Source organism: Ixodes scapularis, unplaced genomic scaffold (assembly GCF_016920785.2).
Source record: "Ixodes scapularis isolate PalLabHiFi unplaced genomic scaffold, ASM1692078v2 PGA_scaffold0__279_contigs__length_252992795, whole genome shotgun sequence".
NCBI classification, from domain to species: Eukaryota; Metazoa; Arthropoda; class Arachnida; order Ixodida; family Ixodidae; genus Ixodes; species Ixodes scapularis.
Window position 1 is genome coordinate 82,348,430 of NW_024609835.1, and position 72,089 is coordinate 82,420,518.

Sequence of the window (72,089 nt, forward strand, 5' to 3'; positions counted from 1 at the left end):
AGATGGGATTGCATATCGGAGCGCCCTATTTTTTTTTTCATCTTTTTTTATTTTTGTTGCTCTCGCTGCTGAACTCATGAGCCGGAGCTCGTGAGCTCCTGCGACGGCCGACGGACATACCGACATGGCTAGCCCCTAAGGAGCTTCGCCCCTAAAAAAAATCTCTTTCTACACGGCACACTTCGTGGGTAATTGATAAAAATCAGGAGAAAAAATAAGAGCAAAAATAAGGGCAATGGGAAAGAAAAAAAACAGGGGGAATGAATATAAATTAATAGAAGAAGAGGAAGATGTAATAAAACAGTTGGTAGTCCAGCGGTCGGTTTGCGATTCTTTTCTCCTGTCATCTTCCTTCCTTTGTTCAGCTGGTTTCACCCAAAATGTGGCGAACAAGTTCGGTGCGTCCTCGCTGCCGTCTGTCGTCGTCTTCCTCGTGTGGATGCGCTTGGGAGACGGACGAACCTTGGACATGTCGTCATCTTATCAATCCGTCCGCGGATCAGACCGTCATGTGAATCGGCCATTAACGAATTTACCATTGGCTGGCTCGATTAGATTTTAGGCCAACGATTGGCGTTCAGAGCCGGTACCACGAACGATGTGGTGTCGGCTAAGAGTTCACAGTGGGTACTAGCGCGGTCTATGTAGTTGGCATCATTTGCCAATGCCGCTACTCCATCCGCGTACTATAGAGGATTAGCAAATAGACCGACACTAAGTATTCACCAGCTCACTTTAAGTCCGACCACAACCGACGTGCGATCAAACAAATCAAGCAGCGCGAAAAAGTGCATCGGCACGTCGCCTGTCGTCTTCGTGTCCTATCACCGACTGCACTCTAAGAAAAAGTGAGCACCCCCCCTCGTCATCGTGCGTTTTGACGGCTGTAACTACCCCACAGGCTTACTTAACTACCCACTGGGCTCGAGCCATTGAGAGTTAGCACCCTGATGGCAGGTGACAAGCATGGGGTAGTCACGTTTAAGTAAACTCTTGAATTGAACATTCAAGTACATGCAGTCGTTCAATAGTAAAATTCACTTCAAAAATCTCAAAAAGTACTTGAAACTTGTTTTCTTTGTGCGTTGGTTATCATTTATTCAAATTTGAACCGGTCGAAACAAGCGTGTTGCTCAGTTCGCCTAAACTGGCACAAAACAAACAAGTACAGGCAACCTTGGTAGGCACCTGCTAAAACTCGAGGCAGATAAAAAGTATCGCGCTTGTCCTTCTTGGTTCCGTCGCGGGTTTTACCATGTACAGCAGTAAACAGCTGGCAGCTGGCGTCGTGCTCGAGGAATTGAACCAAATCTCTAGAAAAGCACAGGAAGCTACGCACAGGCGTGAGTTGACTTGAATGTTCGCCGGACGAGATACTCTCGTCGTCTTTTATTGTGCGGTTCAGTAAAGAGCGTGCTCTCAATAAAGGTGTGATCGGTCAGTTCTGCGTGCAGATCAGTTGCAACTGGCCTCCTCGGTTCCGCCGAGCTTGCGCGCCTGTCGTACCCAATTTTTTTGCTTTCAAGTGCAGTGAAGTATGAAGCATTGAACACCACGACTGAGGCCGGACAGGACAAACGTACACAGATATCTGGGATCATGTCCGTGTATTTCACTATTTCTCTGTCTCGAGGTACATGATTCGCCTTCTCTGGTTCATTTGGCACATTTCATCGAGCATACTCGATAAAAAAATGCTTCAAACAAGGCCCGTTCAGACAATAGCATTTGACAGCGTTGCGTCGAGAACCGAAAGCCACTCACCGGTACGTCTGTGCTTCGTATCAAGCGTGGAATATAATTCAAGGAATCATCTAGGCACGCGATATAAGCAGCAGGGATGTCCTGATTTCTTGCTGCCGCAACGCAGTCAGACGCACGCAGTCAAACACTACTGTCTCAACCAGGATTTAGATAATTTAGCATACGTATTTCGTGTTCGTTGCAGGTGAAGGCACGGGCTTGAAAGCAGCAATTCTGCACTGTCCTCTTGGCGCGAGCGCGAGCGCATAGAACGGATATTCAGCGAAAAGAAGAAAACTGAAATAACGCTTCGGGGAGGACCGGCGGACGGGCTTTGCTAAAATCACCTGCGCGTGGTCAGTGTACTCAACGTGTATCCAACCGCCGCTAAAGTCAGTCTGGATATGTAAAAAGAGAAAAGAAAATGCATTATTGTGTTCAGAAAGTTGTGATTGCAGAAATTGGTTTCGATAATTAATACAATTAATTAAACACGCTTCTGTATACTTGAAGTGTAGGCAAGCGAGAAAACGAAACTGTTCAAAATGTGACGTGTAGCAACTATTCAAATTTATTTATAACCTGCAGTTCACTTTTGCAATGGCCCTACATTAGAGATACGAGCGCGTTCCTAAGGGCAGTAGAGGAAAAGAATATATACGGCTAAATCTTGCACAGTCTTTTCGTATTTATGCAAAATATGACAGTGGTCACCATCCTAATCGGTCACATAAAATACAGCAGTATATAAGCAGTATATACACGTCTGCATAGGAATGTAGAGAGGAAGACGAAGCTACCCAAGCTACCAGACGTGTTTTTCTAAGCTCCGCTAAGTCTTCGGTAAACCTTAAGGTTTAATCACTTTGACGGACGAGACCGAGCCACTTGCTTCGGGCCTTCGCTCCACGGCCAGGAACGAAGACCACGGTGAGGACCTGTAAGTCGGACAAGATGAAAGACATCTTTCTAAGCCCCAAGGAATGCCTTAGGCCTTAGTGGAACACAATCGGGAGACACCAACGAGACGACTCTCCGTTTACGTGGCGGACTTCGTGGCGCCGCCAAGTGCTGCGAGCAGCCACCCAAGGCAGCAGATCGGCAGAAATGACCCAAGCAAGTCACTTCGGTCCGAGTGGATTCAACACAGAACAATACAAAATAATCAGCGCGACAGGCGAAACGTTTTACAATTGGGATACGTTACTGAATGACTTTGGAGCCCAAGTTAAGGCTTCGGTGGAATCTCAGATGAAGGCGCAAATGGAAGCACAACAAGCTCAGTTTCAAGCTCGGATTGAGTTACAACTGAAAGCCCAGGAAACTCAGCTTAGAACGCAGTTTGAAAAAGAAATGAGGGAACGACTCGACCCACACAAGACAGACAGAAAAAGGCCAAGGACGGAGGAACTCCAGCACGTAGACGAAACAGTGGCCCTAACAGAGCCACCCATGGAGCCGGACAACGAACAAGACGAAGAAAAGGAAGGACAATGGATAGAGGTCCGCCGCGGGAACAACGCGGGCGTGCGCAAGGTCAGAATCAAGAACGACAAGCCTAACACGAAGCTGGACATAGATCACCGAACTTTTAACCAGACCATGAAGAAAGCGGGAATCTCGCTTGAAAACGGAGCAAGAGCAAGGATTGACACGAGAACCAACGACTACATTGTCACCACAAAGAACGAGGTGGAATATGAAAGGCTTTGTAACCTGAAGAAGTTTACGAATGAAAGAGGTGAAAGCACGGAAATCAAAGTGATACCAGGCCTCGCAAGCAACCACTCGAGAAGGGTAATATACCTGAGAAACCCGGGGAACGATATGGAAGCCCTCTGCGAAGAAATCATATGCAAGACGCATCAGGTCATTTCAGCGACCATAATTGGCAGGAAAAGAACAACAGTCCTATTAACGTTTGAAGGGAAGGAACCACCAAAGAAGCTAGCGGTTGGACTTATAATTCAAAAGGTCTTCCCATACACACCAAGGCCGGTAGTCTGCTACCGTTGCCATAGAATCGGCCACAAGGCCGAAACATGCACAAGCAAGGTAGAAGTATGTAAGACGTGCGGAAAACCCCACCCAAACGGGCTAGACGCGCCATGTGGAGGGGACCCCACATGCGTGAACTGCAAGGGGAGGCACCTGGCGCTCAGCAGGGATTGCCCGATGAGAGTCCCGCGGAAGGACGGCAAACCCACCTACATGCAAAACACTGAACAGAAAGGAAAAAGCGCAACTCCCGCGGACACGGCAAAACCAGCGAACAGTGCTGAAAAGAAGACATACGCAGCTGCAGCAAGAAAGAAACCTGTTGGGGAAATCAAAGACCCTCTCATAGCATTATTGCGGCAACTCACCAAGCTTCTCTCAGACGAATATGGAACCTGAGCTAAGAGACATAGCCCCAAAAAGAATGTATTGGATACTACAATGGAACTGCAGAGGAATTAAAGGTAAAATTAACGAACTCAAAACCAGAATAGAGACATGGGGAGACAAGAGCCCCGACATTCTTCTCCTGCAAGAAACGAGGCATGCTAACCTGAAGGTCAGGGGCTACAACACATATCTGAACAGGACGGTAATCACCAACACGAGCAAGCAGGAAAAAGAGGGGGTCGCCGTGCTACTAATCAAGGAGACACACCCTCAAAGCCAAATTAACACGGATTTTGCTTGCAATGAGGACGAAGAATTGGTAGGAGCCACAACCACAATCGGTAAAAAAACCTACTCTTTCTTCTCCTTTTACCAGAAGCCGGGGAAAGGAGATGAACACTACAGATGGATTAAACGGATACAGAACATAACCCAGCATAAGAGCATTGTTGGGGGAGACTTCAATGCAGAACACAGCGTATGGGGAAACCAAGACAACAGAAAAGGGATGAACCTGCTTCACCAAATGCACGGGAACTCCTTCGAATGCCTCAACAAGCCAGGAGGAAACACACGATTAGGGAACAAGAACCAGAAGGACACAACCCCGGACAGCTCCTGGACGAGGGGAGTACCCGAAGTCGACTGGGAGGCCCACGACGATACATGGGGTAGCGACCATGTTCCAATAATCATCACTCTTCACAGAAAGACCAGAGAGAAACGAACGGCCCGGGTCACCAATTGGGACAAGTTCAGAGAGATCTTGAAGAAGAAGATTCAAATAGAAGGCCCAACAGATATAGAGAAACACATAAAGAAAGCCGCACAAGAAGCCACCACCACAATGCAGGTGGACGCAGACGCCCCTAACCCGGACCACCATTTGACAAATCTCCAAGAAGCGAGACACAAGGCACTGCTGAGGTACAGAAGGAAGAAGACAGACACCAGCAGGAGAATAATCCTTAACAGAGCCACACAAGAGGTGACGGCTTACACAAGAAAACTGAGAAAGCAGACATGGATACAGCACTGCGAAGGGTTTAACGACCGCACCGGCGTCAAGAAGCTCTGGAACACATATAGAGCCATGCTGGGGAAGAAAAAGGAAAAGAACACGGGTCGCAACCTCGCACTGAAACTAAACATGTCGGAAGAAGAGCTGGCGCAAAAGCTCGGAGAGACCTTCTTCCCACAACCCGACGACTGGACATCTCTTCTAATAGAACACACGGAAGAAAGAAAAGAACAAGACGTCAAGTTCAGTATAGAAGAGCTAAACTACGCCATCAGTAGGGCGAAAAAGGGCACTGCACCCGGGGAGGATGGCGTTACGCCTGCCATGTTGAAGAACCTACCGGATGAGGGAAAACATGCTCTCCTTGACCACTACAACAGGATATGGGAAGAACACACTCTACCACAGGGTTGGAAGCATTCAACGGTCATCCCAATTCCAAAACCAAACAAGCCCAAAGATAAGATGGCGAATCTTAGACCAATCTCGCTAACTTCGAACATATGTAAGACTATGGAAAGAATGGTCCTGGAAAGAATAAACTGGACACTAGAAAGCAGAAACAGCCTACACCCGATGCAGACAGGGTTCAGAAAAGGGTTGTGCACACAAGATAGCCTAGCAATGCTTCACCACGACCTGACAAGCAGAAAGGTTACCAAAGTACCAAAATTCCTAGTGGCCGTCGACATCAGGAAAGCGTTCGACTCAATCCCACACAAATCTGTCATAGCCAGCGCGAAAGAAAATGGAATCGAAGGCAACATGCTCCGCTTCATTCAAGATTTCCTCGAAGAACGCACATATAAAGTTAAGGTAGGGGAAACAGAGGGACTGATTCAATACAATAGGATAGGAGTCCCCCAAGGAGCAATACTCTCTCCGACCCTATTCAACATAACGATGACTGCACTGGCAAAAAAACTAGAAAAGATCCCAAACTTATCATTCACAATTTACGCAGACGATGTAACAATATGGACCAAGGGAGGGGAGGGCAGACTGGAAAACAAGTAAAGGCGATTAAAGAGGCACTGAGAGCAATAGACGACTTCGCAGAAGAAGTCGGGCTACAAGTTGCTCCAGAGAAGACAGCCTTGGTCATCATCGCGACACCAGAAGGAAGGAAGGCAACAGCAAGCAAACACAAGTTCACCTCCGCAGGAAGACAGCTAGAACCAACCAGCTCGACAAAAATCCTCGGCATGAACATCAGCCAAGACGGAAAAGCGAAGGAGTGGCTAGAAGGTCTACGAAAAAGCTGGACACATATCCTTGGAATCATCAGAAGAACGGCTACAAAATCATGGGGTGCCAACGAAAATACACTAAGAACGTTAATACATGCCTTCTTAGTGTCTAAGGCAATCTACGGGTACAACTACGCCACACTCACTAAGACACAACAGGAGAAAATCAAATGCCTGATGAGGAAAGCCCAAAGAGTCGTAACGGGCCTCCCGAACCACGCAAGATTAGAAGAGGTCAGGAAATGGGCGCTCCTCAACGATATCGAGGACATTGCCCGGGAAGGCGCTGTTTCACAAATAATAAGGCTTCACGGAACAAAAGCAGGGAGGGTCATCCTAACCAAGCTTAGAAAAATCAACCTGCAGATGGAGGAGCCCGAGGAACCCCTACCACCGTGGGAAACCTCTCTGCCACAAGAAGGAAAACCGCCGCCCAACGCAGGGAGAGAAACAGCAAGCACGAGGCACCAAAATAGAATTCAAGCGCTTAAGGGCCCCAACAAGGAAGTGATATACACTGACGCAACTGTTACAAGGGAGAATCGTGCAGCCTGTGCCTGGTATAACATCACCACGGAGAAAACAGGCAGAGCAATTCTGCCTGAAAAGACAACCGTCAGAGACGCAGAAATAGAAGCGATAGCCAAGACAATTAAGGACCATCAAGGCAACACCGGAAGAAAATATTACATTTTCTCGGACTCGAGGGAAGCCATCCAGGAGTACAGGAGCCCAGCCACAACACTGAAAATGGTGCAAGAAACAAGTAAATACATCGATGAAGCCAAGAAAGCTGGCACGAGCTTTACGCTTGAGTGGGTCCCAGGGCATGCGGGGATCCAGGGCCACGACAGGGCGGAGCGGGAAGCAAAGGCGGCGCTCATACACTATTATAGCACCCTTAGTCAACATCCCGCGGTAGACTCCATCGATTCCACGGACCCCTACGATTACCCACCAGACATCGCAAAACAAGCAAATAAAGAAAAAAGGAAAAAAAGGCTGGAAGCTCTAAGGCCAATACCCCCCGCCCTTCCAAATATGAGACTCAGCAGATGGCAAAGAGTATGTCTGAGAAGAATCATCTCGGAAGCTGCAAACACGCCTGAAACTCTCCACAGGAAAGGCATTATTAAATCTAGTGAATGCACATCCTGTGGGTTTACTGGACCAGCAGGACTAGAACACCTCATTTGGGACTGCCCAACATGGGAGAGGGCAAGAGCAAGGCACATCAAGTAAACAAAATCAAGGACTTTAGGGACTGGTGCCAACCAGTCTTTAACTTTGAAGAGAGCGATCGCAGTAGAGGTCTAGTCAAGAGCCTACTAGACTTCATTGCGACGACAGGAATCAGAAAGTTCCTCTGACCTAGTTACCCCTTAATTTCCCTTTCCTGGAAGGCTATCGGCTTCAGCCACGTGACTTTCTTTCTAATAAAAACGATTTTCCTATCTATCTATGCATAGGAATGTAGAGTGTCAAAATGCGCTGTTGTATCTTGTGCTGTTTCTGAATGCGTTGATGTATAAAATGCTGTGATGTCTGTATGTCGCGTATGAGTGAAGTGTGGCGTGTGATATGTACATACGGCATTGTCCGGCGAGGCGCTCAGAGCAAGAATGCTGGTTTCTTTTTTTCTATAGTTTGAGCGCTGTCCGTTGGGTGGCGCGTGTCGCCGCCCAATTCAAGGAGCCGCGCGTGTATGTGTCTACTTATTTGAGTGAAAAACATGGAGGCGTTCCATGGCCCCACGTAGCAGCCACAAAGGGTTCGGTCTGGTTCTGTTCTCGGCCTCTCGTCCAAATGGGATCAGTCCGATAGCCAGTTGAATGGGTGTTCCGTGCGGTGAATAGCGCCAAGTGCGTGCACAGACGCGGTGAGGATTACCAGGGACTTGAAAGTGGATAACGAATGCTAACAGGTGAGCAGGAGCGTTGAACGATCGGAACCGACGCCGCTTAAATCGGTGATGCTTCGCCTCGCCGCTGTCAACCGAAAACGCCGGATCACTTGCGGCAAGCACAGCAAGCAGATGCTCTGTTCCATAAAGACATCATTCCATTTGTCGCTATTTTTTTTCCTTCTTTGAATGTTTTCTGGCCGCGAAGTAAATGCAGCCGGCCTCGCGAAAGCAATCGCGCACAAACCATCTCGATTGCGCCCCCCCCCCCCCTCCCCCTCACATCGTCGCCCCTACTCGTATTAGGTGCGGTCCCGGTGCTTCAAGGCGCGTTTCGGAGAGCTTTGTGCGCACGAAAGGCAGCGAACGGGCGTACGCACTTGAGAATCGTATCTTAGCAAAAAGCAGTCCAGCTCGCTAGGCCTTACTCGTATTGCTCCACTGTCGCTTGCCAGCCGCCATGTTGCTATTGTGGGTGCTCACTGTGACTACCTGCTGATTGCGTGCCGTGTGACTGCCCATGGGGTTGTTAGTTTAACGAAGGGGGGGTAGCGATATCTGTGACGGCTTCTGACTACCCCAAGTGTAGTACCCTACGACAACCCTTTTGTTGAGAGTGTAGGCCAATCACACACAGTGATAGTACCGCGATCGATTTTTTTTCTGTGCGTGATTGGTTTAGCTGGGGAATGCAAAACTCTCAAGAGATAACGAGCACTGTGACGATTAATTTTTTTCGCGCTGCTCGACCGACCCCATTAGAGATCGTAGTGTCGGCTGCAGTCGGACAGAGCATATCACAGCGGAACATGATCGGGCCTTTCAACTACGTGTACTAAACTGTAAGAAATGCCTGCGCCTCTACTTACCCGCAAAACGGTCGAAGAGCCAATCTCTGCTATCTTCGAAATCAGCTCAGCGAATGATGAGGTCAAACATCTTTTTAGACCTTAAAATTAAAAAGACGGTGCAACAACATCCAATTTGAATGTTCTCAGTTTACACGAACTTACAGGCGTTAGTGGGACTCAGGGGTACTCGTATACAAGGTCACTGACCAAGAAACTCCTTTGTTGTGGTGTAATTTTAAGGACAAGAGCGAACGATTTCAATCAATTTCTCCTGCACAAAACTTGTTGGCGTAGCTGGGCGGTTGCTGTACCGCCCAGTGACGATATTTGAATGCGGCTCATAGATTGGACCCGAGCATTACGTGAGCACTCAACTTGGGCTCGTGATAACCGATTGCTTGAGAAGCATTTCGATAGTGGCTCGTGTCCAATCGCTGCAATGAGGACAATAGCCGAACCATAACAATGCCTGGAACGCTGCGCGTACCCTGCATTTTACCAATCCCAGCGCGGGGCCATGAGCAACCTTGCAGCGTATAATCGGCTCCCCCAGATCACGTGGCCGCTTGTTCTGACTGCGAGATGAGGGAGTGAACGCCGCTCGTTTTTCTTTAATTTTTTCTGCGACTTCGATTGCGTCTGGTCAGAAACGAACCGGTGTTTCACAGGTAATCAATGTCAGGGATCCACTTGGAGCGGTATTTCCGCAAGGTACAGAAATCGTTCCATCGCTGCTTTAGGTCTGCGCTGTGGCATTACGCAATAAAAGCATAACGCTTTGCATTGACTAATGCCACAGCGTAGGTTTCATTATCAGGTGTAAACGGATGTTCTGCCTTGTCATTCCCTTAGCTGATTTTGTAGATCGCAGAGATTGATTTTTTGGGTGATTAGCGGGTAAGCAGGCGCGCAGGCATTTCTTAAAGGGCACGTCCGAACATGTTTAGTTATTTTTAATGCCCTCGTTAATTCCAGGAAAAACTGCCTGGGTGACTGTAACTTCTACGACTGCTTGCTGAACGTCAGCAGCCTGGCATCTGATGACGTTGCAACGATCTACTTCAACACCCTACACGACACAACGGTTTTTCGTACGGCTACCCACACAAATGCGTTAAGTGCAACGTGTACGTGGCTGTGTCGCATAACTTCGTCAGCGGTCCCTGATAGGGTGAGATGAGCAGAAAGCGTCTTTCGAACGCCCGAACCGCAGCACGCGCTCGCGCCTTCCGTTATGTTTTGACTGCGCGTGCGCGCTCGAGATGCACGAGACGCCGAACCGTTGTCGAGGGTGGAAAACTCTTGCTATAAGCGGGAAAAGTGAGGCTCTTCCCTGGCGCTTCCGCCTTGTCAAATGCTATAGTCATAGACTCCTATATACTGACAAAGCCTGGCAGATAGCCACGAGAAGCGGCCGCCAAAATGCAAAAGTTGGAGCGGCAGACAAAGGATGAGAGAAGAGCCACGTGACTGGCGCCGCGCTACGGCGTGCTCCCGGTACTCGCCGCTGCAAAAGCTGTGCGCTGACGGCCAGATTTCCCAAGAAACGGCTCTACGATGCTCTTTGCTACCAGAACCTCGCGCTCTGAATCTGCGACAGGGCACTCTCCGTCGTCGAACTGCCAGACTTTGTGAGTATAGAGGAGGCCATGCTATAGAATTCCGGGTCACTAATGTTGAGTTAGAGTTTTTCGTCAGTGATAGAAACTGCGAGAAGCGATAGAATAACAATTAATCGTATCCAAATGAACCTTCCGTAAATCCTTCATTATTTTGGGGACAAGAACTAAGTGACGAATACCTTTTTTTACGCAATGTCGATTGTTGCGTTTATAACATAAATTCAAAATAGGCTCTCCCGAAATTGGGTACACTTTACAACAATATAGCCTTACTACGAAAGCACATTCATTCTACGTGGAACTTACACAGCGCAACATATATGTTTCGTTAAAACCCATTGTGTATCTTCGTAGACACGTAAAACCGAAGCCACTGTAATAGGTTTATAGATTTTAAAGATGGCTTAGCTATCATTTGTAGTATTACATGGGTGATTTCTCTTTTTTTTGTATGCATACTTATTCGGTGTATTATTGTACACACATTGTCTTGGCCTTTCTAATAAATATTGATGTCGTTCTGTTCTAGGACATGTATTTCTTTGCTGTCGAGGTTTTGCACAGAGTACCATCTAGACACCTCCAAGTCAGAAGTGTGGCGGACTTACCCTCCACCCAGTTTCTCGGGTGCCGCCCTGACAATAATTTGTCTGGAGTATTATAACCAAACTGGGTAGCCGAAGAGTGAACACCGAGGTGGTACGTTGCTCGCCTTCAAATTTTATCGTTTCTTCTTCGCGTGCTGCATCGTGATTTGCAAGAAAAGAAAAGGCGTCACTTGACCGATTTGTGAAGGTATCAATGTTTATTGCCCCATTCGTAGCCCCCATATATTCTTTACTCTCGATATGAAGAGGCAACTTCTGGTTGTGCAGGCACAAGTAATAACTGAAAAAAAAGATGAACATTAGACACAGTAATTTTATCAACAGCAGCTTCTTAAGACGCCCTCAAAGCGCAAGGAACACAGCGATAAGATCAAAACAAGAAAGGGTTTTAGCTAACTGTTTTTTGCATATCCGATATCATATATGGTACGATGGGCCCTCCGGTATACGAACTGCACATATGGGAGTCTTCTGCGGTAGCGCATGCGCAGTTCGGACCGTAGGGCCCATCGTACCATATCGGGTGGGCAAAAGCGGTTCCCTAATAAGTCTTTATTATGACCAGCTACGTTACGTCGTGTTGATTTGCCTTGGGGTCGCCAAACCGTTGCAAAAGTCGTCTGCCCCGGAGTCCCCCCACATCCAGCAAAATATAATTTCTGTGTGCCCAGAAACATTTGTACGCTGACCTGCATTGTATCTATTACTGTCACCTGAGCTATGCATTTGGTCCCCTATTTTGCTTCACCAAGCAAGCCAACCTCCGACGTCTATATTCTGTGATGTGTCGTGAGCGTGCAAAACATCGGCGCTTACTAGCGGTTTCAGCGTCGTTCTTTCATTTTTGATAGGTGCAAGTGACACTGGTTCACGAACACCCGACGATCATTGCAGCTCTTGGGATAATTGCCCCGATCCATCGGGCCATTACGAACTGCCCTTTGTCCCAGTAACCCAAACCAGCGGCCTTTCCCAATACATGCACACCCAGTTGAAACAATTATCTCACTGAATCTAAGTAAGCCATTCTCTACCATTCGCATAATAAATTAATAAGGTGGAAGATAACGCAGATTGTGACGTTAGTTAGATGTGCTCATTCGCAGTGTAGGGGTTGTCGTAATGTTTTGGCTGAGCAGAGTATATCAAACAATCTGCAACGAGCCCTTAGCAAACCCGTGAATACCCCCTCCTGCAAAGTTCAGTATGGCCATTGCCGTGGAACGTATATCAACCATTATCTAGCGTCACATTGCACTTTTGTGGCCACCACCTTCACGTTCACAGACAACTTGTAACTGATTATCAAATTGTAATTTATGCAAAAAAGTGTAAAAATTGCTGTTTGGACTACGAGTATCGCTGCGTGCGCAAGACACACGGACGTCGTTAACAAAAAGTGTACGCAGCCGAATAAATGAACCTGTTTAAACTGATGGCTCGGACTGTGGGTGGGATTGCTATCTCTCTGCTCCGGGGAACCCCCCCCCCCCCCCCCCCCCCACCTCTCTTTTCTCTTTCCTTCTCCCTGTCTCAAATACAAAAAAAAATTATATATTTTGCTTCCAACCCAACCTAGTTTCTCAGGTACCTGACAACCTAACGATCATCGCTCGCCACAGAACCGGACATCACAATTAATTGACGGCCACTAACGGGCTGGGAGAAATTGTCAGCTATAGGTTTCTGCAGGCGCGTGTTTGTAACAACCAAGGAAAGAGGTAGAGTACAACTTGCGTTTGCACCACAGAGCCCTATTGTAGCCCACGCCATTTAATATGAATAACAATGCCTCAGTATCGTACCTGCCATTCCGACGTGAGAAAGCACAAGATGAGGTTTGCGGTGAGCGGTTAGAACCATGCCCAAAATAACTAATTAAAAACACTTTCGGCGTTTACAAGCACTGTGAGCACTGCGCTTGTGCATTAGCAGCTCCTTTGTTTTTCCAGCAATGTACCCACGCCGACCTCGTCTCACTCTCCGAAATCCCCCCATTACTGGACGTCACTTTCTTAATTAAGGGCCCCAAATGGCGTACCTTTTTCACCGGTTTGATGACTGTAGTTTTCATTCCGATGTAAACCGAGCAGCCGTAAATTCAGTAAAATATTAATAGCCATCCCTTAATGTTTGACAATAAAAGGCAAATATTTACTTGCGAAAACCGCGAAGTAAAATATAAACCAACGGCTTAAATTGTTTGTTTTTGTTAAATAGAAATGTAAATTTAGGTAATCCGTTTTTTTATGGGATGACTGTAGTAATAAATAAGAATATTCCACCTTGCTTTTATTTATTTAATTTTATCACAATCGTGCAAAAACATGTAGCGTTAAAATTGTTGACAAATTATGTGTGACCTCATTGCGAAATAGCTGACCACAACTTTTTGGCTTTAATTTGAATAGGCCACAGAATATTCAAAGAACAAAAACTAAAAACAAACTTTACCCTCTACACGTGCACGTTCTCCCATACCTCAGTACCATTCTTTGGTGTTAACAAGAATCGCTTTCATACTCTTCCAGTTCAGCGTGTCCTAAAGTGAGAGTCATCAAATAGTCCAAGATGTTTTTTTAGGCGTTCGAAACCTTTAGCGCAATAACAACGTTTTAGATCACCGGGAACAACATACTTTCAGTATATACTTGTGGAATGTTCTCACTGCTTTATGTAAACTAGAGAGCAGTATCATCGGTTTCAATTCGAATGATATGTGTTCCACCTGTATTTTTAACTCATTTTGCTGAATGTCAATCTAATGCCCGCGTCACAATAGTGCAACAAACAGAAGCAACCGATGCGACAAACCTCATGCTCCTTCGCCATTCACGTGAAGTTTGACAGGCTCGCAATCTCGCGGTATTCGAGAAGTGAGCACGAGTGATCCCAAACCTGCTAAAAGTACTATCGTGGACAATATGAGCTGAAACAGCGCTCCGGCCTGTGATCGGTACTACCTGCGCCGCCTGTCGCATCGCTCCGTAAACACGGTGCACCCTGAGGCCGAGATAAATTCTCAGTTACGCTCACTGCGCCGCTGCGCTCTTCCGGCCGTCTGCTAGCGAAAATATTGGTCGACGGAACCACCATCACGATGCGTGTGCCGTGTAGCCCAATGTTTACGTTTCAAGCTAACTTGGATTTCAGTGCATTTCAAGAAAGCGCCAAGTGAAAAATACGTTGTCACGCTCGTATCTCTTCGAGGAGCGCTGCATGACGAAGCTGCCCTACCCCCAAAAGGCGCCGATCTGAATATCATCGAAAACATTTGGAGGCGCATCAAGGTAGCCATGTCACGGCGTCCCCTCCACCGCGCCACTGCTCACAAATTGTGGAAAGCAATCAGAGGTGAATGGGAGTGGCGTCGGGCTGAGCCAGACTTCGCGGCCGCGCTCTATAATTACAGGATGACAGCCGTGTTCGCGGGTCAAAGGAGAATGACGCGGTAATAAATTATTTTGTAAGTTTTACTATGCCTCAGGACCCCCTGAACCGGACTTCTGCCGATTGGAACAAAGCTTGGTGCTAGGGTTGCGACACACTGTTTAACGCCGTTAACCACGCGTACTTTTGTGTGGTGACTCCTTGATCCCGATCTTCTTGTGTAGTGCAGTTGAAATTCCACGCCGACTATTAATATTTTCTGTCTTACATTGTCGTCTGGAAATTTTCTTTCGATTAAGTTTACACCTCCTTCTTCGGAAAAATATATGACTGTTTGTCCCAGTTTATTAAGACTAGGAATTTGTAAACAAAAAAAACCGGTGTCTTGTCAGCAACTTGTTTTGTTTGAAACAAACAGGTGGGCCCAGTAATAAAGAAATTATATTTTCGAACCTTTGCATACCAATGAAGGTTACTAAAACTTCTCAGTAACATGTATGCTTACCATTTTTTTAAACATCTGTGGTGAATGAAAAAGAAAAAAAAATTAAATACCTTGGAGCCGGACGAAATCCGGCATACAGATTTTGGCCTATATTTTACGATGTCCTACTTTCTGCATGCCCCTATTATCAAACAAGAACAACCTCCAACGTCTTTTGATGTGACTTTCAAAAATGATAATCGCAGCTGAAATTTAAGACACTTCAATATTTTCTCCTTTACCAGTCAGCGTTTTTTTGTACGGGATTCTGCGTGATAGAGTAAAGTTAATCAATTCCAAAAGAGGAACGACAAGTGTAATGTTTTGTTCCCCCCGCCGCCCTATCACACACACGCCCGCTGTCGCACCCGCCGTCTCGCTTGCAGACGGCCGGAAGAGCGCAGTGGCGCAGCGAGCGCAAGTGAGAATTTATCTCGTACTCAGGTTGCGTCATGTGTGCGGGGCAAGGCGACAGGCGGCGCAGGTAGTACCGTGCGCCGGCCGGAGCGCTGTTTCAGCTCATATTGTCCGCGATAGTACATTCGCGTGCATGCAGCACGTGCTCGAAGTTGGTCTGTGTCGATTATTTTGGTTTGTCGCTCTACTGAAAGTCAGGCATTGGAATTACACATCTGTAGCGCTGCGAAAAACTGGAATGGAATATGATAGAAGCGTCCAAGTTGCAGACTAACATTTTTTCGCAGTAGCTTCCTACGCGTGAAGAAGCTAGATAAGAACGATAAGCTACAGAGATGATCGAATATGCAACATATATTCAGCACCAATGTAATAAAACGAGCGAACGGCTTATCAGGACGCTTAGAGGCATGGCGTCGCAACCGGCTTTCTCCCACATAGATGGCTCTTCAATTGCTTTACCGAAGAAATGAAATATATTCTATTTGTGCCCCTCTAGACAGGCATACTAATACCCAATTCACACGGCCCCGTAAAGGTACCTTTAGCTTAGGTCCCTTAGCTGACGGTACCTGTAGTAAACGGCGTTTTTGATCACACGATAAATAAACGGAGCAGTTTGAGTTGATGTCGATTGCATTCCTGCTAAAACGCGAGAGGAGCGCGTGATAACCAGTTGTTACTCGAAATCGGTTTGACGCTCAGTTTTTGATTATTGTGTGCAAAATGTCACATTTAAAACCTATATATTACTTGTGTTTGCTTTTGCGGCACTTTATTTTTTTATCTATATATAAGGGTGTACCTAAATGAGTCTTGCTTTAAAACGTTCGTCGTGTGGCCACAGTGGCCCTAAATTATTTGTGTTTACGAGTTTCCATCACTAGGCGGGCGAATTTTTTTTTCTCTTCAGCAGCTGCATGTTTGCGTAAAGTTTTACCTGAAGTAGCTAAACAATGCCCGGCAGAAGATAACCACGTCACGCTCACGGTTACGCCAGTCACGCCATTGAAAGGGATGGACGACGACGAGGATAAAAGGTCCGGGGTGGGAGAGTCGGACGACTCGTCTTCAACCTCAAGAAAGAGCTTGGAGTGGTACATCGCGTTCGGGTTCGTAGCAGACATCGTTTTCCACGTGCCGCCGCTGTTACCTGCTACACTCTTTAAAAAAAAAAAAAGGTACTGTAGTAGCCTCCTTAAAAGGGTAACCGACTTGCATAGAGGGCAACCCCTCTTGGAGGTAACGTTATTCCAGCAACGAGGGTGCAAACTTACCCCCTGGGTTAGGGTGCAACATTGTCTCCTCTGGAGGTAACCTTAGTTCCTTTTGGTGTTAAAAGCTAATCCTTTCAGGGTGAGCCTTTACTTCCTTTAGGGGGAAATTTCAACCCTTTTGGGGGGAACTCCCAAAATAGCTGGGGGGAACTCCCAAAATAGGTAAGTCTATATAGCTGAAGGCTATATAGACTTACCTCCTTTTGGGGGGAACTATGATCCACTTTGGGGTTAAATGCACACGATGGGGAAAACAGCTCAGAAAATGCGGACTTCGAAGAACAAACACGACAGAACACTGCTGTTCTGAAGTGTTTCGTTTTCGTAGGCCACGCTTTCCGAGCTGTTGTCCTCATCATGTATAACAGCAACCAAATGGCCCAGTTCACCAATTTATTCCAGGTTAAATGTACACTTGATGGAATCACTTTTACCTGTAAAGAAAGGTACTATGGCCCTTCGTGAGTGTGATAGTACATGCTTCAAGCGTGTACTACGCTTGAAGCATGTACGCGTCGAACATTCTACGCCGATTATTGCAGAAGCTTACAAATGTACAGTACATAAGGGACTTCGCGTAGCGAGCCAGAGTCAGTTTCGCCCCAGCGTTCGACTCTGCTCTTTCGCCGACATCGACGCAGCGACGCTCTGATATTATCTTTTGTTTCCTTTTAATTTTGGGGCACAAGTTCGCCCCCATTAAACGTTTCAGTTTCCCCAGTTATTCTTTGTTTCCCCGACTGTTTATTCGTGACATATTGGTGGAGGTGCTGGGTTCCGCATTCCCGTGCAGCGTTCCCCCCCCAAGGGCCCGCAGTGCAAGTCCGATCCCGAGCCCCCGAGGACCCAACGAAGAGAGGACCGTGACCCGATCAAGTCGCCGCAACCTCGGCCTACCCCCGGAACTTGGACCACTGCCGGACAGGACAAAGAAGCTACCGAAGCCGACGATGAACACCACGTCGCAGCCAGACGGAATGCCACTGACGTCCAGTGTCTACGTGCAGGCCCCAGCAAGGACGCCGCCAAATTTCAGTGGCAATTTTCATGAAGATGTGGACGACTGGTTGGGCCAGTACGAACGCGTCGCACGGTTCAACGGATAGGGCCCTGAGCAGAGCCTGCAAAATGTCTACTTTGCTCTGGAAGGCACTGCACGCACCTGGTTCGAGAACCACGAAGCGTCCATTTCGTCGTGGCAAGACTTCCAGGCGGAGCTTCGACGTACTTTTGCCAGCCAGCAGCAACGTCAGCGGGCCGAAGAATTTCTTCAAGCAAGAAGCCAAGGGCCAAACGAGAGCGTCACCAGTTTCGTCGAGGACGTTCTCCGCCTCATGAACAGCGCCGACCCAAATGCTCCTGACGAGAAGAAGCTGCGGTTCCTGACGCGAGTAGTAAAAGAGACCATCTTCGAAGGCCTTGTGCGGAACCCGCCTATCACCGTCCAAGACTTCATCACGGAGGCAACAAACATCGAATGTGCCCTTCAAGCACGGGCCTCCCATTACCAGCGACTTCCCGGCGTCGCTGCAATCTCGACTTCCAGCTGCAACAGCCCGGACCTCCGCGAGATTATCCGGGACGTCGTGCGGGAGGAAATCAGGAAGCTGCTACCTGCTGCCACGAGCCCGGTTACGCCCTCAGTCGCCGAGATTGTCCGGGAAGAACTTCAGCACGCGCTGCAGCCAGAAGTTCTCACCAGCGCCGCTCCTGAACCACCGAAGCTGAGCTACGCCGCAGCTACCCGACGACCACGGCTCCCTGCTCACCCGTATACGACGCCACCTCGACGTGACCTACCAGAGCCGCAGACTTTCCGACGTCGGGAAGGGAAATCCCAGCTCGTCCGCACTGAACAACCGGCGCCTAGAAAGACAGATGTCTGGCGCACGGCCGATCGACGACCGCTGTGTTATTACTGCGGCGAGGCCGATCACGTCTACCGGAGGTGCCCGTACCGACAAATGGGCCTGCGAGGCTTCGTGACGAGCGACCCGCGACCTGGCCTTGGGGAGCGACCAAGAGACATTGAGGAGTACCTCCGACGACCCCTGTCCCCGGTGCCGACTCCACCCCGAGGTTCCCGTTCGCCTTCGCCTCGGAATGCGCTTTCGCCCTTCTGACGCTCTCTTCGGGACAGCCTGTCTCCCCTATCTTGCCGGGAAAACTGAGTGCGGCAACGCCTGAAGGTGGCGTTGCCGAAGACGACCAAAGTAAAGAGCCTCCAAGAAAGCCGGAGCGCTCCCACTCTCCCGACGCCACGCATCGCAACGAAGCTCCTGCAACGGTGTCCAACAACCTAAATGTTGTTATCGACGGCTACGACGCATCGGCAGTCGTGGACACCGGAGCAGACTGCTCAGTCATGAGCGGGGGGCTCTCTCGCCGCCTGCGAAAAGTTACGATGCCTTGTGGAGAACCACAAATTCGAACCGCCGGAGGGCACCTTATCACGCCTGTCGGAAGTTGCGCTGCTCGCGTCGAAATTCTCCGCGAAACGTGCCCTGTGAAATTCGTCGTTCTACAAGCCTGTTTCATAGATGTCATTCTCGGCATGGACTTTCTGTGCGAATACGGCGCCGTCATCGACCTGGGTGAGAACAGATTGACGCTGCGGAACCCTGTTCCGCCTTCAGAGAAACCCCAAACAGCACCGCCCGCCGTCCGAGTCGCCGCCGACCACGTGAACCTGCCTCCGCGATCAAGTGTTGTCGTACCCGTCGTGGCCGATACAGCTACCTGCGGCGAAGTTGTCCTGGAAGGCAACCTTCAATTGCTCCTGGGAAGAGGAATAGGCGTCGCAAGAGGAGTAGCTAAACTTCAGGATGGGCGGACTGTGCACCCTCGTGACGAACTTCCGAAATGAAACTCAACACCTCACGAAAGCTGCAACCATGGTCCACGCCAAGGACTTCAAAAGGCCGCCGAAATCGCCGTGATTACTGACGAAACCTCGCCACCTCAGCAAAGCAGTACGTCGCCAGCGCAGCTCAACATTGACCCTCAGCTTCCGGGCCCGAAACGATGGCAGCTGCTTAACCTCCTCGCCGAATACCGCGACTGCTTTGCGATGTCGTCGAAGGTACGCCAAACCGCCGTTGCGAAGCGCCGCATCGTAACCGAGGACGACGCACGCCCTGTGCATTGATCGCCGTACCGAGTCTCCGTTAAGGAAAGGGAGGTAATCCAGGAGCAAGTTCAAGAGATGCTGAGAGACGACGTAATCCAACCTTCAAATAGTTCGTGGGCCTCTCCAGTCGTGCTGGTTAAGAAGAAGGACGGAACGCTTAGGTTCTGCGTGGATTACCGGCAGCTGAACGCGGTGACGAAGGAAGACGTCTACCCACTACCCCTGGTCGACGACACTCTAGACCGGCTGCGCCACTCTCGATATTTCTCATCGATGGACCTGAAGAGCGGCTACTGGCCGATCGAAGTCGACGAACAGGACCGAGAAAAGACAGCCTTCGTCACGCCGGATGGACTGTACGAGTTCAAAGTGATGCCTTTCGGACTGTGCACGGCACCAGCAACTTTCCAGCGTGTCATGGACACCGTACTGGCAGGACTGAAGTGGCAGAGCTGTCTCGTCTACCTCGACGACGTCGTCGTGTTTTCCAGCTACTTCGGCGAGCACTTGCGACGACTTCGAGCAGTTCTCGAAGCCATACGGACCGCCGGACTCACCCTGAAGCCGTCAAAGTATCGGTAGGCTATGACGAACTGAAGTTCCTAGGCCACGTGGTTAGTAACGAAGGCGTCCGCCCAGACCCCGAGAAGACTCACGCCGTCGCGGCATTCCCAGCGCCGAAAGACAAGAAGCCCGTGCGAAAATTCCTTGGTCTTTGTGCCTACTATCGACGCTTCTTCGAGGTTCGAATGTTCTACGCGTCGAACATTCTACGCCGATTATTCCAGAAGCTTACGCATGTACATAACGGACTTCGCGTAGAGAGCGAGAATCAGTTTCGCCCCAGCGTTCGACTCTGCACTTTCGCCGACTTCGACGCAGCGACGCTTTGATATCATCTTTTGTTTCCTTTTAATCTTTGGGCATAAGTTCGCCGCCATTAAACGTTTCAGTTTCCCCGGTTAATCTTTGTTTCCCCGCCTGTTTATTCGTGACAATACATCACTTTTTTTCCTAACGCAGTAACGTTTTCGGTACTTCAAAACTTAAATGAGTAACGTTGTTACGTTACTTATTTGTAGTAACGGGTAACTTAGTTACGTTACTCATTACAGCTTTTCAAAGCGCGAAAAAAATGCACTTACATCCACTGTGTTTGTATACCTCGCTTTAGCTTATAAGTCAAGATGTAGCTGGCGCTACAAACTGATGGGACCAGATCAGAAAGCGTCAAATTGGCATCATCATGGTGTTCATTGTGTTTTGGCGCATATTCTACCGCCCCTGAACAAATTAGAAACAAAAAAAGGTCCAGTGACTTGCGCTTTTCACACCGCTTGATTGTTCCCATTAGCTCATAGCGTCGACTGCCTCTGGACCCCCATATAAATAATTTCATAAGAACATCTCTCGATCGATTGACATCTTATACAGAGTTATATCGTTAAATTCAAGTTGGTGAAAGCTGAAATTGAAGTACTCTTTAGTGCATTTTCATCTCTATTACTGTTTATTAGTCTGGGGTTAACAACTGAGACAAACCTCGAAAGGATTTTTATTACGCAAAAAATGCAATACACTGCGTAGAAAATCTAAATTTCATAGACCATACTGCCCCGTTCTTTCTAACGCACAATTTGCTTAACATTAACGATATGTTTCATCTAAAACTTTATATTCACATACGGAAAAATATAAATAATGACCAAACGACTTCTTTGAGACAATCCTTTGGAATAATACTCAATATAATTCAAGGCATGAATCATATAGGACACCTCAATTAAAACAACCTGTGGAAACCAGAAATTAGCATACTTGATACCTCAATTCCTAAACAGGCATCCACATTTTAAGCGAATAATACTAAATAGTGCTTCACGTTGTATCTTCAAATACGATCTAAAAAGGTACCAACTGCCATGTCGTGCGGAATAAGTTTTGAACGTCAATTTGTCTCCACATAGACTGTGTATTGGGCAGGAGATCGAACTATAGGGGGCGCTCTGACCCGTTTGTTTTTCCCACGCTTGGTGTTTACTCAACACAAGGCCTGTGCACATGCCGACAGGCCTTATGGGCATGGCCATGTCATCTTCTACAATAGAGCGCGGGGCGCAGTTTAATAAAAATATACTAACAATCGACGAAGCGACGTTATTGGTGTATTCGCACGAGAGATCTTTATCCCCGGAGAAAGCCGAGTACGTCATAGAGCTGAGAGAAGGAAACGGCACGAGAAGGAGGAGGAAGTGGAGAAAATCCAAGCGAGCATTCGCACGACCGAGTCGCATATAGTTGGGTCTCCGGAGTCTTTCTTTTCGCAAACCTATTGGCGACTTTCGGGAGCTCATTGAACAAAAAGCAGGGAAAGAATAATAAGCAAAAGACACCCCACACTTCAAGCCTGCTGGCGACTTTCGGGGGCTCATCCAACAAAAAGGCCGGCAAAAAATAATAAAGAAAAGGCACCCCACACTTCAAAGCTGTTCGTCATTACCCCTCCCCAAAAGCAGGGGGACAAAAGAGGGGGCCCGACCGCTCCGACGGATACCGACGGAACGGCCGAGATTCTGTAGGCCTCTCCCAGATTCTCCTCGGGACCCCGCGAGCACGCCGCGAGCTCGGGGGATCAGCGAACATTCGTGACGCAGAGCACGTGACCTCAAAACTCGATGACGTTTATCTTTCTCCTCGGGAAGAAACTCCGTCGTGCGAATACACCATAAGTGCCGGATCTATCCTCAGAGAATGCGAGCTTGACCCACTTCGGCTTTTGTGATGAGCTGGGATCGTGCATGCTGCATTGTTAACGCAGGCCGAGTGGAAACAAAAGAGCCCCTCCTCCCCTTCGCCGGAGAACACGAACTCCAGCCGAACGCTGACGCCGCGTTCGGTTATGTCGGCCGAACACTGCGTCATTGTATTTGTTGTCCCCATCCGTGTAGTTGTTAGGTTAACCGCTTGGGGCGTCACGGTCTGTCCTCCTCCCCAATAGTTGTGAACAGGCTTATTTAGCGACTGTATAAAATATGACGTGTAATTTTTATCTTTGTGGAGGTAACGGTACCTACCTATAAAATTGCATTGCTGTTTCTTGCCGATGTTTTGTACTTGTTTTTCCTATTGATTGCTGATGCTGTGTACTCAGGGGACTGCGCCTCGTCATGCAGAGCATATCTGCCTTTCGTGCTTCGTCCTTGTGACGCTGCGTCTGAAATAAAAGAAAGAAACACACAAACAAACAAATAAAACCACTCCACCATTCCACCTTGTATTTCTGGCGTCTCCTATCTGTCTTATTAATGGACAAGAAACGACATGTATCCGATCAGAGGTGTTCTGGAAGCACACGCCGCCGCGTGGAACGCGGTACGACGCTTGCTGGCCCGTGGTACGTGTGGACGTAAGTTCCTTGTTTGTAAGCTCTAAAGACAAGGTATCATCATTTCGAAAACCCAGGCGTGAAAAAAGCGACTTCGCGACCTTCTGTTTTGACAATTGATCACGTACCAAAAAATTAATATTGTTTAGAAGGTTTTTTTTTACAGAAATATCGCATTTGTTGTTCATGTTATATTATTGCGAGGGTTAATCAGCTAAAAAATAAGAAGGTCTAACAAGAGACGTACCCAAGAGTTGTATATTAGTATTAGGAAGGTAATTATCTTTGTATTAGGTTCAATCTGCCGAAATATTAAACATTGATATGACTGTCAAGTACCTTTCAGTTCCCTTCCTCCCATCATTCCTAAAATATAGTTTGTGTGTCCTAAAAACAAATACCTGCAAGTTCTCATGATTATGGCTGTTTTAAGAAAAAATAGTTTAGATAGCGTCATATGTGCATTTCAGTATTTGTTTTTTTATCTGCTAGCTACCACACAAAATTTGAAGGCGTGAACATTTGTTTTAGCGGAGTAAACTTTGATAAGTTCGATTTTGAAAATCGCACCCTTACTTCAGCTTCAATTTATGAAATACTCTCAGCGTCCAGTGATATACGCCCTGTGAAAAAGCGATTAAGCTCGTTCGTATAGGAACTATTTGTGGTATCTCGCTTACATGGCGGCCAGACGTTCGGTGTAGCTTAGGCCCGCCTGGTCAAAAGGGCGGAAGAGGTCGCCGGGAAACCTCGGCCGACCGCCACCACGGGACCACCAACCTAAATTAAGGAGAGGACGTATAGGAGGGGATGGGCCTTCGGCCCCCCGCCCACCACTTCCACCAGGACCTCTATTCCCCTTGACCCATTTCCTCAGTCATTAAAGTTTTCTCTCTCTCTCTCTCCTAAATTAAGACACGAAAGAACGAAAGAGCGAATCTTAAAAAGAAATGTCTTTGCGACCTCAATGTCAGAAGAACAACGAGATGTACAAATATATTTAAAATCTTCCGCCAACCATATTCAATTAGTAAGCATGCAAATTGTTTAACACGTTTTCAGAAACATCTTACAAGAGCTATTCACTCTAGGACTAAATCTAAAATTGTATTTGTGAGAATCGGCCCCGCCATCATTGTGAGTGGACGCGGGAACAGGACCGAGCTTCATTTTCTTTCCATTGCCTGTTGGCGTTTGCACGTGTGCCCCTGTGTGTGGGTGAACTGGCGACGCTCGTGCGAGCTGGGGCAGGGGACGCTTTGAGAAGAGAAGAAGACAAGGACAGCACGTGCTGTAACCTTTTGCGAGACATTCGGAAATTCGCTTGGCTTGTAAATAGATGATGATGATGACAACATTTAATTTGCCCATAGATGGGGTCAGGGAAGGGGGAGTGCTGAGAGAGCCTCCCCCTCTCCCCCCTCAGTCGGCGGCCAGGAGTTCTTGTTCCTTGGCGGCGGCCTCGGCCATCTGGACCAGACGGACCTGTTCACCCGGGTCCGAGCTGAGCAGCACGGTCTCCCACTGCTCGGAGGTTCTAATGTTTAGCATTAAAGTTTGAGTTCTATTTCTGTTGTTTCTATGTTTTTTAAAGGGGCAGGCCCAGACCATATGTTGCAGGTCGGCCCTGTCCCCGCAATGCTTACATGCGCTGGAGTAAAGCCCCGGATAGCAGTGACTGTACGCCACGGGGTTTGGAAATGTATTAGTTTGAAGAAGGCGCCACGCCACTGCCTGCCATTTGGACAGAGTCCTGTCTGCTGCGGGGTATTTAGCCCTTCCCAGCCTGTAGTGGTTAATCACGTCCCGATAGGCAACCAGCCTGTCTCTGTCCGACCGGCGGAACGAGTGTGCGTCAAAGATGTTGGTGACGTCGGCCCGGTCGGTTAAGCCTCGAGCCGCGTCGTGCGCCTTCTCATTCCCCGGGAGGCCAGAGTGAGCTGGCGCCCATACGATGTGAACTCCCCTAACTCGATCTCCGTGGAAACCGGTCCGTAGAATTTTGAGTGCCTCGGACGATATGCGTCCCCTCGTGTAATTTAAAATTGCCGGCTTGGAGTCGCTTACTATGAATTTGATCTGGGAGGACGAGGTCATTGCCAGTGCAATGGCTGCTTCCTCCCCAACCTCGGATGAAGTCGTGAAGACCGTGCCAGAATTAATTAACTTGCCCTCTCGATCAACTACCGATGTGGCCATGGCGTCGCGACTACTGTAATCTGCGGCATCCACGTAAACCACGTCCTCGAGGTGTGCGAACCTTTTATCTAGTGCTTGTGCTCTGGCCTGCCTGCGTTCCGTATTGTGTTCGGGGTGCATGTTTCTTGGTAATGGTGGGATATGTATATGCACCCTGATATCGGGTGGAATGTCGTGTTTTTCCCCAAGTCTTCCTTCGTAGTTGATATGTAGCGTCTGAAGGATGTGTCTGCCAGTCGGACTCTTGGTGAGCCTTTCCATCTGCGCTATCCTCTGTGCTTCTACAAGCTCGTCTAGCGTGTTGTGCAATCCTAGTGCTTCAAAGCGCTCGTTGGAGGTCGTGATTGGTATGCCAATTGCCTGCTTGTAAGCCCTTTTTATTAAAGCGTTGATTTTGTTGCGCTCATCTGCCTTGAGGTCAAGGAAGGGAGCGACATAGGTTACTCGACTCAGGACGAATGCCTGGACCAGCCTGATTAAGTTGCCCTCCTTCATTCCGTGATGCCTATTGGCTATCCGCGAAATGAGGCGGGTGGTTTGACACACACTTTTTTCGAGTGTTCGGATTGTCTCGATGTTGTGGCCGTTCTCCTGAATTTTCAAGCCTAAGACCCTAATGCTGTGTACTACCGGGATGGGCAGCCCCCCGCAAGCGTATAGATGAATTCGTGGTTTTTCGGTGGTTGCTTCCTTTTTCTGCCCTCTCCGGGTTGGCCGATAAAGGAGCAGCTCCGATTTTTGTGGGGAGCAGCTTAAGCCTTTCGGTTCCACGTACCCTTCCACCGCGTTTATTGCCTGCTGTAGTGTGTCCTGCACGTGCCCGTCGCTGCCGCCAGCCACCCAGAGTGTGACGTCGTCAGCATACAGGCTGTGATTTAGGCCATGTATTTTCTCTAAGAGGCTGGGCAGGCCGATCATAGCGACGTTGAAGAGGAAAGGCGAGAGGACAGAGCCTTGCGGCGTGCCTCTGCTCCCCAACTCCAGCTCGCCAGACTCAACCCCCCCTACTGTCAGGGTGACCGTCCTGTCAGATAAAAAATCCCTGATGTAGTCGTAGGTCCTTTGACCTACCTCCAACTGTTCTAAGTTCTCTAGAATTGCTGCGTGTTTTACATTATCAAACGCCTTTGTGAGGTCGAGCCCCACAATGGCCCTGGTGTCTAGCGGGGAACATTCCTCCCCATCTATAATTTGATGTTGGAGCCTCAGCATCACGTCTTGAGTCGAGAGCCTGGGCCGAAAACCTATCATGGTATGGGGAAAGAGTCCCTTCTCATCCATATACTTGTTTAGTCTGTTTAACACTGTGTGCTCCATCAGCTTCCCCACGCATGAGGTGAGCGAGATGGGCCGCAGGGTCTCCAGATTTAGCTTTTTGCCCGGTTTCGGTATCATGATAACCTTAGCGGTCTTCCATTGTGTGGGGATTTTACCGTCCTTCCAGCACTTGTTCATGTACTTGGTGAGAGCCTCGATGGAGTCGTCATCTAGATTCCTCAGCATTGTGTTTGTTACCCCGTCCGGACCCGGAACGGATTTGGTGCGGAGACCTAGTATGGCTCCCCGCACCTCCGCCGTCGTAAACGGTTGGTCAAGAGTCTCATTCGAGGCTCCAGCGTATGTTCTAAGTTGTTCTTTTGGATTGGTCCCGATGTATCTGTTGCGGACTTCCTTGATTAGGTCATCGTTCGTGCCCTGGTAGGTGTGCAGAATTTTACTTAAATTGTGTTTCTGCGTGGTCTTACTTTTATCTGGGTCGATTAAGTACCTAAGGATATTCCAGGTTCTTGCAAGGCCCATCTGTAGTTCCATACCGTCGCACGTGCTGTGCCAGTTTTGGAGCGACAGCTGGTTTGCGTAGTCCTCTATTGTTTTATTAAGGATCGCTAGACGTCGACGAAGTGCGCGGTTTAGTTTTTGTTTGTTTAACCTTTTCTGCAAGCCTTGCTTCGCTTCCCACATGTGCAGAAGCTTAGCGTCGGCTTGTGTTAGTTCGGCTTCCTCCGGAATGGTCTTTGTTGCTTTCTGTACGCATGCGTGAAGCTGTTCGACCCACGACTCGATGTCCTCAATCTCGTGCGTCCCTGTTTTGTCCTCGCATGAATAACGTTCGGCTGCTCTTAGTTCCCTGAACTCGTCCCACTCGACGATCTTAAGCTGCGTGCCCTTTTCTGGTTTGTGGGGGCCCGCTTCTAGTTTTGTGGCCACTATATAGTGGTCACTTCCTAGATTTTCCTGCGTGTTTAGCCACTCGGCTTCCTTTTTAGCGTTCTTTGTGAATGTTAGGTCCGGCGTGGTGTCCGCACATACGCTGTTTCCCAACCTAGTGGGGTACGCGGGGTCGGTGACCAGAGACAGCCTCTCCTGCTGGGCATCCAGCCAGAGATTCCGTCCTTTGATCATTTCCCGCTTGTATCCCCAGGCTGGGTGGTGTGCGTTGAAATCACCTACTATCACTAGTGTTTGACGCTTTGCAATGTCTAATGTCTTGCGAAACAGGTTCGCGAATCTATGTTGCTTGCGTGGGTTGCTGTATACGTTTAATACAAATAGGCTTCCCATGCCCCTTTTTTGGCTTGAGATGATCTCCACGAGGACGTGGTCCACGGTAGTTATGCCGGTATCGCGCCGTATAACCGGCAGATTACGTCTAACGAGGGTCGCTACTGTTATACGTTTATCGTCCGAGGCCGGTTCCTCCTCACTGTAGTACGGTTTGTACCCCGAAAGTTTAGCCAAAGCTCCCGTTTCTTGCAGGCATATGACGTCTGGCGCCTCTCCTGCTATTTTATTGTCTATGAATTGCTGTAGGTTCCCCCTTTTGCGGCGGTACCCGCGGCAATTCCACTGCCAAATTATGTATTTGTGATTATTCGGTGCCATAATCCTTAAGCTGTGTACTTTCTAGGCTTGTTCTAGCGCTTTCCAATGATACGGGTCTGGCGTAAGGCTTGGTGGATTTCATCGGCCCTGCTCCTCCTCCCCCGCCGGTGAAGCGCGGTGAGGTGGCCTCAATCGCCGTTACCCTAGCGTTAAGTGCTGCGATTTGCGTGCCTATGCTCTCGGCAAATTTCGCCAGCATGGCTTCGAATTTTGTGGTGAGCATTTCGCTCAGCTTCTCCCCGAAATGCTGCAGTGTCTCTGCGTCCCTTTTTTCTGCTCTCTTTGGGAGCCTTGGGATGTTTGTTATTGTTGGGTCTTTCGCCTTACGCTTCGGGGGAGGAGACTCGGGCTCCGAGTTTTCCATCTCGTCACTGGACGAGTCCTCAGCTAGCAGGACCTGTGTGGGTCGTGGTGTGTTTGCCTTGCCCTGGTCTGGCGGTGGGGCCTGCGATTTCGAGGGACCCTGCGTTTCGGGGACTAGTTTGTCGGCGTTTTCGCTTCCTCTTAGTTTTGCCACTTCAGCTTTTAGCTTTGTATTCTCGGCGACTACCATCTCTAGCATTTGCTTGATTTTGGTGAGTTCCCCCTGTTGCTGCCTGTCTGCCTGTTGCGCGCTAGTTTGGTTGCTAATCTTTCTCTTTGCATTCTGCGGAGCCGAGCTGTGGGAGACCGTGCTAGCCCAGCTCACCTTGTTCTGCTTGGTTCCTCCCGGAGTCTCGTGTCGGCCGCCTCGGGATGTCGATCTTGACTCATGTCGGCCTTGGGTGTTAGGGCTCCGGCATCTTGACTTAGATCTTGACCGGCGCTGCTGCCGCTGTCCTGCGTCGTTGTCGCTCCCTGATCCGCGGTGGGGTAGACGTGGGAAGGAGCCCGAACGATCTCTCGTCCCCCTTTCTTTCGTTCTCCCGCCGCCCTCGCTGCCACCCAGAACGGACGTCGACTCTGCGTTTCGGTGCCCGCCATATTGACCAGCGCCATTCTGACGTTCTTTTTCTCGCTGTCTCTTCCGTAGTAGGTACGGCGTTTGGAACCGGTTCTTACAGTTTTTGTCTCCAGTGGGGTGATCCCCACAGCACAGGGCACACTTGGGGTCACATTTATGCCCTTCTCGTGGATTCTTTGCACCGCAAGAGCGGCATATTTTGTCTTCGGGCGTCGGGCAGACGTCCATGCGGTGTCCCACTTTTCCGCAGGTGGAGCACACTTCGTGCTTTTTTTTATGTAAGAAACACCGGTACTCCGCTCCACGGTAATATACATAATAGGGCACTTTGTTGCCCTCAAAGACGATGACCGCCGAGTTGGTTTTTCCCATTCTTTGTGCCTGAAGGATGGTAGGGTTCTTGTTGTAGACAAGGCTGCGCGTAATGTCTTCCGCGGTGTCATAATCTGGGATATTATGTATAACCCCCTTAGCAGTATCCTCTGGCGGCGCCGCGTACGCGGTGACTTCATAGGTCTTGCCTGCGATGCAGATTTTTGAAATGGAGTTATATTTCTTAGCTCGTTCCATGCTTGGTGTGCTTGTCACGATGATGTTTTTCTCCGGGTTGACCCGTAGCAGGTCTCCCTCGGCTTCCTGCTCTTTGAGACCGATGGCGCAAAATACGCCGTCGCGTAGCCTCGCGGAGCTCACCTTGGTAACATCGAGGCCCTCTCGTGGCCGCAGAATGATTTTTATGTCCTCGCGTGGGAGGGCTGGTTGCTGACGCTGTTTCCTGTGTCTCTGAAGTGGTTTTCGGTTTCCTGTCCGGCCACCTGCGTCGTTTTTGGCTGTGCTCGTCGCCGTGAGGCCTAGCTTGTTGAGGGCTCGTGTGCCCCGTTGTCGGTGGCTCACGAGCCAGCCGGCCTCTGCTGTACACTCTTCCGGTGAGATGTCCTCACCTGCCACTTCGACGTAATCCATCTTGGGTCTCGGTGCCTTGGGGAGGGCTCCGCCCCCGCCGCTGGCCTGCTGCAGGTGCCGTATTCCTCGTTAGGGTTAGTGGGGCGCCGGCCCGTCGGTAGGAGGAATTGGCTGAACAAGGCCAGGCGGTGGTCCGATTTCCATAAACGTGGTGTCCTCGGGTAGCAAATACCTTTAGGCACCCGGTGTTGTGGTTCTTGCTGGAAGGTTTGGGGTATTTTTCGCCTTTGAAGCTGATTGTTCGCAGAGCGCTGATCGAAGCTGTGCACGCTCGCGCCCTTCGCTTCTTCCTTGTAAATAGACGTGTTTTTTTTTTCTCATCCGCGGAGTCCTGTCTGATTTATTCTTCCGTCAGCGACCATCAGCTGCCTCCGTCGTCGGGTCCCGGCGCAATCTCAATGAAAGAACATCTTCACTGGCGCAGTCGACAGGACATTCGAAAATTAGCTTCACTTGTAAATAGACGTGTTTTTTTTTTTCTTCCCCATACCCGCGGAGTCCTGTCTGGTTTATTCTTCCGTCAGCGACCATCAGCTGCCTCCGTCGTCGGGTCCCGGCGCAATCTCGAAGAAAGAACATCATTACTTGCTTTGGCGGCAGACGTTCTGGCAAGCTGATAGTGACCACGTCAGGGAAGTGCACTCTAAAAAAAAAGGGTATCACCTTACACCCTTTGGTCCCATATAATACACCCCAAAACTTAATTTCGACGTACAGCGCCCTATAGTCGAACAGACGGCACAGAATTTTACCAGGGGCTTGATAACGGTGCGATATAACTTATTAAATTGCTAAAGTACGTATCAATGACCAAAGAAAGAAAACAAGGAGTTTTTGCAGTACGGCCAAGAAAACTCCGATAATATTTTTTGTAGTCAATAATACGTATATCAGCTATCTTAATAAGTTGTACCACACGGCTACCAAGCCCCCCGTAAACTTTGGGGCCGTCTGTTCGATTATGGGGCGCTGTACGTCGAATTGAAGTTTTGGGGTGTATTATATGGGACACGGGGTGTAATAATACACCTTTTTTTCTGAGAGTGTGGGTGTCGACAAGAAGTCGGACATCTTGTTAGGGTGGCTGACGTCACAGCCGGCCGGTGAAGATGTCAGGGAAAGCGGGGACAGCGACGAGTACATCGTCTTCGAGATGAATGTGTCCCAGAATATAGCTAGGGACGCCAACGAAGACTCGACCACCTGCCAGCCGGCCACGTATGAGAGAGCTGGGAGTGCAGAAGACGTCGACAACGGCGACCGCCTGCGAGGCCCCTTCCTAATTCGTAAATCTAGGCAGAGTATAAACTGTCGTCGCTCTTGTGCGGAGAAATTCCGGAACCAGCTACACACCGTCCGATTCAAGCCCCGCCGAAATCTGGGTGGCTTGAATATCAACACGGCAGAGAGTTGGGCGAGTTGGTTAAGCATCTTAATAGGTGGGAACAGCGCAGGAAAAACCGACGAAGGACGAGTAGAAGAAGTGCACAGACACAGCGCTGTACAAGAAATGAGGTTCAACACGGCAGAGAGTTGGGCGAGTTGGTTAAGCATCTTAATAGGTGGGAACAGCGCAGGAAAAACCGACGAAGGACGAGTAGAAGAAGTGCACAGACACAGCGCTGTGTCTGTGCACTTCTGTCGGCAAAAAGGCCTAGGCTAGGAGGCTAGATGCTGCGCTAGTCTCGGCGCAAGATTGGTCACTGCTTTGGAGCCTTGGCGGGCACAGTAAGAATCACTTTACTGGCGTGTGCTTTGCATTTTGGTGTAAATTTTTTCGATAGTTTGGATTCTGACGGGTTGAGTCACAAACTCTGTGTAAGGTGTGTCTGATATGCGTACGCGTTTGACTTTAGTTGTTATATATTATTTTTGACATTTTGAGTCTAAAAAATATACTTAGTCGGGAGGTGTGAAAATCGGCCCCGCCATCACCGTGAGTGGACGCGGGAACAGGACCGAGCTTCATTTTTTTTCCTTTGCGTGTTGGCGTTTGCACGTGTGCCCCTTTGTGTGGGTGAACTGGCGATGCTCGTGCGAGCTGGGGCAGGGGACGCTTTGAGAAGAGAAGAAGACAAGGACAGCACGTGCTGTAACCTTTTGCGAGACATTCGGAAATTAGCTTGGCTTGTAAATAGACGTGTTTTTTTTTTCTCATCAGCGGAGTCCTGTCTGATTTATTCTTCCGTCAGCGACCATCAGCTGCCTCCGTCGTCGGGTCCCGGCGCAATCTCAATGAAAGAACATCTTCACTGTATTAGACTGTGAATTTAACAGATATAGCTGCGTATCTTTTTAATGTATCAGTTCTGTAATAAAACTTTTATCTACTCTTTCTTTGTAATCTTTCGATGAGAAATATCTTGGTGTTAATAAAATTAAATTCGTGAATTTATTTTTAAATGATAAATTTGCACGAATCGTCAGTCATGTAACAGACAGTCTTATAACGGTCATCCGTATAACGGTCGTATAATGGTAAGTGCGCGAAATAATAAATTGTGCCGCGATAAGTCGCAGAAAAAGACAGTGGAATCGACAAAAAACTCGTAATCTTTATTTGATATTTATTATAATATCGTGCTACTCCAATGCCAATTAGGCTTTTGAATGACATATATAAAACGCCGCTTGCATCAACCCCGAAATAAAAAAAAAGAAAGAATGCGATCGGAATGCTAGAAACCTTTTTATTTTATAGTTTGCGCGATAAACTTATTTTTTGGTTGGTGTAAAGATAATAAGTTGTTTATCAAAACGTGAATGTGCTCCCAAATAAATTATGTTGTGCTTTAACCTGAGTTTAATTTTTTTTTCGAATAGACGAACTGGCGCAATTCGAGACGCTTTTGAAAAAAAAAAAAACAGCCCTCGCAGGAATACTTTTTGATCTATGCAAAAAGTCGGAGTTTGTACGTTTTATCTATGTTATTGTAAATATTATTATCGCAAACAAAGAATTTTAATAAGCACAAAAAATAACTCGATAAAATAGCTATTCCAATTTTATCTGGAGCGCGTTCTACAATATTTACACAAATAAACATTTGTACCTCGACTGTGTTTTCTGTGAAAATAACATAAAATAACATAAAACAACCCTTTGATCAACATAGGATAGGAAACTAGAGTCGATGTCGACAATTTGACTTTTCACGACCCTCATTGGCCTTTTCTACATTATCAATATGATAATATTGCGAGTGACAATCAGAGAAAAATGGTACCAAAAGACTTTCTGAAGAAATGGTCAACTCTACTGCTACGGTTATCTTTCTTGCACAGTTTTATTCTTTGCCGATGTAATAGTATTGAGGGCGATAGTCAGCGAAAATTGCAACGAAGCTTCCAGAAGACACCAAAAAGAAAGCCAGCGGTACTCGGAAGGTTATCTTAATTGTTTTCCGCATATTTCATTCTTTGCTGATGGGATAATAGTGTGAGCGATAATAAGCAAACAATGATGAAAGCTACCAAACCGTTTCTAAATATGCTGAATTATATTAAGAAGTGTATTGCTTTTGCACATATTTTTTTTCTCGCTAAAGCAATCTTATTGCGAGCGATAATCAGCGAAAAATGTACAAAGCTACCACGCAAGTAAAGATGTCAAAGAGTATGAAGATTATTTTTTACACAACTTTTTATTGTTTTATTATGTATCTTTATTGCGACTGATAATTAGCAAAAACAGTCAAAGCCACCAAAAGATGAACTGAAAGGTTTCCAATAGCATTCAGATGGTGAAGTTTTCACATATTTTGTTATTTCATGTATTATTAGTATTGCGAGCGATAATAAGCCAAAATTATCAAGGCTACCGAAAGACGTACTGATAGATGGCCAAGAGCACTCAGTAGGTAATCTTTGTTTTACACATTTTTTTGCGTCGCTGATGTAATATGTTTAAAAGCAAGGATAAACAATAAATATACAAGGTTTCAAAAGGCTCTTCGAAGTATCGCCAATCCTTCCTAATTTTTCTGAACGCTCAGTTGAAAGCAATTGGTCAATATTTAAAAATAAATTAGTATCTCTAATTAACTTATTCATTCCATATAGGTCCATTAAAACAAATTCTTTGTCTCCATGGTTTAATGTAACACTTAAGCGCCTTAACAACAAAAAGAAACGTTTGTTTCGTTCTGCAAAGCTTTCTTGTAGTGACGCACGTTGGGAAATCTATCATGCAGCTGAGGATGCGTATAAACTAGCTATCAAGGACGCTAAACTAACATTTTTTAATGTGACCTTACCCTCCATGTTACTGTCTAGTCCTAAACAGTTCTGGCGTATTATGAATAGAAGCAAAACGAACGATATATCGCTCACTAATAATGGTGTTGTTATTCCAAATGACCAGTGTGCCTCCATCTTAAAGGACATTTTTTTTTGTAAAAGCGTTTTGTGTAGATGATGTTCGCTCCCACCCTGTGTACCCTAATTATAACTTTTTGCCCATGGATCCTCTTGTGATTGACTATGACGGAATTTTAAATTTGATTGATAACTTAAAAACATCTTCGTTTTTTGGAGTAGATAATGTCACCTCCACACTCCTTAAGAATACTAAAAATTAAATCGCAATTTGCCTTTTTAAGATTTTTGATCAATCTCTTGCATCTGGTGTATTGCCTGAAGAGTGGAAAATAGGGAAGGTGATTCCACTCCATAAACAGGGCGATAAACAGAGTCCTCTTAACTATCGCCCCATTTCCTTAATCAGCACGCCTTGTAAAATTTTAGAGCACATAATTTTCACTCATTTGGTTAACTACTTGGACGCTAATTCCTTCTTTTCTCCATCCCAACATGGTTTTCGTAAATCCCTTTCATGTGAGACCCAACTATACTGACCTTCACTAATGATGTACTTTCCATACTTGACCGTGGATCCCAGATTGACTGTGTTTTTTTAGATTTCTGCAAAGCTTTCGACAAAGTTCCTCATAAACGTTCACTCTTTAAACTCAGTCAACTCAATCTCGATCCTAACGTGCTGTCTTGGATTACATGTTTTTTAGCTAACCGTTCTCAGTTAGTTCATGCTAACAATGTAAATTCTTCTATCAAACCTGTTACTCCTGGTGTACCGCAAGGGTCTGTTTTGGGGCCCCTGTTCTTTTTAATTTACGTAAATGACTTATCACTCTGTGTATTATCATCGATAAGCCTCTTTGCTGATGATTGTGTAATTTATCGAGAAGTCACTAATACTACTGACATCGAACTTCTTCAAAATGACTTACAAGCTGTGGCTGATTGGTGTGATTTGTGGCAAATGTCCCTCAATACTAACAAATGTAAAGCGATGAATATCTCCCGTCGAATTACTATATCTCCTACTTACTCAATCGTTGAAATTCCTCTTGAAACTGTACCATGCTATAAGTACCTTGGGGTGCATATCACTTCTAACATGTCATGGAAAACTCATACTGACCACATTATCGCCAACGCTAACTCCATGCTTGGTTACCTGAAGAGAAACTTTAGGTTAGCCCCAGTGTCCCTAAAACTACTAATGTACAAAACCCTTGTCCGTTCCAAACTAGACTATGCAGCAGCAATTTGGGATCCTGGTCTCTCAACTCTCGTGACTGATCTTGAAGCCCTACAGAATCGCGGTGCCCGTTTTATATTTACTAACTATCATCGCACATCTAGTGTCTCAACTATGAAAACTAATTTATCACTTCCTGCTCTTTCATTACGCCGAAAAATATCTCGTTTGTGTCTTTTTTATAAAATTTATCATTCCAATACTCCGCTAAAAAACAAACTAATGTTAAATCCTGTTTTCATCTCGCCGCGCGTAGATAATCAATTTAAAGTCGGAATTCCTCATTGCATTACCTCAGCCTATTATAACTCTTTTATTCCAAGGACATCTTCAGAGTGGAATCGCCTTCCCGCACAATTAGTAAACATACCATCCTTTGACTTGTTTAAAAGTGCGTTGACTACTTACCTATGTTAATATCTCTCTTTGTTTGTTTGCCTTGATTTATACATTTCTTAATTTGTTTACATATTTTTTTTTACATTTTTCGTGCTTGGCTTTTAGTGTTTGTATATTGTTTGTGGTCCGAATTTGTCTTGTATCACTCCCCTCTGTAATGCCCCAGGGCCTTGAGGGTACTTAAATAAATAAATAAATAGTGTTCACACTGTTATTTTTTACACATATTCCTACATTTTTTCTGATGTAATATATAGCGAGCGATAATCAACAACATTGATCAAAACTACCAAAATGCATACTGAATCCTAGCAGCACCCTTCCCCCGCTCATACTTGGGCCAGTTGGCACTTACTTGAGCCAATCTTGCTCAAGCCTGGGCCGAGGAAATATGCTATGGGGTAAAAATGAGCATTAATATGTGACAAATATTTATTTGACTATTTTTTATTTATGTTGCTAACTCTTATTGAGAGAAATATACACATACAAATTATAAAATATATCAAAAGACGTACTGAAAGTGGACAAAGCTGTTGAGACGGATATTTGTAAATGAATATATATATATATATATATATATATATCCATATATGTGTCTGTGTGAAGTATTATTAGAGATAATCAGCGACACATTATGAGCTATCAAAGATATATAAAAGATAGCCAACACTGTTCCGAATGTTATTTGTAAGTTTTCCTACATATTTTTTATTTGTTTTGTCATATAATTGCGAACAGTGCAGCGGAAAAGTATAAAACATCCTCTGCTTCCTTGTCCATGATATACAGAATGTCCCACATGTCCAGGAAGAGAGTGAGACCGGTTGTCATACCTTATATACACGATCTTGACACAACCTAGAAAGGGTTGCGTCGCTTTGAGTGTACTAAGGAAGAAACGCATATACAGAAAGAACTACACGGGTCCTTTATCACTTCGCGAAAAAAAGAAAGAACGGGACTTGGATGCATTCCATGTCTAGAATCTTGGAATGATTAGAAGCCGATTTTTCTAAATATCAAATCTTGCATGTTTGTTTTATATTTCGTTTAGTTTTATATGTCCATGTCACATTCCGCACTAATAAAGTGATGATAAAATCGGCATTTATTACCGGAATAACGAAATACCTGGCGCGCCCACAGACGCGACATTTGCACCTCAAACAGGAGCGTTAGAATATCTAACAGCGGTGTTAACGTTGGTTAATTGTGACTGTGTAGATGCGCACTGTTGACCGCCCCCGTGGAAGTCTATCTCCAGCTCTGTTGCACAGGCTTTTATTCACTCGCAGTCTGCCTCACACTTTCGGCTCCCACTCCAACATCCAATAAAAAGAACGAATTTCAACTTTCTATTACGTTGAACCTGGTGGCGGAGCACGGTTTTTATTCTTTACATAATTAGTGAAATAGAAGCAAGGTGTAAAATCAATATCAAAGCTGGTCTAAATTATGATTTAAAACAAACCTTTACTATATTAAATTAAACCGAACCCTTCCCGTAAGAATAATCCCCAAAATAGAGTTTATTTACGGTTCGTTTTTCATCTGTTTGTTTTGTATTTATATTAAACAATTCTCAAGTAAGATACATAGAATACTTCTCACGAACTAAAGGAGGTGCTCTTTGCAAACCAGATCGTTGAGCTTTCTTTTTAACTTCGACTTCATTCGTCAGATATCTACTGTCATACTGCAATCAAATCAAAACTTGAACTAAAATAGAAAAAAAATGAGTGGTTTTCGAATGCACTACCTAAATATCAAGCTGCTTTTGATCTGGTATAATGGGATTTACGTCATTAAAAATTGATACACTGTACTTTAAAAGTTTAAATTTACATTAAAACTTCATGTTGCATTGCTTTTAATAATCGGACGCACATTTTAATGAATCGGCCACGTTTAGCAAACATATACAGATGTGATATAGAATATTTTTTCTAGCTACAGTGATTTAAATCATCCACGCCTTATTTAATTCAAACAAATTTGAAAATTTTAATTAAAAATATGATATATTGCCAACCTGAATTTAAGCATGCAAAGGATAGTAAAACATGAAACCGTTTTTCAAAACAATTAAACAACTTAGCGCTTAGGTTGTCAAGTCTATTCATAACTTTCAATTCCGTATATTCTGTTATTTCTGTTTCCGTTTCCACCTGGAATACCTCCAACCTTAAAGGCAAATATTCAAAATTTTTCTGGGTTGGCATATATTAAACATAAAGCCACCCTTCTCCCATGCAGCGACGCCGCACAGGCTATCCCGCATTCCAAAGCCTGCCAAACTCCTTCCCAAACTTATGAAAATACTCATTACATTTGAAGGACCGAAAAGCTCATGACGGAAAACAATGGTTCCTAGATGTTCCTTTGTGTCTTAAACTCCGAACATCTAAATTTCGTGCAAGCGAGGAGCCACGAAACTTTCCTATGCAAACGAGCTTAATCTCTTTTTCAGAGCGCATATACCTCTCAAATTCAATTCCGTAAGATTGTTCTACTGTTCGTCCTTAGAACCACAGCGCCAAGTTGGAAACATAGGCATTGTCTCGTTGATCTTAGAGGAACTGTTAACGATGAATTATTAGACGCTATTGTAAAACGTCTTTAACACAATAAGGGTGCTACTATGAAAAGTTGAAAAGTTTGAAATATATGTAGTGTCTCTCAACTCTTTTAGTTAAATTTTCAAAACCAATGTTTGAAAAGCAAAAAGATCTTCACGACATCTCTTTTGAGAATTTGATCACCTACCAAAAAATAAATATTATTTAGAAGATTATCCTTTTTATGCAAATATCTTATTTTTTTTGTGCTATAATATTGTGAGAGATAACCAGCCAAAATATTAAAATATACCAAAACGCATATCAAAAACATGCTTAGCGGTATTCCGAAGTTTATCTTTGTTTTGGGGTTCATTCTACCAAAAAATGTACATAAATATAAATGTAAGGTAACTTTCAAATGCCTTCGTTCCATCAGTCCTAAAATGTATTTTGTATAGCATATCGTCAGGGTGCCCTAAAAACAAATATTTGCAAGCTCACATAGTTAAAAACTATTTCAGAAAATTAGTTTTGATTACTTGAAAAGTGTAATTTCAGCATTAGTTTTTTTATCTGCACACTGCCACACAGTATTCGATGGCGGGAACCTTTGTTTTAGTGCAATAAAATTTAATAAGCTTGATTCCAAAGATCGTACACAGAAGTCCACTACAATTTATGATATAATCTCATCGTCCAGTGTAGTCAAAGTTTTCTTTTTAATTTTAGGAATTTTAAAAAGAAACAGGTCTTACCGATCTGAATGTCAAAGGAATAACGAGATATACAAATTTTTATAGGACCTTGTAACCATATTCAATTTGTAAGCATGCAGACTGTTAGCACCTTTTTAGGAATAGCTTACAAGGCTCACTTAACTGGCTCGAAACTAAAAATATTATTAGCTTCTGTATATGATAGATATAACTGCGTACCTTTTTGATGTGTCATGTATGTAACGAAACTTATATGTGCTCTTCTTTCATAATATCTCGATAATAAATTAATTCGTGTTAGAATTATTATATTCGATCTGCGAATTTTTTTATAAAAGAAATGTTGGCCCGAATCGTCAGTTGTGTAACGGTCAGTCGTACAATGGTTATTTTTATAACGGTGGTGCAACGGTCGGTCGCGTAACAAAGGGTTGTGCAGCGATAAATCACAGCACGGGTCAGTCGCATACGCTAAATTTTTTTTATCTTTCGTCGATATTCAGTATATAATCATGATGGTTTATGGCCAATTAAATTTTTAAATGACAAGCTCAAAATGTAGGATCCATGCCACCAGCATCCAAGCCTTAATAAAAATCAATCCCATCGGTATGCGGAAATCGTCCTTACTGTATATTCTTTGGTGATAAATTTATCTTTAGGATTGTATAAAGATATTTAACGTATTATTAAAAAAAGAAACAGGATCGCAAATGAACAATATTTTGTTTTAAAATAAGTTGAATGAATTTTCGAGTAGCGCACTTCAAGAAACTTTTGCAAATGAAGCCACCCTCGCAAGAACACTTTCTGATCTAGGCAAAATGTTGAAGTTTATACGTTTTATGTATATTATTGTAAATCTTAATATTGCAAAATAAAAACAAAAGACATTCTGGTAAGTATTAAAAAATAAAGCCGAAAATAGCTGTTACTAACTTCATCTTAAGTACGTTCTACATTATGTCTTGTGAACGATACAAATAACCATCTGGGAGCTTTGCTGTTTTCTATGAAAATACAAATGAATTACATATTAATCACCAATAAGATAGTAAACTAGAATGAATTCCGACAATTTAACATTTCATGAGCTTCAATGTTTAATCTTCTGGAGACTGATCTGTTAGAAAAAAATTTATTCATTTTCAATATGAAAACATTGTGAGCGATAATCAGCAAATTAATACAAAAGACAGGACGTTCCAACAAAATATCCAACACTATTACAAAGGTTGTATTTTTTACACTTTTATTCTTTGCCTATGTAAAATTATTGCGAGCGATTATCAGCAAAAACGTAAAAAAAAGCTACCAGAAGATACCGAAACGAGAGCCAAAAGTACTCAAAAGGTTATATTTATTTCAGGCGCATTTTCATTCGCTGCTGGTGGAATAATGGTCTGAGCGATAATAAGCAACCAATTGTGAAAGCTACCAAAACGTGCCAAAAGGATGAGGAAATTTGTTCCGAAGTTTATTCCCTATACAGATATTTCTCGTCGGTAATGCAATCTCATTGCGAGCGATACTAAAAAAATGTTCAAAGGTACCAAAATACGTACTGAAAGATGGGTGACATTAACCACAGGCTACTTTTGTACATACATTTGTTTTATTCGTTACTGATGAAATAATATTGAGAAATTTGTGAAACATTATCAAAGCTACCGACATGCGTAAGCAAAAATGTCAAACAGTATTCAGGTTATTGTTTTCACAAAGATTTTCATTTGTTTTTGATTTACATATTGCAACTGATAGTTATAAAAAAATGGTGAAAGCTAACAAAAGACGAACTGAAAAATTTCGAAACACCATTCAGATGGTTATTTTTACTCATATACTTTGTCATTTTATGTATTCTCATTACTACTGCTAGCAAAAATGAAAAAAAAAGATCAAAGCTACCGAAAGACGCACCGATAGATGGCACTGAGTACTCAAAAGTTTAACTTTATGCACATTTTTATACGTTGCTGATGTAATATTATTGCGAGCGAGGATAAACGAAAAATTATAAAAGGTTTCAAAAGACACTGGAGGAGTCTGGGACTCCTTACAGTCTTTCTGAAAAATAAAGCTTTGATTGATTTGATTGATTTGACACCGAAAGATGGCCAACAGTACTCAGTAGTTGACTTTTTACATATATTTTTTATTATGCTATGGCGAGCGATAATCAACAAGAAATACTAACGCCCTGTGCGAGGTACTGGAATATTTTCCATAGTATTCACAGGGTTATTTTTACATATATTTTTTTTCTTCCTGGTGATATATTATGGGAGTGGTAATCAACAAAAATAGTCAGAACTACCAAAAAGAAGTACTCATTTGAGCAACAGTATGTAAACATTATGTTCTTTACATATTGATTTATTTAATGTTGATATACTATTAGGGAGAGCGACATTAAGCATAAAAATTAAAAAAAATATCAAAAGACGTATTAAAAAAGGCCAAAAGTATTCAAAGGAATATTTTTTACGCGCACGAATTTACACGCATGAATATAATTATTCCGAAATAATCAACGAAACATTATAAGCGCCAAAGACATCTGAAAGATGGCCAGCACTGTTCAAAAGATTATTTGTATTTTTTCTTATATATATTATATTTGTTTGCGACGTATGATTGTGAAAGGCGTAGCGAAAAAGTCTAAATTGTCCCCAGCTTCCTCTTTCATGACCGCTTAGCGCCCTCCTAGCCCGCTCTCCGTAAAACGCTGTAAATGATTAATTCCGGTCGAAAAACTGCGTATGTCGTAATACTCTACGGGATACTAATAGACAGCGCCTAAAGTCTCGCGTAAGTTGCGGGGAGAGTCTTACAAACAGTGAAAAGAATGCGCGAGAAGGGGGGGGGGGGGGGGGGGAGGGAGGGGGCATGTTAGAGGCACACAAAACCGACTCAATCAAAACATCTGCGGAACCCGGCATGTTTTTCGAGTAACAAAACCGACCAAAAATTTACATTCCCAATAATATTCTCGTCAACAATTATTTTTGTTTCTGAAACATCCACTATTTTGTTCCAGACGAAGTCAACATGGCTACTCACAATATAGTTTTAACATCTCTGGAGTTGACAACTCAAGGAACCTTGAATTGGGAAAATCCCCACATTTCTGATTACAGGATGGATCACTTCCCTATTGCAAAAACCAGCAAGCATATCAGGCTGGGCAAGCTGGTTTAGCTTAGGAATTCCGCGAACGTTTTTTCGAACCGAAGGTTCAATGATCGATTCACGCGGTCGAAAATTTCGAAACATTTCGAATTTTCGAACTTTCCATATCGAGTAATTCGACGGAACTCGAATTTTCGAACTTGTAAACTAAAAAATTCGACCCCTTTCGAGATTTCGAATTTATTACGGTGCAGAAGTCGATGCTTGTCGAACTTTCGAACTTGATAGGTTAAAAACGTCGATCATTTTCGAACTTTCAAACTTCTTCCACTAAAAAGTTCAAAGCATTTCGAACATCCTACGCTAAAAAATTCGATAATTTTTGAATTTTCGAACCGATTAATCTAAAGAATTCAAAAATTGTCCAACTTTTGATTCCTGAAAAGCTAAAAGTTCGACGATCTTCGAACTTTTATGGTAAAGGTTCGAAGTTTGTCGAACTTTGCAAGACCGACGGGCGGTTTCATTTGGATTCAAGCAGTGAAGCACATTCGTTTTTTTTTTTTCGTTTTTTTTTCGAATTCTTACTTGCGGTGCCGCATTCCTTGCGAAAGACGATGCTCAGTATTTCAATCATCTGGCATGGTTGGTTTTAGAGAATTAGATTCCCGAAGTAGCGAGGAAGGACGACGCGTTCTTGACGATTTTCATTTGTGCCATATTTGAAGCGCGCTATATCCGAAGGTATTTATGGTAGAGATGTTAAACTTATTTAGGAATGATCTATATATAGCCTAGGTAAGTGTTGCCTTAATATGTGATAATTGTTGTTCAAGACGAGTTTCGAAGAAATATTCTAACATGTATCTACTGGCAAGTATGCCCTAAACTTGGTAATTTTTTTCGTCTTAATTGTTTGAGGTATCATATTTAAATTAACACCACAGACAGTACATATCTTCACCATCTGCAGGATACAAAATAGCGTGTTTATTGTTTTTTCACGTTGAGGAATAAATGAACTCATGGGAGAAGCTATGGGGGAAGATTTCTAAAATGGTTCAAGTTCAGCACGTCATAGAAAAAGAAATATTTTAATTTTTTTATTTAATTCACGTTCCTGGGACGTGTTTTTTATAGCCTGTGCAAAATTTGGTATGCGAAACTTGTTTCGTAGTTCTGAGCCTCTGAATATGCAAGAATACAACACTTCCGACGGGTTCTTGATAGTTTGTTTTTTTCTGCGGCTTTTTATTTTTGCCTTTATTGTTATATTTATATATTTATGCTTTTACCAATGACACAGCTATTTAGGTTGAAAAGACATAACTTTGAACTTCCGAATCACCGAGCATATGACGAGTAGTGCCTTGTGACAATGAGTTTCTAACAATGACCATCTACGCGACCTTTTGTGCAGTGAAGAGCGACAGTAGCTATACATATGCATAAATAATTTCAGATTAAAATGAGCTAAACCATGTCCTCTTTCCCCGTATTGTTTTCTTCAACAGTCCGAAATATCGGGAGGGGGGGGGGGGACGGGAGACTGGACCCCCCACCCCCTTTTCCACCCGTTTTTCCTTTTTCGACGCCAATGGTATGGTAGAACGCTCCTCGACCTTAAGTTGTGTCAGCTTCTGTGCTTTTTGCTAGGCGTTTCTTCCATCCCGGAAGATAAACCTCCAAAGCAATTACAAACTAAAAAATTGTCGAAGTGCAGGCGAGCTATTGTATGTTGATCATGATGCAAAATCACGAGACTGGGAATGAAATTCGCAAGAAATAGTCAAAGAAATAAAAAAGGAGACAAGACAGCGTCTCAAACTCGGCTGAGTTGAGTTGGTGACGTTGTCCTGAGCTGAGTTTTCAGCCGAGTTGAGTCTGAGACGCTGTCCTGAGCTGAGTTTGAGACGTTGTCCTGTCCTCTTTTTTCTGTCTTCTTACACTTTTTCTTTCAAATATCATTCCCAGAGCTGAGTTTGAGGTGCTGTCCTGTTCCCCTTTTTCTGTCCTCTTACACTTTTTCTTTCAAATTTCATTCCCAGTTTCAGGATTTTGCATCATGTACAAACTAAACTTACTATATCCCAGCGTCACTTGGGCGGCGTTCGATCGGATTACTACCAGCGCGCAAGGGGGTAGGGAGGCAGTTTGCCAGATCGCTTCAACGTTTCTCTGAGCCTCAACCACCTCCTGCCTGCCCCTGGCCGTTTCGAACTGGATGAGTATCGTTAAACAGTGCGTTCGTGTGATCACTACTTCGTGATGCACGTTCATGACCCCCTTCCGGGTTGGCGGTCACAATTACTGATGTATGGTCACACGTCACTCTGCACTGGCAAATATTCCAGCATATCCGGGACACTCGTCGTCTCATTTAATTGCCTGACCAACTTAGCGCAGTCTAAATATCACACCCGAACTTTTCGAAACCTGATCCCGTAAAAGCCAGTGAGGTGTGAAAACGTTATTTGAAAATGAAACTGTGGCGGACCATGAAAAACGGACTTCGAACTTTTCGCACTTGAACTTGAAAGAAATTCGAACCCTTCGAAGTTGTTTTTTTCTAATTTAGCCCTAAAAAGGAATCAAAACCCTTGAACTTTTCGAACTTTATGTACAAAAAAATTCGATGCCTTCGAATTTATCGACCTTAATATCTATAAAAATTCGAAACTTTCGAATTTTTTTTTAATTTGAGATCCAAAAAAATTCGAAACAATCAAATCTCTCGAATGTTCAAGTTAGTAATGTTCGAAATCTTCGAATTTCTCGAACCTCAAGTGAAAAATATTCGAAATAACCGCACCCCAACGTTCAGAAACCGTGAAAGCTTTGAACTTTTAGAATTCGAAATTTCACGTTTTTTTAAAGTTGCGAATTTTTCGAATTCGACCTCCGTACGGTTGCAAACATCGAAACTGTTTTGTCTGGCATAATATGGAAAAAGAAGTCGCACCTCGTCTTCTTCTACGATGATGAGACAGTGTACGTGCCTGTGCATGCAGGGACATTCGGTCACGCCGGCATCAGGATCGGCAAAGTAAAGCTACTCGTTGTGCTTTCCGTAAGCGACTCCTGATCACTCAGCACTTAGCATTGGCGGAACTGTACTGTACTGTACGAAACTGTACGGAACTGTCCGAAGCTGTACGAGCTACTGAACAGAACAAAGAGTGGAGGTGGGAAGAAAAACACCGAAGGGCTTTCAAAAAGCTGAAAGATCTAGTGGCGAACTACACTGTGCTTGCACACTATGGTGGAAAACGACCTCTAGTGTGGTCTTGCAACGCCTCACCATATGGATTGGGAGCCGTACTTGCACAGTAAGGTGCTGATCGCTTTTGCATCCAGAACTCCGATCGCTTTTGCATCCAGAACGCTAGGCAGTGCCGAGCGGAACTATTCGCAACTGGATCGTGAAGGCCTTGCTATTGTGTACGGAGTTCACCACTTCTATCAATACCTAGCTGGGAGGTCCGTGACCGTATTCACAGACCATCAGCCTCTGCTAGGTATCATCGGCTCCAACAAGCCGGTTCCACAAGTATTATCACCAAGGGTGACTAGATGGTGCGTGAAACTGGCAGTCTACCACTACGACCTGAAATAAAGGCCAGGAAATCGTCACCAGAACGCAGACGCTCTCAATCGGCTTCCGGTACCACACACAGAAGACGAACTCAATCCACCTGGCAACGTCTTGATGTTTGAAGGGTTGTCACGGCCTCCTCTGTCAGCGCAACAGGTAGCAGAAGCGACAGCAAAGGACACTGTGCTGGTTGAAGTGTTAGAAGCAATTCAGAAGGGCACTCTTCATCGGCTCAAATCACCAGAGTTCGCACTTTACACAAAAAAGGCGCCAGAACTGTCGACACACCGAAATTGTGTGACATGGGGGGCACGCATTGTGATCCCCACGCGGCTGAGGACGGACGCGTTGACGTTGATGCACGCGGGGCACCGTGGAATTATCGCAATGAAGACATGCGCACGGAGCTACCTCTGGTGGCCCGGTATCGACGCAAACATAGAGTCATTCGTCGCAGAATGCACTGCCTGCCAGACCCACCGCAAGACACCACCGAAGGAGCCCATGCCAGTCTGGCACAGACCCTCCCAACCTTGGGACACTATTCACGTGGACTTTGCGGGTCCTGTTGAAGGCAAAGTTTTTCTGGTGGTCGTGGACGCATACACTAAATGGGTGGAAGTCCGAGTAATGCGAAACATGACGTCGGCGACCGTCATTAGAGAATTGAGGGCTATCTTCGCAACTTTCGGCGTTCCCCGGAAGGTGGTTTCGGACAACGGCACAACGTTTGTGTCCGACGACATCAAGACTTTCTACCGGAATAACGGTGTAATATTTATCACCAGCGCGCCATACCATCCAGCAACTAACGGCCAGGCTGAGCGGATGGTTCAAGAGCTGAAAATGGCGCTAGCTAAAAGAGGAATAGAATAGCTGAATTGTGCGGTTGCCAGATTTTTATTCAAACAACATACAACAATCCATGTGGCAACAGGAAAGACACCTGCTCGGATGCTTTTTGGAAGAGAACTTTCGTCTGCTCTGTCTGCTCTCGAGCGACTAAAGACGTTCAGCCCCGAGACACCTGAAAGCACTGCCACCTTTACAAACCCACGCAAGCTGAATGTAGGCCAAGCAGTGTGGTTTAAAACATTTCCAGACGGTAAAAAGTGGATACCGGGAGTGATCGAACGACAGCTGGGACATCGCTCTTGGATGATTCGGGTAGAGCAGGGTTCAATTCGCCGGCACACCAACCACGCGAAGAGTGGCATCGCATAATCAACCTACACAGACAGCGGTGGCACCCGCATGGGACATTAACAGCCGTGATGACCTGGCTCCGCAACCCGCGACAACCATCAGGGACAACAGCACAACTGCTATTCCCGAGGAATCGCTTCCTGTTGTGCCGCCGGCAGAGCCTGACACTTCAGGCACTCGAAGAAGTTCCCGAGACCGGCGACCACCTCAAAGATATTGACATGACGTCTAGTGGGGGGAGCTGTTATGTCTGGCATAATATAGAAAAAGAAGAAGACGCGCCTCGTCTTCTTCTGCGATGATCAGACAGTGTACGTGCGTGCGCATGCAGGGACATTCGGTCACGCCGCCATCACGATCGGCAAAGTAAAGCTACTCATTGTGCTTTCCGTAAGCGACTCCTGATTACTCAGCACTTAACAGAAACCTTTCGATTTGAAACATCAGTTCGGTTCGAAAATATCAAACCTTTCGCATTCGAACCTAGGGTGGTTCGTGACATCCCTCGTTTAGCTAGTTTTGAAGCTGGTTCGAGCTGGTTCGAGCTGGTCTTGGTAGTAATCCAGCTGGTTCAAAGAGGTTCAAGCTGGTTCGAGCGGGCACTTTAGCTGGGTAAGCTGGTTCGAGCTGGTACTGAAGCTGGTACTTGAGCTGGTTCAAGCTTGTCATGCTGGTTCGAGCTGGTTCTGAATCTGGCCCAAGCTGGTTCAGGTTGGTTTTGCTGGGAGCGCGGACACCGAGGTCGGCGAGAGCTTGTCGAACTGGCATTGCCAGGAGCTCGCGCGCCAAGGAGGGCTGGGGTGAGGATGGTGCCACGTCCTGTTCTTTGTCCTCTAGTTTTTGGTAGACGACCGGGCGCTTCAGGCACGCTGCGAGCCTCCTTTTTGTGCGAGAAACGAGAGAAAGTAAGTGGTGGGAACGGGAATTTTGAGACACTTTTGGTTATCTTAGGCAGATTTTAGAAAGGACGGCTGTGTGCGCGTTGTTTGGCGACTACTTGAACGGCGGTGCAAGCGGCAGTCTTTTCAGCGCGGGAAGAAGTCGGATGACCCGACTGAGGTGTCGTTTCGTGTCTTCGAACATTTGTGTGTTCGTGAATGACGGTGGGGCCGAGGAGTATCACCAATGCCATCCAAGCCACACGAATTTCCTCGCCTCTGCCGACTAGCAAGGAGACGCTTCGCCCTCATTACGGGCGGGACCCAGGTTCGCTTCTCTCATCCGTGTAGTATTTTTTATTGTTATTGCCTGTTTTTGGCGTATGTCTGGTATTTTTCGTGTTGAGAAATAAGCAATCTAGTTTTAATAGCATTGTTTGTTTTGCACCGAGGACCACTATCTATGCGCCGGTTAGTACTTTGTAAGCGCAGTGGATTTGTAGCATATGAGCTCCTATGAGCAGACCGCGAATACGAAAAAAACAAGTTAGATGCCGAGCTGGCTTTTCTGAAGAGTTTGGCTCATGTATCCTGTGTATCCATTTAAACTGATTAAAAAGGTGGGGAATACACCAGCCTAACCAGCATGGGCAGTTTACCCAGCATGACCCAGCATTTGCCCAACATTCACCCAGCACAACCCAGCATCCAACCAGCTAGACCAGCACGGCAGGCCGGGCATGCTGGAGCAATAACCCAGCATGAAGCTGAGATGCTGGGACCAGATTATGCTGGTTTTTCCAGTAGGATTATGATTTTGTTTTCACAAACACCAAAGCTTCGTAGAGGGGACTCAGACTACCCTTCTATATTGGCAGGGGTCCGAGACCCCCCCAAAATCTTCCTAACTGCCAACAGACCAATTATTAAAAATAATGAATATAAACATTACTATTGTCATTAATACATTACTTTCCTCAGTATCTTTTCCTGTATAAGCCCCTGGAAGGTTACCTTTTCCGTGCATACATGGGGGTCGCATTGTTGATAACCATGTGGTGATTTTCACAAGATGACTATAATTAAAGGCTGCCACATCGGCCGACATTGGGTAATGGTTCGCGTTCAATCGCTTCAATGACGAAAATTACCGAATCCAAACAATGTGCGGATCTCAGCACGTGCACTCTGCCTTGTGAGCCCCAGCAAGAAGGCCACTGGGGATGTGGGGAGGGGGCGGGGGGGGGGGGGGGGGGGGAGGGCAGCGGGTTTGATGGACGCTGGCGTGCTATATTCAGCATCAGGATATGGTCATGTTCAAAATTTTATGTGATCTTACTATGGGGTAAGGGTCTTTTACCCTTGCGTTCGAAACTCTACGCGTGTCAAGCGTTATTCAATTTTCGTTGTCACGTGACACGATCCGCAAGATTAACACGGCTACATAATGGCAAGATTTTCAACACAGCCTATGTGGCCGCTTGTTCTGTCTCTGAGTTAAGGGTGTGAAGCCTGTTGGTTTTTCTGTAAATCCTTCTGCAGCTGCCGTCTCGTAAAAGAAAAAAAAAATCGAATGCGCGCATTCAATTTCGGTCAAAATTTGGCTTTTCTGTGCGAGTTTATGGCCTTGAAAATCCCGAAGAAGCCAAAGTAGAGCCAAGCGTGATCTTCCTTGGCTAGAGTCTGAGTATTTTGCCCCTAATTCGCCAAACAACTGCCAAACTTAAGCTTCACTGCCTGGTAGTTCGGGTGTCACCTAGTATCTTTGGGACTAAATTGCCCAACAAATCTAGAACTAGGCTTAGTGCCCGGTAGTTCGGGTGATATTTGGCATTTTTAGGACAAAATGTTCAAACAAATGCCAAAGCTACGCTTCACTTTTTCATAGTTTGGCTGTCATCTGGTACCTTCAGGCCCAATTCGAGACAGATGTGCCGGAGTTAGGCTTACTGACTTGTAGTTCGGCTGACAACTGGCATTTTCGGGCCTAAGTCGCCACACAAGTCACAAAAAAACGTTTGATAAAGCCACCTATATTATGGAGCCACTCTATGTCTCTTTCCGTTGTGATCATTTCAAAAAAGTTTGCTGTGCCCGCTTACAGGACTGATAGTTTTGCTAAGTCATTGTTTGTCCGAACCGGGAGAGAGTGGAACGACCTCCCGGAAGATATTGTGTCCGTAGATGACAATGACGTCTTCGTTTTCCACTTGTCATGACGTTTTCTAAAACCCCCCTTACAATATTACCCACAGGGAGATGTAGGTCCAATGTAAGTAAATAAATATTAAAATTACGCGTCCCTTCCTGATAGTTCGGCTGTCATCGGGCCGTTACGGGCCAAAGTCGCAAAACAAGTGCTGGAACTAGGCTTACTGCCTCCTAGTTCAGCTGATGAGGTACTGGATGTACGCGGGTAGTCTGCAACATAATTAAAGAAAAATCAAATTTTATTCTGCTCGCAACTTTTGAATTTGTTTTCGGGGTTTCTTGATTTCTTCAAGCAAAAAGTGGGCTGAATGTTTTGCCGCGGCTGGACCAGGCTTGTAAACGCAGATTTTGCCGGATTGTTGTGTTCGCGCGTCTGTACGCGCGCCAATATCGGGACGCGCAGTGATTGGTTTGACATTGCAGAAACTGCCGCCGTTCAGCAAGCGCTGCGCGAGACTGATGTGCGCACGTCTCCTCAACAAATATCATTAATAGGCGGCGCATTGCAAAAGCGAGCGTAGTTCTGTGCCTGTGCGTGTCTTGCATTGTGAGTGAGCACTGTCAAACCCTAGAGATATCAAAAAGCGAGAGCGACAGTTGCTCTGCGGTATTGCGCCCGCTTAAGACTCTAAGGAACTAAAACAAAACCCTGATGGGGATGATTTTTTAAAGTTAATTTGAGGCATTTGACAGCTTAAACACAGTTACTCCTTCCCCTCACAGTCTTTCACTCCTCTACGAGCGGTTAAAAACATTCGAAACTTAAAGAATATAGTGTTTGGTGTATGGAAAGTTTGTCCTTTTATTATTTTCTATGTCGCGCAGTTTTTGTCGGACACCTTTTCTCTGGCGTTTCCCTTTTTTCAAAACTTTCGAGCGTGCGGCTTATTGACCGCAGAACAATCATCTTCGCAGATATTTATGAGCAGATAGAACAAAGCATTAGTTATTTATCGCAATCGAACTATGTTACGTGGCCTGCAATTTGTTTTGCTCTGGTGCATGCCCAAGGAGTTACTGAATCACTGCCTCTGCGTTGTTCTTCCCACCTCTCCTCGTTTGCCAAATGTCCTTAGTTCGTTCGACACGTAATCTCACATGCTGAAAAGCGCCAACGCCGTGTTCGCGCTAAAAGTGTTCGACAGTGCACATAAATGCATGTATGAAGGTGTCTTGGCACTGTGTTTAAGGGAATAAATTTCAAGGAAAAACGCCGTAACTTAAGAGTTTTGTAGTCTGTGTGACTTAGAAACGTTCCAATCTGCGTAGTACGTGTGAATTTTTTTCTGATATTTGCTGTTATAATCAAGCGTAAGGATTAATGCACTTACTTGTTCTTGTACAAGTACAGTACTGGCCTCAATTTTTTTACTTTCCGCTGTCTGCTTCAATTTGCAAGAGCACGCTAACGCCACTTGAACCTGTAGCGTACATTATAATAACTCTACGGGGGGGGCACTAAGCTTTATGAAGCACCGCCTATAGTTAGATCTCCTGTGGGGTTGACAGAGTTATTATAACGTGCTCTAAATGTTCAACTGACGCCAGTGTCTATTCCACTTTCTGGAGGCAAAAAATTAAAGCAGACAGCCAGTCTACTTTTACTGTGCTCCTGTGCATTCCTATGAGAAAACGCGCGTGTATTTGATCTCTTCGCCGGGAAATTACATTAAAAAACGTTTGTTACTTGAGTCGTACTAAATAGTCCGTACCTTCAATTACATTGTAAAACTGTAATTGCTTTGGGGACTGCATTTTGATTTGCCAGTAAGCGATGCTAAAATTCGCAATATTTAAGAACCAAACCTCAGTTCCAATGCAGGTATGTAAAAACGAGCGAAGATTCGAATCAAAATAGCATTCGAAAGAAATGCAGAGTATGTTCAAGGTTATCCAGCATCCCGGTAACGCTTATACATTGATAATAATCCCTTCTTGTCACTATATGGAAGTAAATAACCCCGTCGTACGCCTGTAAGAGCTTTTAAAACATTCGAAAATAAAAATTACACTATGTAGTATATGAAAAGTTTCTCCTCCTAATATTTTCTATTTCAGGCAGCTTCTGTAGGGCACCTATTCTCTGACGCCTCCCTACTTTAAAAAGTTTGAGCATGCGGGTTATCCTTTGACCGCAAAAAATCATCTTCGCAAATAATCATGAGCAGAAAGTATAAAGCATTAGGTATTTATCGCAGCCGAACTACATTACAAGGCCTGCAATTCGTTTTGATCTGCTGCATGGAAAGTGAGTTAATGACCCAATGTTGCTGCGTTGTTCTTGCCGTCTCTCTCGGCTTTCCAGATGTCGTTCGGTCATTTTACACGTATATCTTCCATGCTGAAAAGCGCCCACGTTGTTTTCGTGTTAACAGTGTTGGACATTGCATATAAATGCTTGTATGAAGCTGTCTTGGCACCGTGTTTAATGGCATGAATTTCAAAGAAAAACGCCGTAACTGACCAATTATGTAGTCTGCGTGACTGAGAAAAGTTCCAATCTACGTAGCCCGTGTGAAGTTTTTCTAGTATTTAATCTTATAATCAAGCGTAGAGAAAAAACGCATTTACTTTCTCCCGTAGAAATACATTACTGGATGTCAATTTCAAACTGCTTGCTGTCTGCTTGAGCTTGCAGCAGCACACTGACGCCATTTGAAACTCTAACGTACATTATAATAAGTCTATGGTGGGGACAGCAAGCTTGATGAAGCGCCCCCTTCTGTTCGTCGATCTTCCGTTCGTTAGAAAGAATACAATCTTTTTGTCTGATTGCCCGCACACCGAACCAACCCACCGGTTCCGTAGAAAAGATAATCTTTTACTGCTGGAATCGCGAGCGCTCCGCCATAGCGCGGACTGCGGAATATGCCGCGTATTCCGGCCATTGCCTCAAGACGACAATTAGGTATCGCTGTTAGTACGGGCCGAGGAAAGGTCCGAGGCCCATACAGTTGGTCGCAGGCGCAAACAGAAGCAGCAGCCGCCCGTATACTGGGCCTAGCCTGGCCCAAGTATATAGTTGTACGGACCGCGCGATATATATTTTTTATTTATTTACAAGAAACCCTGCAGCGCCCACGCATTAGAGCAGGGGAGTGAGATAATAGTACAATCATTCAGACGTCACTATACGTCAGCACAGTACACTTCAGTAGCAAAAAAACAAAAAATTCACACATCATAACTTTTTTTTTTCTTTCACAGTGATACTATATCAGTGGGCACACACGTTTGAACTCTTCATCACAGGATGTTTACACGTTAACATAACACTCTTCAATAATACATGTACACATTCACATTTCATTCAAGAGTTTTAAAAAAAGTTTTATTATAAACCGATACCATATCTGCACGCAATTCATTCCATTAGCCTATCGCTTTTGAAAAATATTAAAAATTCATGTAGTTCGTCCGGCATTTTACTACACGTATTTTCTTACTATGATCCTTTCTATTTACGATGTGATGAGGCTTTTTTAGGTACACAGATTTATCAACCCCAGTTAACTTATTGTATATTGCACGAATAATTTGTAGTCTGCATTTCCTGCTTCTGGTATCAAGATGTTCCATTTCAATACATATCTTTCATCTTTGCTGCACTTTAAAACCCAGAATATTTGTTAAGGATAAACCTTACTGCCCAATTTTAACACCCTCGATCTTATCTATCAAGTATTTTTGGTGGGGATCCCACACGGTGCTTGCATACCCTATTGGAAAACCCCAATATGAGCAGCGTATTATGGATATTGGTAAACAATATATTTTTATTGTATTACAATACAATATAGACAGTGTATTGGAAACATTGCATTTATTGTATTGCATTACAATAAGGGTTTGTTATGGGATTCCAATATCCATAATACGCTGAAAATATTGGAATCCAATATATTATATCGGCTACCAATAAAACTATATACGAGTTGGAATATCACATTCAGCGCAGCATTTCTCTGTAACGCAGTCTGTTCTTGTGTGTATTTCTGAGTGATAAATTAAAAAAAATGTTGCTGTTGTCCAATTGTGAATAAAGAAGCAAAACACTGGACTTATCAATACCAAATATATTTAACATATTCCTGAACTGGGGGATCTGGCATTTACTGCAAAAGAAAGTTAATTGTTTAGGACTCTCATTCAAAAACTTGATGTTTGAAAACAGAATGTGAAATCCTCACCTTAATGAAAACAGCACCTGCTAGCTGTAGCCACATAGAAACTGCAAAATAAAAATGTGTGATTAGTTTGCGACAAGTAGCAATCCTTCACCAAGCCGGATAGATTCAAAATTATGTCTGCGTTTGATTGTGGAAAAATAAGCTTCAATGCCACTGCCACAGGTCATTCTAAGCTCGTTCAATTAAATATACGTATCCGCTCGTCTGGCTTCACTATTCCTGCTTCGCACTTAACTAGAGTATCTGGAATGCTCACCTTTGAGGAAAAACGAACTGGTGCTTGCTTGCTCGTAGACTGTGGAAACCGGAAGAGAGATTTGCGGTTAGTTGCGTCCAGAAACTGTTACTTTGAGTAGCCACTTAAAGTACACTAAGTCTGAAAGATTCAAAATTACATGCGCGGGACATAGATATCCTCTTCCGACGTCACTGGGCACGTGTCAATGTCGCCCGCTTGTATTACAGAAAAATAAGCTTCAATGCAGGAGCTCCCAGTCGTTCTGAGCTCCGTCAACTAAAAATGCTGTACCGCTTGTCTGGCTTCCCTATTGCTGCTTCAGAGATATCTAGAAAATCTAGAATCCTCACCTTTGAACGAGAACGAACTGGCGCCGGCTGGCTTGTGGGCCGTGGTAACTGCAAGAGAGATTTGCGATTAGTTACGTCCAAGTAACAATTTTTTTGGGTAGCCACCTACAGCACACTCAAAATTACATGCACGGGACACAGATGCCTCATGCGACGGAACTCCCTTCGTCCTTGTTTTCTGTTAACTCTGCTCACCTTCACCACTCGCCTCCAATTTCTGCGCTACTTCTTTAATCTCGATACCCTGGTTCCCAAAGGCCATGCCATGGCTTGCGCCAGTCACGGATCTGTCAGCTCTGCGACTGGCGCTATTGTGGCAAAGACGCCACAGCACCTGGCGCTTGATGTGCTCTTTCAATATTTTGAGCATTGCGCAAAACAGGTGGATGCGTGTCTGGTATGCCCTTTGCTTATTTGCGGATCGTTCCGAATCAGAGGGTAGGCGCTTCTGCGACCTGGGCGCATGCTCGGTATTTTACAATAGTTGAAACCGAACTCTGCGGTAATCTTGAAACATAACAAACATAATGTGCACCCCAAAAGGCATAGCAAATGAAACACCCACCATCTATCTATTTTCGTTTCTTGTCCGCAAGAAGCTGTCATATATGTAGCCTCCCTTGCTCAAGCCGTTCCTCCCTAGTGTCCCGGTTGGGTCTCGTCCTGATGAATCGTCGGTGGAGACCTGAGGAGCGGTCAACATCATATTAGACCTTTTTGAGACAGAACCATACACTGGCTGAGAGCAAGTACACCCAAACGAATCTCAGGCATGTCATTTATAGGGCGTTTTAAATTGAGACGCATGATGTAAAATGAGACGTCAATACTGACGCACCCCTTTTCCGAACCAAAAATTTTGAACGCCTTGTCCCCCTCGCTAGGGGGACAAGGCACATGAATCCCGGCATGTGGATGAAATTTTTACCATAACATCCCGACTCAATGCCCATCCCTGAATATTCGACCACCACACTTTTAGAAAAAAAATTATTTTTTTTTAGAAAACACCGAGTCATCTACCACCCCTACAAAAGCCTGAACCAAGCATACTCGTACCGTGGCTTGTTTGCTCGTGCCGCCCCCGAGTTAATTCGGGCTGACAATGTTTTTTTTTTTTCAAATGGAACCAACATTCTTAGTTTTGGTTTGACTTGTAGAAGCAGGTGGATACTTTTATAAAGCTTCCTCCCTATGCGCTTCCGAGTCAACATTTTTGCAATGGCCAACCCCCGGGCTTTGATTTTGCGCTCATTGATGAATGCAGAAACTCGTATAGGCTGGCAATAGATCGCCTTGAAAATACTTGCTTTTGGTGGCCAAGAACAAACTCGTGCTCCTGATTGGCAGCCACTTGCTGCCAAGAATTCCTGCACATATCCTAAAGATTAGACTAACACAGATGCTTTGGCTGGACAGAGACACAAAAGCCTGAAACAAGACCGCTATACAGACAGGAAATAGAGTGTCTGTGAGGAATGATACAAACAACTCAGATAGGCATCAATCACTCACCTTGAAAACACTTGCCATGCACGGCAAAAAACAAACTTCTGGCCTTGATTGGCTGGTTCTTGCCACCAAGACCTGCATGTATAAGAAAGAACCCGGTCTTAATTAAACTTGGGTGCTTTTGCAGAAGAGAGACCACAAAATACTAATGCAAGATCACTACACATAGGAAATGGCATCCAAAAGGAATGAAACACAAAACTCACATAGGCGGGCAGTAGCTCACCTTGAAAATACTTGCTCTTGGTGGCCGAGAACAAACACGAGTTCCTGATTGGCAGCCATTTGCTGCGAAAAATACCTTCACATATCCTAAAGAACCGAGTCTTAGTCTAACACAGATGCTTTGGCCGGACAGAGACACAAAAGCCTGACACAAGACCACTATAAAGACAGGAAATAGTGTCTGTGAGGAATGAAACAAACAACCGAGATAGGCATCCATCACTCACCTTGAAAACACTTGCCATGCGCGGCAAAGAGCAAACTTCTGGCAATGATTGGCTGGTTCTTGCCACCAAGACCTGCATGCATAAGAAAGAACCCGGTCTTAATTAAACTTGTGTGTTTTTGCAGAAGAGTGACAAAAAATACTAATGCAAGACCACTACACAAAGGAAATGGCATCGAAAAGGAATGAAACACAAAACTCATATAGGCGGGCAGTAGCTCACCTTGAAAATTTGGGATGCCGCGAACCACCCTAGGTTCAAATTCGAAAGGTTTCGATATTTTCGAACCGAACTGATGTTCGATTTCGAAAAGTTTCGATATTTTCGACCTTAGGAAGGTTCGAATTGAAATATTTGCAACTTTTCAAAATCGTGGGGTTTCGAATTCGAAAAGTTCGAAGCTTTCACGGTTTCTAAAAGTTCGGGTTCGATTATTTCGAATATTTGTTTACTTGAGGTTCGATAAAGTTTGAAGATTTCGAACTTTTCTAATTTGAAATTCGAAAGAATCGAATGTTTCGAATTTCTTTGGATCTAAAATTCGAAACATTCGAACGTTTCGATTTTTAAGGACATGAAGTTCGATAAATTCGAAGATTTCAAATTTCTTTCTACATAAAGTTCGAAAAGTTCGAAGGTTTCGATTCTCTATTAATGCTAAATTTAAAAAAAGAGAAAAAAACTTCGAAGGTTTTTGATTTTTTTGAAGTCCAAGTGCGCAAAGTTCGAAGTCCGGTTTTCATGTTCCGCCACAGTGTCAGTTTCAAATAACGTTTTCACGCCTCACTGGATTTCACAAAATCAGGTTTAGAAAACTTCAGGTATATTATTTAGGCTGCGCGAAGTTGGTCAGGCAATTAAATGAGACGACGACTGCCCCGGATGTGCTGGAATATTTGCCAGTGCAGTGACGTGTAACAATAGAGCAGTAATTGTGACCGCCAGCCCGGGGTGGTAATTACCGTGCATTACAAAGTAGCGATCCTACGAACGCACTGTTTAACGATACTCATCCAGTTCGGAACGGCCAGGGGCAGGCAGCGGTTGAGGTTCAGAAAATCCTTGAAGTGATCTGGCAAACTGCCCCCCTACCCCCTTGCACGCTGGTAGTAATCCGATCGAACGCCGCCCGAGTGACGCTGGCATTTAGTAAGTTTAGTTTGTACATGATGCAAAATCCTGAGACTGGGAATGAAATTTGAAAGAAAAAGTGTAAGAAGACAGAAAAAGGGGACAGGACAACGTCTCAAACTCAACTCAGATGAAAACTCAGCTCGGGGCAACGTCTCAAACTCAACTCAACTGAGTTTGAGACGTTGTCCTGTCCCCTTTTTTTTCTTTCTTCTTACACTATTTCTTGCGAATTTCATTCCCAGTCTCGGGATTTTGCATCATGATCAACATACACCAGCCCGCCTGCACCTTGACCATTTTTTTTGTCATTGCTTTGGTGGTTTATTTCCTGGGGCGGAAGAAACGCCGAGAAAAAAGCACAGAAGCTGACGCAACTCGAGGTCGAGGAGCGTTTTATTATACCAGTGGCGTCGTAACAGGAAAAACAGGGGGGGGGGAAGGGGGAGCTCCAGTCTCTCCCCCCCTCCCAGATATTCCGGACTGTTAAAGAAAACAATACGGGGAAAGAGAGCATGGTCGAGCTTATTTTAATCTGAAATTATTTATGCATATGTATAGCTACTGTCGCTCTTCACTGCATAAAAGATCGCGTGGGGCCGGTTCTCACATGCAGCGAAGCGCTGATGTAACGCTGCTCACGTGCCGTCAGGTACTTATCGTATGCCATGAGCAACAGTTTTGACGGTGCGATACAAAGCTGGTGAACGCTCCCGTCGGCACGTGCTTAGCACGAGGTCAGCGATATGCTTGTTGCGCTCCGCTGCATGTGTGAACAGGCCTTTAGAAACTCGTTTTCAGGAGGCACTACTCGTCACATGCTCGGTGGCTCGAAAGTTCAAAGCGATGTCTTTTCGAGCTAAATAACTGTGGCATTGGTAAAAAATAATCAATAAATAAACATAACAATAAATGCAAAAATAAAAAGCTGGAGAGAAAGAAAAGCTATCAAGAACCCACCGGAAGTGTTGTATTCTTGCATATTAAGAGGCCCAGAACTATGAGACAATTTTCTCCTACCAAAATGTGTACAGGCCAAAAGAAACACGTCCCAAGAACGTAACATGAGAAAAAAAATATTTTTTTTATGACGTGCTGATTTTGAACAATTTTAGAAATCTTCCCCATGAGTTAATTTATTCCTCAACGTGAAAAAAAAACAATAAATACATTAATTTGTATCCTGCAGATGGTGATGATATGTACTGTCTGTGGTGTTAATTTAAATGCGATACCAAAACAATGTAGGCGAAAAAAAGTACCAAGTTTAGGGCATAATTGTCCGTAGGTACATGCTTGGATATTTATTCGAAACTCGTCTTGACCAACAATAATCATATCTTAAGACGACACTCACCTAAGGTATATATAGATCATTCTTAAAAAGTTTAACATCTCTACCATAAATAGCTTCGGCTAGGGTGCCTCAATGTCCTTCTGTTTAGGGTGATGCCATCGTTTGTAGTACCCGATGCCGACAGCGCGCGCTCCCAGGCAAAATACAAAGAAATCGAGGAAACTAAATGTCGCCGTAGCACAGTCAGCGCCACGAGCACGTGTAGGGACACGCTCTTTCACGCGCTTCAGAACAAAAAATAAAAATAAGCGTTCGAAACAAATTGGCCGGATGTCATCACCCCAAGCAAAGCGCACGTGAAGGCACCCTAGCTTCGGCTATAGCGCGCTTCAAATATGGCACAAATGACAATTGTCAAAATCCCGTCGTCCTTCCTTGCTCCTTCGGGAATCTTTTTTTCTAAAACCAAGCATGCCAGATGATTGAAATCAGTGGCGTACCAACTTGTTTTTGAGTGGGGGGGCAAACCAGACCCTCTCCCCCCCCCCCCCCCCCCCAATCGAAAATTCGGCGCAACTTTTGTCCAACTTTTCTAAAGATTTGGCAATGATTCGGCAAAATTACAACGTTACCAGACTTAACATTAATATTTTGTTTTTTTTCTCACGAAAAAAATTTTGCTTCTTCTTCTTAAAATAAATACAACTTGTAGTGCCTATTGAAAGAGTTATGACTAAATAAGGTGATATTCTAGAAGATAATTGTATCGATGTCGCTTTTGTGTGTTTACTTGTAATTTTGGTGTATGCTTCCAGAAAGTGGCGGGACAACGAGGTTGGGTAGTGGCCGGCACAGTCACGAATCACACTACGAGAGCTTTGATTTTGAGGCTTCATCAGCGCACGCCTGCAAGTGTGTTTACATTGTTAAAATAAAGGCAATCACTGCGTTCTTACTTTCTCTGGTAGTCGCCGTTTCGTGCGCGAAAACGGATGCAACGGTTGCTGAGCCTTCACCAGAAGAGATAACAATATTGTAAATATGCATGTTTTTCGATTTGAGTCACTTGACGTCAGCTTTGCATGAAAGTGCGCGTTCCATATTCGCAACGTGCCGTTTTTAACCTTTAAAATTCCGGTTTCTGGTGTTCGGACACACACGGACGTTTAGGAAGATGGGGAGAGTTAGGAATGGTCGGATGTGCGACGTCGACCATGATAGTTCCGTGTTTAACGAATATTTTTCATCAGTCTTTACTAACGAGTGCTTGGACTCCGTCCCCACTCTCCCTGAAGAGCTTTACGAGCGCATGCATCCTATTAACGTTAACTCCGCCGGTATTATAACATTGATTGATAAACTAAACTTACTCCGTCCGCTGGAACCGATAACATCAACTCTAAAATTTAAAAGAAACACCAGTGTTATTTCGAGTGAGTATTTAAAACTTATCTTTATTGAGTCCCTATCTCAAAGGTGCCTTCCATCTGACCAAAAGGTGGGAAGGGTAATTCCCAGTCTTTAAACAGGGCAGCCGCTCTTCCGCATCTAATTATCGCCCTAATTCATTGACTTCAATTTCTTGCAAACTACTTGAGCATATCATCTACTCCAATATCTTGAGGCACCTATCATCCCATTTCTTTTCTTTAAACAGCAGCACGGTTTTCAAAAAGGTACACTCTCCGGCAATATGAAAGACCCACTGGGAGCGCGTGGCCGAGGCGGTGGCTGGCGGGGGCGCTGCGAGCCCTCCGGGCAATTCCAATCTGCTTCGAGGGGAGGACGCTCACTCGGGCTCAGATAAAGCGAAACGCGCTTATCAGTTTGTGCCGAGTGCCGAATGAGCGTCCTCCCCTCGAAGCAGAATGGAACTGCCCGGAGCGCTCGCAGCGCCCCCACCAGCCACCGCCTCGGCCACGCGCTCCCAGTGGGTCTTTCATATCGCCGGAGACTGTACTTTCCTGCGAAACACAACTCTGCGACTTCATCCATGACTTGCATTCTAACCTTGAACCTTGAACCTTGAAATGAAAAAACTGACACAGTTTTTTTTTTTTTTTCAAAGCGTTCGGCCGTGTTTTTTATCAACGCCCTCTTTCTAAGCTATCATCTTTTTGCCTCGACCAAATAACCGTTTGCATAGATTCGTGACTTTCTTTTTTCCCGTGTACAGGTCACGTCCATGATGATCATGAATCTTCCTTAATAAATGTATCTCCTAGTGTTCCCCTGGGGTTCGTACTTGGGCCCTTACTCTTTTTAATATTTATTAATGACATCCCCATTGGGATTTCTTCAAAAAACCGCTTTTTCGCCGACGACTGCGTCATCCATAACAAAGTAACTTGTGTGCAAAATAATAACCAGCTTTAGGAAGATCTAGAGAACATTAACAATTGGTGCAAAGAGTGGATTATGTCATTAAACAAGTATAAACGCAAACTAATCCACTTCACCAAGAAAAAAAAACACTGTCATTTAATTACTTCTTGTACTCCGATCTGATTGAGACCGCTACTGTGTATAAATACTTTGGTGTAAGACTAACATCTGACCTTCCCTAAAATAACCACATTGAAGTCATTACTGCCGATTCATCTGGAACTCTTGGACTAAGCAGACGTAACTTAAAAAGGGCTCCACCCTTTGTTCGTAAGCTAACCTTGGACACGTACGTCAGACCAAAAATAGAATATGCTTCAACCATCTGGAATACCCATCGACTGTACCTCATCAATACCCTGTAGAGGCAGTTCAGAACAGAGCTGCTCGCTTCATTTCATCCACTTATGACTTTTTTTTCAGTGTCTCAGCGCTAAAAACTGAACTAACCATGTCCTCTTTGCAGCTTCGCAGAAAAGTCTCTCAGCTGTGCTTTATTCACAAAATCTACTACCACATTCCCGACCTCAAAACCACTTTGTTATTACCCCCCGACCGAACATCTTCTCGCCTCAACAACGTCTGCACCATCAAGCACATTTCTGACTCTACTAACGCTTTCAATTGGTCGTTCCTTTCTCAAGCCATCAGCCACTGGAACAGTCCCCCATCCTCCATTGTCACCATCTTGGACCCAGCTGATTTCTCCTCTGCAGTAAAACTACACCTTTCTTGGCCCATGTAATGGTGTGCGGGGCTAGGCAGATAGGTGAAAACCCTTACGCAGAGCGCCTGCCGGGCCAGACTTGTACGTAGTTCAACTACTTTACTCAAGTTACTGTAGTTTAACTACTTTTCTGGGTAGTTTAGTAACTTTTAATTACATTTATATTCTAGTAATTCGTAGTTTAGTTTAACTACTTTTCCGAGTGACTTCCACTCAAATTACAAATTACTTTCTAATTTTAGTGGTTGTTTTGCCTATCAACACAGAAAAGATGTCGGAAGGTCAGCTGATATTTGCAGAGGGGGAAGCATGCGGAGTAGAAAAGGGGGGGATGGGAAGGAAGAAAGTGATTTAGATAGTCCAAAAAAACCCAAAATTTTAACGAGCCCCCCCACTGCAACAACACTGCTACGAGGCGCGGGGAGCGAACAGACACGACGCAAGAGAGGTCGAGTAACTGTGGGATTAGCTCCGAATAGTGGCGTTTCTTTGTATTCCGAAGCTCAAGGAGACTTGACGCATTTGATGAAAGGGATTGTCCCCGCTTCTCTCCAATGTAGGAATTCTTGCCCACTACAGGAGGTGCACACACTCCTCCTTTTACGGTGCAGGCGATAGAACCCCTAACAACGACGCTCACGCCGGATGGGCTGCTCGTGTATCACTCGAAGCGCGTTAACCCACCCCCGCGCCTGCGTTCACGCCGCTTCGCGGTGACGGTGTGCGGCTGCTAATTACAAATCTATTAACCCACCTAGCCCCCCCACCCCCCGTACACACCGCTTTGCGGCGTCCGGTCGGCAACCCAAGCCCCGCTGCCCCCCATGCACTTCCGTAAATAGAGTCGATACGATTTAGTTTAGCGATGTTTCGTCAACAACATTCGTTTTTTTTAGTGTTAATGGTAAAAAAGAAATGTAAATATCGCCAAATGCCTCGACAAAACAAAATGTTCGAGAAAAAAAATAAAAAGAAGTAAGCCGGCCCACACCATAAATAGAACCCGGGTCTGACACGTATGAGGCAGACATCTCACCACTAAGTTACGCTACCTCTTCGGAAACTCGCATTGCATCCGCTGCCTATGTTGACGGCGGCAGCGCCTATCTCCAAGCAAGCAAGCAAAACTTTATTTTGTGTAAGGGCCTACGTCCTGGTCTGGACGGCCCGTCCGGCCCATGTCTCGCGGATGGATTCCGTTAGGTTACCGTGTAGCCTTGTTCGTGGGGCAAGGCTCCACAAACCAGCCAATCCGGCGTGCGTGAGCACCGCTGCTAGGGTTTGTATCGCCTGCGCGTTAAAAATATGCCCGCGCGGGTCGGGGGGCAGTGCCCTTGGTATTCCTTGGGCGCCGCCGGCCTGTGTGTCTGCTCTGCCCAGTGGCGGCCGTTTCAGGGGGGGCAAAACGCATGCCTTGCCCCCCCACTCTGAGAACTAGGGGGGCAAGTGCCCCCCTTGCCCCCCCGGTTGGTGCGCCCATGATTGAAATAAACGGCATTGTATTTCGCAAGGAATGTGTCACCCCATGTAAATTTGCGAAAAAAAAATTACGAATGTACCTCACTGCTTGAATCCAAATGAAACCGCCCGCCGGTCTTTCGAATTTCGACGAGCTTCGAACTGTTACCCTAAAAGTTCGAAGTTCGTCGAACTTCTGACTTTTCAGGAATCGAGAGTTCGAAAGTTCGAAAATCATCGAATTTTTTAGCGTAGGAAGTTCGAAAGTTCGAAAAGCTTCGACCTTTTTAGTGCAAGAAGGTCGAAAATTCGAAAATCATCGAATTTTTTAGTTGATCAAGTTCGAAAGTTCGACAAGCATCGAATTTTGCAGCGTAATAAGTTCGAAAATTCGAAACGCGTCGATCTTCCTAGTGTAATAAGTTCGAAAATTCGACTTCCGTCGAATTTTTCAATATGGAAAGTTCGAAAAATCGAAATCTTTTGAACCTTTGAATCGCTTGATTCGATCATCGAAACTTCGATTCGAAAAAAGTTCGCGGCATCCCTATTGAAAATACTTGCTCTTGGTGGCCGAGAACAAACACGACTTCCTGATTGGCAGCCATTTGATGCGAAAAATACCTGCACATATCCTAAAGAACCGAGTCTTAGTCTAACACAGATGCTTTGGCCAGACAGAGACGCAAACGCCTGACACAAGACCACTATAAAGACAAGAAATAGAGTGTCTGTGAGGAATGAAACACAGAACTCAGATAGGCATCAATCCCTCACCTTGAAAACACTTGCCATGCATGGCAAAGAGCAAACTTCTGTCCTTGATTGGCTGGTTCTTGCCACTAAGACCTGCATGCATAAGAAAAAACCCGGTCTTAATTAAACTTGGGTGTTTTTGCAGAAGAGAGACAACAAAATACTAGTGCAAGACCACTACACATAAGAAATGGCATTCAAAAAAATGAAACACAAAACTGATATAGGTGGGCAATAGCTCACCTTGAAAATACTTGCTCTTAGTGGCCGAGAACAAACACGTGTTCCTGATTGGCAGCCATTTGCTGCAAAGAATAGCTGCAAAGATCCTAAAAAACCGAGTCTTAGTCTAACACAGATGCTTTGACCGGACAGACACACAAAAGCCTGACACAAGACCACAATAAAGACAGGACATAGAGTGTCTGTGAGGAATGAAACGCACAACTCAGATAGGCGTCAATCACTCACCTTGAAAACACTTCCCATGCGCAGCAAAGAGCAAACTTCTGGCCTTGATTGGCTGGTGCTTGCCACCAAGACCTGTATGTATAAGAAAGAACCCGGTCTTAGTCAAACTTGGGTGTTTTTGCAGAAGAGAGACAACAAAATACTAATGCTAGACCACTACACATAGGTTATGGCATTCAAGAGGAATGAAACACAAAACTGATATAGGTGGCCAATAGCTCACCTTGAAAATACTTGCTCTCGGTGGCCAAGAACAAACTCGTGTTCCTGATTGGAAGCCATTTGCTGCGAAAAATACCTGTAGATATCCTATAGAACCCAGTCTTAGTGTAACACAGATGCTTTGGCCGGACAGAATACAAAAGTCTGATACAAACCACAAAAAGCAGGAAATAGTGTCCGCGAGAGGTGAAAAAAGACCCAATTGGAGAGGCTTGTTCTGTTTCATGTTGGTCAAATAGTGTAGCTCATTTTGCTAAAACGATGCATATTTGCTAAAAAAAGTATCTATATTTTGCCCCATTTAGCAGAGTTTACTGCCAAGGGTACCTGCACACCAGAATAAGTCAGAATTAGTCAGTTTTTTTTCTTCTTTTGATGACAACAACAGAATTCTACACAAGTGATGAAACAAAATATGAACCCAGCAAGGCAGGCTAGTTTGCCTTGGTGCAAGCACAGTGGCTTGGCCAACCAAATGAGGTTCTATTCTTTATCGCTTGTCATATTTGGTGGGAATAGTAAAGTAAATGAAAATAAGGCAATCTCTCTTGCAGCCGACAGCTGCAAACAAAATTCATATACCTCGAACGACCTGGAAATAAAATTGGGTGGTGGCCAAGTGGTTTAAGGTGTCAAATATCAAACTTACAGACTGTAGTAATGGTTTAAGTCCTCCTGGTGTATATTGTTATCCTTATAACTATATTTACATTGTTTTTTTGTATTTTTGAGGCACAAGTACTTAATTTATACGCTAATTCACCTTTAGAAGCGTTTTAATTGCACTCCATGCCTTTCTAGTGCTCGTAGTTGATTCTTGGTGAAAGCGTTCTTAAATTTTTCTTTTCTTGCTGTCGCTGCTGCTTGCTTTCTCACCTTTATAATGCTGACAGCTCGAAACAAAAGTAATGAAAAATGTGTTTAAAATGTCATGAAGATCAGCATTTTCAAGCTGTACCCCTGCTTCATGCCCCGACCATGCCACCATACCATAGCTGAGTGCAGTGACAAATGGTCCCAGGTTTGTCACCCGACCTTATATTGGCTCACGGTGTGGCGCGACTCATGCAGCACCTAGGCTTCGCGATGGAGCCAGTGAGCGAGGTGTGACACACTAGAGCTGTGCGAGCCACAGCTTTACAGCCTGAAAAGCGTGGGAAGATCCCTCTCCCTTTGGAGAGCTGGCATTAGCTCACCGAGAAGCTATTGCAAGCACTAGAAAGCCACAGAGTGTGAATAAAAGCGCTTCTGAAAATGAATTAGTGTGTAAATTATGCATCTATATGTTAAAACTTAAAAAAGTATATATGTATATATATATATATATATATATATATTTTTTTTTTTAAACTAAAAAAGCTTAAAAAAAATGTTTCCAGGTGGGCTTGCACCCAGAGCTCCACGGCCCTTGAATTCAGTTCCCTAAAGCCCGCTTCACACGGAACAATTTCGCCCAGCAACTTCTTGTCGCAACACCAGCAACACGGGCCGCCCGCGTTCACATGCAGCAACCGAATTGCTACGACTTGCCATCATTATAATGAAATTTTATTTTTCTTACAGTATTTAGACGCAAAGTTATATCCTAAAAACATGTTTTTATATCTTTAAATTGCGCTGAGAATACTAACTCATCTTTTTGAAACAGTTTATTTTCAAAAATTATCCATTTCAAACCAGAACTAAGTCCTCAGTTCTCATCATCCCGACCACAGGGGTGTCACGTGAAAATATTGCATTCCTGATTGGATGCTGCCGCTTCAAACATCTCCGAGTAGTCAGAGTTGCTCGTCCGCTTGAGCCGGACCCGATCTCAGCAATTCGTGTCGATCTAGGGAAAGCTAGGGAACAACCCGCCAGCAGCCCCAAAATTGCTGGAAAGGTTGCCCCGTCTGAAGCGATCCCATACTCTGTTTTATACATAGAGTGCAACGCAGTCAAAGCTAGCGCACCGGTTTGCATTGCTGACCGTGCCTACGTTCGCCCCATAAGATAGTGCGTCCCCTGCAAAAAAGTTTTAAAAAGTCGGAAAATGTGCTTCCTCGGGTCAAGTAACTGATAGTGGTGTTATGATTTCAACGGAGCACAAATGTTTTTCAAGAAAAAGGAAAAGATAATGTAAACCACCTTAAATTGTTTTCGTGCTCGTCCGTGTGGGAGCCGCTGTGGGTTTTCGGGTTGTGTGGCACTGGCTGGTTTTAAGAAGATGGCGGCTTACGCAGCAAGCTCAAGTACCTCTCCTGCTCGGATGTTTTCGAAGATTCGTTGTGCGAAAATCTTGAAAGAGTGCAAGCAGATGATCGCCAATGTGTACGGGAGTATAAGAACACATTCCCCGAAGAATTTGGTCGTGAAGTCCTGAAGACGGCCAGTAACGACACTGGAGTGTGCCCTGTACTGTCGCGTAGTGCAAGGCGCAGTGCCTATCTGGCAAGGTGGCGTCCCCGAAGCAAAGACCTCGCAACGTGAAAGTTTCGAGCACGGGGACAGTCAAGCATGACGAGTTCACACAGAACGCCATTCGCCTGAAGGTGCATCGCAAGTGCTCCGAGAGGGAGATTCTTACCCTTGACAGCTATTTCAAAATAAACTGTACAGGCCACAACTATTGTCCATTAAGGTCTTATTATAAATTTTGGGACAAGGCCGCTATCAGGGCGATTCCTCATTCCACGCTGCACGAAAGAAAAATATAACTCGGTGCTGGAGGCAAATAACACTTGCAAAGCTGCAGACCAGGGGCCGCTTGCTCGAAAGAGTTGAGACACAACTTGAGACAGTCTCAGCCGAGACCGAACGTGAGCCACTTGCTCGAAACGAAACTTAGTCTGGACTTGAGACTGAAACCGAGTCCCTGACTCAAGTTGTGTCTCAAGCCGGGAGACAGCCCTGTAGCAAATTAGCTGGCGGCCGATTTAAGACCCAAACTGAGACCCAAACTGAGACAGTCTCAGAGGTTAGCCACTTGCTCGAAACGAAACTTAGTCTGGACTTGAGACCAAAACCGAGTCTCTGACTCAACTCTAGTCTCAGATCGTGAGACAGCCACGGAGAAGGCTCACTGGCGGTCTCAGAGTGAACAAAATGACGGACGTGGCTACGACAAGTCGGGTCCAAGCCATCTTTGCCGCGTGGATGCTGTCGCGGGACCGCGTATTCCGCGACCGCTTTCACCCCTTCGACGTTTTCGACGAAGAGGGCCTCCAGCGTCGTTTTCGGTTTGGCCGCGATGGGATCATGTACATCGCCGACGTCTTGGCCAGCGACCTCATACGACCAAGGAGACGCAACCATGCAAACCCCGTCCTGATTCAAGTGCTCCTAGCGCTGAAACTCTTCGCTACCGGCACCTTCTTGATCACGGCAGAGGACTTTCTGCATCTGCATGAATCTACAGCGTCACGGTGCGTGCGACGAGTGGCCCTGGCTCTGGCAAAGCAAGCGCCGCACTTCATACGGTGAGAAAAAAATAAGTCCTATAGCGTTTCTTTTTGCCGGTGGGCCAGTCAGCTGCAACGTAATTTTGGATTTCGGGGAACAGAGACTTATTCAACTTGTTTCGTGAGAGAAAAGACTTCTACAACTTGTTTTCGTTAAAGAAAACCTTTTTTGTTTTCACTAACATGCAGCGCCATTATTTAGCCCTCGATATGCGTGCTCAAAGCGATGTCTGGTTATTACTACGGTCCGTAATGGTGGGTGTGGTCCTCGGCACCCTCGGCACTATCTTTGTATTGTGGCGTGTTTCTCATTACGAAAAAACAACGTGTTTCACAACATGTTAGCGGGAGTAGCTGGTGGATACTGAAGAACCTTTCGGAAAGGAGGGTGCGTTTCAAAACAGTAGCGAATAATACGTACTGATTCACACTCGATCGTGACAAGCTTTATGCGAACGGTCCGATACGTCATAATCGAACATGTGCTAGATTCAACCAACGTTATAATTTAGGTTTCAACTGACAGTGTAAATCACATTTTCTACTTCAGGTGGCCAACAGCAGCGGAAGTCCCCGAACAGCAGCGGCAGTTCTACGCCGTGGACGGCTTTCCGGGCGTCGTAGGAGCCATCGACGGCACCCACGTTCGGATCCAAGGGCCACCGCTGCACGAGGAACTGTTCGTGAACCGACACTTCTACCATTCCATCAACGTGCAGCTGGTGGTCGACGCGCGCTCAAGGATTCTCAACGTGGTTGCCAAGTGGCCCGGAAGCGTCCACGACTCGTACGTGCTGTCGCAGAGCAGTGTCGGGGAGAACTTCGCAACGGGCGCGTACGGCGGCCTCCTCATCGGCGACAGCGGCTACCCGTGCAGGCCTTGGTTGATGGCGCCTTTTCGATCGCCGACCACGCCGGCCGAGTGTGCGTACAACCAGACGCACGCAACGACTCGGTCCGTGGTCGAAAGGTAGGCTTTAGAGCTAGCTGCTCTCAGAGAAGACTAAGGCTATACGCACGACATCGTGCACCTCGACCAGAGAATGGTAAACGCACGACGTAAAACGGTTTGGTTCTCGTATAAAAACACAACTGTCACAACGAGATTTTCAAAGTGACCATCGTGGCATTGCAGATAGGGGCTACAGAGCCCAGGCACGCCGTTTCACTGCACAGCTAAATATAGTTCACCTAAAATAATTTGCTGGGTATACTTTCACGAGTAAAGCTATACACACTCCGGAGTGCACTTCAGACGGAAATGGCTATACGCACTCCGCTAAACTCGTATAAAACGAATGGTCACAACGAGTTTTCTTAGCGATAGCATAGCATAGGGGTTAAGGTGATTCTGCTTCTTGCGCTCGCACCGCACAGACGTAGAATGGCTGGCTCCGATGGAGCAGTGATAACGGCCAACTCTGGCCGCGGCTTATCTGTTTTTTCGTCGACGGATGATTACCGTGTAGTTCTTCCTGCCCTGCCATCAGGAATCTTCGCTGCCAACACAGTCTTCCTTCACTGCGACGTGACCGGTCGCCCTTACCGGGTGGAACATTTCAGGGCCGAACTCGAACGCTTGGGCGTCATGAAGGAGACCGCAGCGATAGGTGCCTACCAGATGAATCATCTGTGGATGCTGTCACTTCACTCGGCGGCGGCCAAGAAGAGGCTGGTCGAAGCGCGAGAGCTTACGGTGAAAGACAAAAGATGTCTTGTGATCGACCCGGACAAGACCGAAGTCCGTCTGAAAGTGCACTGGGTGCCTTTCCCAGTCCCCGACGACGCCCTGCGCAGGGTCTTCGAACCATACGGGAAAGTGCAGGAAATATCCCGAGACACGTGGAGGGCAGAAGGCTTTCAAGGAATACAGTCATCTACCAGGGTGGTTCGCCTCGACATGAAGCAGGGTGTCACCATCGACAGCCTTCCACACCAGCTCAAGGTATGCGGCGGTAACGTCTTGATTGTGGCTCCCGGGCGCGCACCGCTGTGCTTACGGTGCAAAAGAACTGGCCACATCCGGAAAGATTGCAGAACACCCCGGTGCCAGCAGTGCCGCAGATTCGGACACGTGACCGAAGACTGCGTCCGCACGTATGCCGCCGTCACGGATGTTACCATTCGAGACGAACCGCATGACTTCGAGATGGATGAAGACGAGGCAGAGGCCACAGCACGTAGCGAAGGGCGCGAAGAACTACAAGCTCCGACTGGTGACGTCCAGGAGAGCTTAGAAGCCCACCCTGCCACCGAGCCGGCCGAGGCCAAGATTTTGTACGAGGTCCTCCCGGACATCTCGGAGCGAGGAACCCAGGGCACGGAACTCGTTGCAGCTGTTGACTCCACAGAAGGAGCGGCGGCGAACTCCGACACCCTACTTGCGATCCAGGCTCCTCCACAAGAAGCAACTGCCGCCGACACCGTCGACCTGTCAAAGATGGACGACCTCCCAGAATTCCCACCCCTTGGCCCCTATCCTCCGACGGACCCTCAAGACAAGCCACGCAAGGCTGACCAGAAGTGGAAGGGAGGACTCTCCAAAATAGGACGCTTTAGTCCTATGCCCCGCATTCCCCCGGACGACCGGCGGCGCCCAGACCCCCCATAGGCGACAACCGGAGGAAGCACTCCGGGAAGGCCAAGTCTCGCTCGCAACACGGTGAACTTGACTTCATTGTACTTTCTGGTTCTATTTCATGTTCTAAACTATGAGGCAAGCTAAAGTTGCAACAT

At 45.5% G+C, this 72,089-nt stretch overlaps 3 protein-coding genes across 3 annotated transcripts in view; 1 reads left to right on the forward strand and 2 right to left on the reverse strand.

Annotated features, from left to right (window-relative positions):
• Positions 1–24,841: 24,841 nt before the first annotated feature.
• Positions 24,842–28,071, reverse strand: LOC121837026. Its single transcript, XM_042292236.1, has one exon. The coding sequence runs from the start codon at positions 28,069–28,071 to the stop codon at positions 24,892–24,894; it is 3,180 nt and encodes a 1,059-aa protein (XP_042148170.1). The 3' UTR covers positions 24,842–24,891.
• Positions 28,072–28,537: 466 nt separating this feature from the next.
• On the reverse strand, positions 28,538–30,457 carry LOC121045527. The gene has a single exon (XM_042292241.1). The coding sequence runs from the start codon at positions 30,455–30,457 to the stop codon at positions 28,538–28,540; it is 1,920 nt and encodes a 639-aa protein (XP_042148175.1).
• Positions 30,458–69,150: 38,693 nt separating this feature from the next.
• Positions 69,151–72,089, forward strand: part of LOC115330244 (putative nuclease HARBI1) — a 12,462-nt gene continuing 9,523 nt past the window's right edge. Inside the window, exons 1-2 of the mRNA XM_042292254.1 lie at positions 69,151–69,371; positions 69,904–70,323. Of these exons, the coding sequence (XP_042148188.1) occupies positions 69,151–69,371; positions 69,904–70,323 (641 nt within the window). The remainder of the gene's footprint in view (positions 69,372–69,903; positions 70,324–72,089) is intronic.

What these genes read in the sequence shown, in the direction of transcription:
- LOC121837026 (XM_042292236.1), bottom strand. Translation starts at nt 28,071, where the DNA reads ATGATCAAAGGACGGAATCTCTGGCTGGATGCCCAGCAGGAGAGGCTG.
- LOC121045527 (XM_042292241.1), bottom strand. Translation starts at nt 30,457, where the DNA reads ATGGATTACGTCGAAGTGGCAGGTGAGGACATCTCACCGGAAGAGTGT.